The sequence below is a fragment of the Polyodon spathula genome, chromosome 6 (assembly GCF_017654505.1).
Source record: "Polyodon spathula isolate WHYD16114869_AA chromosome 6, ASM1765450v1, whole genome shotgun sequence".
Classification (NCBI taxonomy): Eukaryota; Metazoa; Chordata; class Actinopteri; order Acipenseriformes; family Polyodontidae; genus Polyodon; species Polyodon spathula.
The window spans coordinates 53,981,611-54,053,699 of record NC_054539.1 but is presented as its reverse complement, the minus strand read 5'-3'; the positions used below and the strand labels follow the sequence as shown (position 1 = coordinate 54,053,699).

The window sequence follows — 72,089 nt, the reverse complement described above, 5'->3', positions numbered from 1 at the left end:
TCAGATTCAAATAAAATCTCAATTGTGGTCATCGGTTTCAAGAAGGACATATTGCAAGGCACCAAGAAGAGAAAATCTCTGGAGAGCCAAACCCTGCAAAACAGTTAAAGCAAGCGTTGACTGATCGCCATTAGGAACGAAGACAGAGAAATGTTTTTATGACCTATACGTTTGGAGAAAGGGCATGGGAAAAGGTCCCAAGTAACACTAACAGCAAATGTGAGGTATACTTCCAATAAGACATGGATCTAGGAGACACTTCTTTACACAGAGAGCGGTTAGGCTGTGGAATACGTTACCTAACCATGTTGTTGATTATGAATCATTGGAATCCTTTAAGACCAGACTTGAGATCCACCATCTGTGCAAGCGTCACAAATTAAAATAAATCTCAACAACTGCAGTCCCCAAAAACAAGAAGACTGCAAAAAAAGAAAGCAGATCCTGTATCTACAGTACCTGGCAAAATAAAGGAACTCTCCTGCAGGGTTGGATGCATTGCTCATTATTCTAGATCCATTTCAATAATTCAAGACCGCTGCCAGGCTACGTGTCACACCTTTCCATTATTCATATGTATTTTACAGGTGAGCTTATGCTTGTCTCTGTGTGTATATTTAATAGAATCTCTCTGAAAAGACTCGCTGATAACATGCAAAAGTTACGAACAGAAACAAGAAAACTCTTGCCTCATCATAATTCAATTCACAATAAAAAAGCAACACATTTCAGACAGAAGTAAGAAAAATGTGTGGACTTAAAATTCAACTGAAAACATGCATGTGCATAGTACTAGGCACAGTAATGTCATAATACAGTAATACCATTATACACAGGAATATTATTACACAGTAATATCATTATACATACTAATATATGCATTACTTTGTGTGTTTGTTTTTTACATTGTTTAAAACAGTTTCAATAATATCCAGTCTCTTCATGAATTAACATAAAAAATAACTTCTGGAAATGTATCCACATGAGTAATATAAGCTCTTATGGATATTATCTGCACTACCTGCATTGCCAAAAAGGACACTGATTTGTTTTACTGTTTTGCCTAACTAACAGAACTAACAGCTCAAAACCAACTAATGGCATGCATTTCTGATGAAACAATATTCAATTCAGAGGTCTTTACTGTGGAAGAAACTATCAGACTGGGGAATTATAACTTGGTGTAAAATTGAATATGATCGGATCACTGCAGGAAGACAAAACAGGCTCATATGGTAAAAACTCTTATTCCATAGCACCACCTGGAGGGCAAATCAGCACACTGCAAATGTACTATTGTAAATGATTGTACAGTTGGTTCATCAATAATGTAGTGTTCACCTCATAATGTATACTGTACATTTCACACTCATAGTAAATGAGGCTGAGCTTTATATTACCTCTGAATAAACACAAGCCTTTTCACCCTAAGTATTCTAGAATGCTGTTTAAGAGTACTGAAGGAAAGCAGAGCAAGCGAGACAAATTCATTTGTTTGTTTATTAAACACTGTTATCTCCCCATTGCAGTGGACTTCAAATGATTGCTCATACCGTCAGAGCTATCTGAAAGATTGCAAACTGTATCCCTATAAAAATTGCACATCCTTTAAACATCTTTATTTAGGAGAATACAGCTTCAGATGTCATTTTAAATGGGCTTTTAACATCTTACAATTTTGTAATATTTGCTGTCAGTGCTGAGTGTTTTTTTTTTTCTAACAGTTTATATTTTCCTTATAGATGTTTATAACGCTAAACTCACACCTGCTATTATTGTCCAGTCATGGTCTTTGATTCAATCCAGAGAGTCTTTCTATATCCAATGATCAACTCCACTGCTCTGTTGTATGAGCGGCCCATCTACTACAGTACATTTACACTGCAATTTTGCAGTTTTCCCTGCATTCTTTTCCCATGGTTATATTATGCATTTATCTTAGTTTACATTGGTTTGCCATGTTTTTTTTTTTTTTTTAACATGCTTTACCTCTCTGTGCTACCTTGCAATACTTATCAATACTTCACCATGCTTTTTACTATGATTTTATGCTTTATTACACTTTGCTATGCTTTTATTACAGTACATTTTTATAAGGGTTGACTCATCGATCATCATACAGTACCCAGTGTGAAAGTTAACCCAATCGACAAAAATATGGAAGCCAAGTGCAGAAGGTCTATCAATTCTGTTATACATCGACTAGATGTAGCTAAATGGAGCCCTGCACATGAAAAGTGGGCTTTGTGTATAATGTAAATATTATTGCGTAAATGTGTGTAATTTTTATAAATGATCAATGAAGTACCTGACGCTCCTGGGAGAGCCTGCCTGCTGTGTGTGATTTGCCAGGTGTGGATAATCAGCAGGTAGGTGTGTTCCAGCATGACATCAGATAAAGAGGTCCTGTTTGTTCACCTCAGGGCTGTTGCAAAGCCAGGGATATTGGGCTGAAGATCATCCATGCTACCTGAACAGAGATACCAAAATATGTTGCTGAAATCCTCTGATCTCCGTGATCGGAGCCAAACAAAGAAGCCAAAACTGCTGACAGCCGGAGTCAGGGTTTGTGTTGATACATTAAAGATTAGTTCGTGGATGGTAGATCATCATGAAGTTTAGCGAGGTGAGCAAGTGGGACCTCCATGCATTAGGGAGTAGCGTACGCCATATTCACGGCACCTTTTATTTTAGTTTTTGCATTGTGTCTATTTAGTTTTTTGTACACTGGCCGCATGTCCTCAGTGAGCTACCATTGTTGGTAGTGTCACGTGAGCTGTTCTCACTGTGTGTGTGTGTATGTGTTTGTGTAAATAAACCTGTACGCCTGTGGGGCGTGTCAACTTCAACCTTGTCTCGATCTCCTACCTGTCACTCAGCAGCGAGTGCACACACCCAAAACAAGTACCCTGTTAAAGAGGCATTTGTAACATTGTGATCAGAGAGCGAGAGATCTGCTTTCCAGAACCTTTCAATTAAAATATAATGTGGTATTTTGCTGTACTAATATAATAAACTATGGGTAACTATTACTTTATATAAGTTATCCTGTTATGCACAAATGTAAGAATTGGCTTTCTATTTTTTTTCTTTCAAATAGCATATATCTGTAATCATTTGTGTGATTGTAAGTGGCCCGCTCTGCCGGTTTAATTGCTGACCACTGCCCTAGGGCATCACTTGACGGCAGTGTTCTTTATCACACTGCAGGCTGCACTGGGTATCATCTACACCAGCAATAAAGGCTGTTATATTTACAAGACAGCAGGCTGGCACACTGACAGGTCAGTTGAGGAGAGGTTGGATGAATGGTGTGACTAGATGTAACTAATTCCAGCTCTGCTTTTCAGTCACAGCTGCAGCTGCCTAATTAATTAGGTCTGGATTTCATTGTTTTGCATTAGATTGCTTTTTTTTTTTTTTTTTTTTTTTAAGATATTAAATTTAAAAAATGCTAAAATACTAATTTTCATATTTATGAACATAGCCAGTAAGTAGAATATACTTTATAAAGCTGAGATATTTTAGTTGTTTACATTTTTTGATGGAAGTATTACATAATGGACATAATGGACAAATAAGTTTTCACAAATTAAAAATATGTTTGATTAAAATTATATTATATATATATATATATATATATATATATATATATATATATATATATATATATATATATATATATATATATATATATATATATATATATACACACATATATAATATATATATATATATATATATATATATATATATATATATATATATATATATATATATATATAATACACACACACACACTCACACAGTGGTTTGCAGAAATATTCACCCCCTGCACATTTTTCACATTTTGTTGGCACCTGAGCATACTCCACAATGCTTTGAAATTAGACTATTTGTAGAATCTACACAAACTACTCCACATTGATAAAGTTAAAAAATGCATATAGTATATAAATAAGTAGGATTTACAGAGAAAAACAGATTAATCTCAGTTACATAAGCATTCACCCCCTTTGCTACTGCAACCCTAAATTATCTCAGGTGGAAGTGATTTGTTTGAAAGGTCACAATTTAGTGAAATGGTCTCAGCCTGGGTGTACTCACAGTGGTTTAACTTGTAGATAATTTCCCTCAAGTATATAAAGATTCTGAAGCTGCAACTCACATAGTGATCCCATAAAGAAGCCATGAAGACCAAGGCGCTTTTGAAACAAGTCAGGGATAAAGTGGTAGAGAGGCACAGAGCAGGAGAAGGTTACAAGAACATTTCAAAGGCGCTGATTATCCCTCTCAGCACAGTGAAGTCCATCATTAAGAAGTGGAAGATGCATCATATCACCCAGACACTCCCCAGATCAGGTCACCCTCCCAAACTGAGCAGCCAGACAAGCAGGAAACTGGTTCAGGATGTCACTCTGAAGCCAACAAGGACCTTAAGACCATTGCTCAAAAAGTCTCATCTTAAAGCATGTATGGAGTTTGTGAAAAAGCATGTAGATGATATTGCAGACATGTGGAAAAAAGTTTTGTGATAAGATGAGACAGAAATTGAACTTTTCTATCTAAATTCCAAGTGTTACAGGGACTGGGAAGCTTGTCAGGATAGAGGGGGGAATGGACAGTGCAAACTACAGGCGAATCCTTGAGGAATACTTGTTGAGGGTATTCTGGTAAACTGTAAACTGGGGAGGAAATTTACATTTCAGCAGGACAATGACGCAAAGCACAAAGCCAAAGCCACACTGCAGTGGTTGAACAAGAAGAGAATTAATGTTCTTGAGTCGCCCAGTCAAAGTCCTGACTTGAATCCAATCGAAAATTCATGGCAAGATTTGAAGATTGCAGTCCATCGATGATCCCCAACAAACTTATCAAACTGGAGCAATTTTCCCGTGAAGAATTGGCAAATTGTCACCATTCTACTGTGCAAAGCTAGTAGAGACCTATCCAAAAAGACTCATAGTAATAATTGCTGCAAAAGGTGTTTCTACTAAGTACTGACTTAAGGGGCTGAATACTTACTATATGCAACCAATACATTTCATTTTGTACATTTTATTTGCAAGTTTTGTTGACATTTAACCTCATTCTCATATAACAGTGTTCATTTTTACCACTACAGCATAAAAAAGTTTGTTTGAAAAACTGTGCATAGATTATTTGTAATTCAACAAAATGTAACATTATTGGTAGGGGGTGAATACTTCTGCAAACCACTGTATATATATATATATATATATATATATATATATATATATATATATATATATATATATATATATATGTATTTGTAAATATTGCCTTAAAATGTAACCTATGTTTCCTTGGTTAAAATGAAAATTATTTTTCTGTTTTGAGGAATGGAAGGCAATACTCAGGCTAGACCATATACAACCAAGACCATACACAAGGAGATTATTATAAAATAACAGCAACAGCAAAATCTCTATTTCTTCTTCTTTAAAATACATTTAGATTGCCCAAGGTATTTATCCCTGTTTTGTTTCCAATTTGAAATCACCAGTTTTTGAGTGTTACCTCCCTGATTTAACCCACATACTGTCCTGTGAGAAAGTAAGATTGAACCTTGAAGAACAGAGTTCAGCCTGACCAGTCTAGTGCCTGACCACAAAGGATCACAATGAATCAACTCCAGAAGATTGTCCTTTCCTAATCCAATGCAGCTCTATCTGTGGACCTCCAGCCAAGATCACAACAAGGAATCCTTATCACCCTTCATTCAACAAAGCAGTACTATTACTAAGTTCCCTGTGTTATTGGGACACTGGGCTGGTCTTGGTAGAACCAGCGCATTCCAAATGTATTCAGCAAACAACTGTTATGGATATATTTGTTAAACTTGTGTAAATGCGATGAGGGAACGTAATTTGATATTCTAATATGCAGAGAAAATCTGGGGGAAAAATAATTGGGCACTGAAACTTTATTTATTTTTTTTTTTTTTAAACAGGTTTCAGGAAACACAGTGCAAGATTATTGTAATATTGCACTTTAACACCCCCAAGGACAGCAGATGCCTTGTAATCAGGGTTTTATTAGAATTAAAAAAAAAAAAAGAAACAGAAGAAAAGTAATTAAACATTGACAAGGCAATTTAAATTAAATGGTGAAAATAATTCAAGAGCTTTATTTAAACCATCATCTTTAATCTTTCAAATTGCCTTGTCAATGTTTAATTACTTACCTTCTGTTTCTTTCTTTCTTTCTTTTTTTAAAGCTAGATGTTCCGCTGTCATCTACCATGTGCTAATTCCATCGTATACAGTTTTCTTGTTGATGGATGACAGTCTGAGGCTTGTAATGTTTAGTAAAGCCCTTTATCATCTATGTGATAGTTTCAAGACAGATGGGTATGTAGGGGTTTCAGTATTCAATAGTGATTTGGACAGTTTAAGGATGTCCATTGACGACCCCCATTTAAAAACTGTTGTGGTGTTTAAAATACATTGATGTTTATTCTTTGTTTTAGAAATGTACACATACAGTACCTTTAATAAGAAGTTATTCCAATATTGATCTAGAATGGTATACTTTATTTCTTCACAGATATGTGTAGACAGTTCAGAAAAATAAAAAAAGCTCAAGGGATACCCAAGACCATTTTTATTGGAGCAGGTAGCTTGTTCCCCCTATTCAAACTTTAAATAGTGATAGTTGGATATGCCTAAACCAACAGCATTAATGTACTCTGGGCTCCTGGAATCCTCCAAATTTGGTTATATAATTGATCTAACATGACTTGAACCTTTGTAAATCTATACCAATAATTCAACTGCACTCTCTGTCTCAAAGACTCTGTTCTTAAATGTAATTTCGTATCTCTCTCAATATATCTTTGTTGTTGCATAATCCCTGGCTTTAACTGTATCTCCATAGAACAGCAAGGTCAGACTGCCTGTCAAATTCAATCTTAATCAAAAAACCTGGCACTGACCCCAGACGCCTACAACTTCCATTACTGGTTAAAGGGTCGTGCCGTCACATTAAGTGTATTCATTTTTATAATTGCACCTTGTTTATTTAGTGAATATGCTATCAGTACCACTTGGCCATGTACTCATTCTTAATGTTTCTAACAGCTTTAAAAAAGGAAGCCGAGGAAGCATTAGTAAATAGTACAGTACAATTTATAACACGCAGAAAAAAAAAAAAAATGTTTTTCATAAATCTAGCCCAGTGTCTCTCACTTTCTTATAATTTTGATATATTTTTAAATGTTTCTTTTATTATTTATTGTTTGCTTTTACTTTTGCCATATTTTACCTGCCATTGGGGATCCCATTCATGTCCATTGGCAAAACAACATTATTAATGCAATTTGAACTGCGATTCTGGCAGTACAGGTATGGAATATAGACTGAAAGAATTCAATTGCTGACCCGGCCACTCTGACAGAGGAAGTGAATAACATATGCAAATGATGCACAGTGACATAGGGTGACACTCGGAGAGATCCAAAACCAATGAAAAAATATAAAAATGTATTTTAATAATATTTTTCAGCAGATTCTGTGATCTAGGTCAATGTAAGCTCATGTCAAGGACACGCTAGGAGCACTCTGCTGATGGAAACAGAGTCAATCCGACTCAGACCACAGGCTGAGATGAGATTATCGCTTTATACACTACGGTAAAATACATTTTCAATTAAATACCAAGCAATGATGTCACTGCAGTGTAATTTCATTTAATTTCACTCATAGCAACATGGTTCTGTGGCATTATTTTTTGCTATAACTGTATCCACGATCATACTGTGCATCACAGGTGCACAACAATTCTTCACCACAACAGTTCATCCCCACGACATAATATAAGAATAATTTACAGGGCCGTAGCCAGCCATGTCCTCCATGGGTCCTCGTAATTGCATAATAAATCACACAGCATCTGAATATTTGTCTAATAGTAAAATCAATTTTATTATAGCCAAATACAACGAAAAACATATATGAGGCTCGGAGTTTATGATAAACGTTTGATGAGGATTAGTGCAAAATCCAGCATTTGAAAGGTTAACATCAGTCAAAGGGCATACTCCACATCCGAAGTGTTGCTTTACACTGTAGTACATGAGCACCAAGCCTATGCGCAGTACTTGCTGAATCACTAGTCAGAAGAGGCTCTGCAAATGCCAGGGGAGCACTTCTGCTGGTGTCCTTTCTCCGCACCGCACCTGGCCATGGCTATGAGGTAAGACAGGAGGGACATTCTGGTGCTCATCCTGCAGGTGTCTTACCTGAACCGCAAGGGCTGCTTCTTCCTGGAGGATGGCAAGACCCCACTTCACCTTGCCTGCTAGTTGTTGCCCTCCAAATAGAGGCTGAGTGGTCCAGTGGTTAAAGAAAAAGGTTTGTAAGCAGAAGGTCCCTGAGTTCAAATCCCAGGAAGAAACTGTCCATGTGTCAATAGCTCAGCACAAATCTGGCCTGTATGGAAGAGTGGCAAGGAGGAAGCCATTTCCTAAAAAAGCCCATGCAAATCCTTCTTGGAATTTGCAAAAAGACATGTGGGAGACTCTGAAAAGATGTAGCAAAAGATTCTGTGGTCCGATGAAACAAAAATTTAACTATTTGGCTTAAATGCAAAGCGTTATGTCTGGTGCAAACCCAACGCAGCACATCACCCAGGTAACACCATCCCTACTGTGAAGCATGGTGGTGGCAGCATCATGCTATGGGGATGCTTTTCATCGGCAGAGACTGGGAAGCTTGTCAGGCTAGAGGGCAAAATGGATGGAACTAAATACAGGCAAATCCTTGAGGAAAACCTGCTTCAATCTGCAAAAGACCTATGACTGGGATGGAGATTCACCTTTCAGCAGGACAACGACCTGAAGCACACAGCCAAAGCGACACTGGAGTGGCTTAAAAACAAGAAAGTGAATGTTCTAGATTGGCCCAGTCAAAGGCCGGACTTGAATCCGATTGAGAATCTGTGGCAAGACTTGAAGATTGCTGTCCACCAACGATTCCCATCCAACTTGACAGAGCTTGAACAATTTTGCCAGGAAGGATGGATGAATATTGCTCGATCCAGATGTGCAAACCTGGTAGAGACTTACCCCAAAAGACTTACAGCTGTAATTGCTGCCAAATGTGATTCTACCAAGTATTGACTCAGGGGGGTGAATACTTATCTAACGAAGACATTTCAGTTTTTTTTGTTTTTCGTTAACTGTTGTTTACAATAAAATGATCTTGCCTCTTCAAAGTATTAAGTAGGTTCTGTAAAACGGAAAAAAAATCCCATTTAAATGCAAAAAGATTTCAGGTTGTAACACAACAAACTGTGAAAACGTCCAAGGGGCCTAATACTTACTATAGGCACTGTATGTATACTGTAACATAGCCTTACAGCTCAGGTTCATTTTCACCCTTAAAACCACAGACCCAGACACCAGATTTATTATTTTAGCACATCTGTGCAGTTTTTTTTTTTATTATTTACAATAACAAAATTAAACAAAACAAACAAAAAGTCTAACTCCACACAAAACACACAGTAAATTTAAGCACAAACAAAACACAAAAAGGTTCACACAATACCCTTTATATAACCCACACAGGTTTCGTCAGTGACAGCCTCGCTTCACGGAAACCCTAGACCCGAGACCCGAGACCGGTGACTGGAGACCGGCCTGCACAAACATTTTGGCTCCTTAATAAACCTGCCTGCTGATCACAGCTTTTCTTCTTTCTAAACCTGCCTGCTATTTATATATTATATATATATATATATATATATATATATATATATATATATATATATATATATATATATATATATATATATATGCAAATTATCATTTGTAGTTTTGTTTCTCTGAGGGTTGATAAGTGACAGACAATGGGCATTAATGTCTGAAGCTGCAGGCTGACTACATTGTTTACTGGGGGGTGCTTTTTTATCCAAGGGGAAACATCTTCTACTTTTCTAAGTTTATTAAACTTTTATTTAAGACTTATTGATTAAACTTTTATTTAAAACACTCATCCAGAGAAATCTGTGATGCTGTGGTTGGTCTACCGTTCATTTTGTTATTTTTTTTTTTAAAATTTTTTTAATTTTTTTATTGCAGGTGTAATTGACTTATATCAGCAGAATTATAATTGTTAATGGGGCTCACAAATTGGTCCCCATGATCAGTTCGAATGAGAATAATGTTACTTAAAAGTAATTACAGTATTTTTTTGCAGACAATGGCAGTGAACTGAACTGGTTGTGAAAATAATAACTGTTCCAAAAACAAATGTTCCACTGGAGGGCAGTATTTCCCTTATAAACGTTTTCCATAGTAAAAGCATAGCAAAGGGTCATAAAGAATAGTGTAACCATGTTAAAGCATAGATAAGTCTTGTAAAGCATAAGAACACTTTGCAAGTCCATTGTAACACATATACATATTAAAATAATATCAAAAACCATGGTAAACTATGGTAAATGCATTGTACAACATTGGGAAATGCAAAGGACAACTGCAACATTACAGAACCAAAATGAATACAGACTTCAGAACCACATCCAGCCACCCTATATGCACAGTAGCCCTTGTAAGTAGTGCACTGTTGCTGATGGGTATGCTCTAATTCCAAAGAGATAAGTAAGTTAGCTCAATGGATAAGTAAGTTAGCTCAATGGATAGGTAAGTTAGCTCAATTGATAGGTAAGTTAGCTCAATGGATAGGTAAGTTGACTATCCATTTGGCTACTACTCATACAATATAGTGGTAGTTACAGTCTTTGTTTGCAAATTTCATTGGTATGGAGTATAGTCAATCTTGTAATGACTCATTATGTTCCAAGATGTCGATATTATGTAGATTACACACCAGAAACCCCACACACTGGTGGATATCTTACCAAAATACATTCCCACAAAATCATCCTTGTCCATGTACAGTGCATACCAAGGATCTGTTCCATGCCAAGGATCTGCTCCATGCCAAGGATCTGCTCCATGCCAAGGATCTATTCCATGCCAAGGATTTGTTCCTTGCCAAGGATCTATTCCATGCCAAGGATCTGTTCCTGTTTACACATGTTTGCCGATTAATTTGATGAAATTAAATTTCGTCTTGAAGCCTTTTCATGCTTGACCAGGTAGCATGTGACTGTTCTGCATTAAGGTTTGTGTTACAGAATGCCTCAATTCAAGGTCCTCTGATTCTTTGGAATGCACACTATATATTATAATAACAGCTATTTAGGCCTAAATTGGGTCACACTTATCCGCACCAGGCTTGCTTCGATTTGATCAGTGGTGTTTTACAGAATCCAGTTGTAAACAGCATTGAATATATACTCTTATAAAAACCCATGCTTTTCCCATGATGATAGTGCATGTGTTAAGTAATCAGTAGCTCAGTGAATTAAGCCACTTAATGGCATGCTCAAATGAGCAGCTCACAGAGCTACCGACACAAATTTCATCGGTGACCTGAGTGAGACAAAAATTCTCGCTCTGAGCCACTCAGTTACTTGAATTTACCATAGTTTACCATGATTTTTTTTTTTTTTTTTTTTTTTAAATATGCTTTAGTATGCCTCTCAGGGCTTTACAATGCTAACCTATGCTTATCATGCATTCATTGTGCTTTATTAAACTTGGTTAGGCTTTTTTTGATAAACCTGTATAAGGCTATGCAGCTGTCACTAGTTTATGTAAATACACCAGCACCAAATTGTATTCTTGCAGGCTTGTATGCAAGCAAGCCCTGTTGCATCACTTGAGATCCTAGCTGTTTTTCCTCAGAGCCCCATACTAATGTCATATTCTGATTAAGTATTCAATCACAGCTTTCTAACACAAGAGGGTGCTCTCTTCTACAAAATGAAGACTGTTCCAAAAAAAAGGAGCTGCTGTACATAAATATAATTGGATTGTGGCTTCAGTTATTTCTTTGTTTATTTACCATGTAGGGGTATGTATGTAAGGCTATACGCAAAGTGATTTGCGGGTGCAGAACCCCTATAAATTGTGTTTAGCAGCCGCAAAGTCTGATTTTGCACTTTTGTGATGGTGGTCTATGAAAAGACGCTATACAAAATAAAGATTGATTGATTGATTTTAGTGGACACTAAAAATGCAGCGTATGTAAAGAATAGTGTTCATCTGGCGTTCTACGCTATCAAATTTGCATTTTGCCATCATTAATCCATTAAAATGATATTGAAATGCATTCAAGTGAAGAAAAGTGCATGGAATTTGGATGGATCTGGATACTAAGTGGGTGCAAACATTATAATGTGATGTAAGGATTTTGCCTTGCACTTAGGCAATTGCTGACCATCCAGAAACTTTACACCTCTTCTTACAAGATGCAAACCATTGTAGAAGCAAGTATTTAAGAGCTCTATAAAAGCATACACCTGCAGAGACCTCACTGACCTCAGGTGGCTGCTGTGGTACACTTCCTGATGCGGCGACACTTGGCTTTTGTTGAGGAGAGGCAGGAACACTTTCGGAGGAGAAGGGCAAAACGAAGAGAACCCTGAATATTCTCTCCCAGGGTCATTTTGTTTGGAATGCCAGAGGATGTGGTGCTAAAGCATCATCGTCTCACTCCGCAGGTCATCCTAGACCTAATAGCTGAAATGAGGGATGAGCCAGACCACAGCGATAATCTAGAGACCGCTATCCTTGCACATTTGAAAGTGCTGCATTCTCTGCAATATTTAACCTCTGGATCCTTTCAGATGACAGTTAGAATGTCTGGAGGGATAGCCCAATCCACTTTTTACAGAGAGCTAGGCAAATTTTGGATGTCAGGCTGAAAAGGACAGGCCAATACTTATCATTTCCTAAGGATACTAGCAAAACTGATGTCGGCTAAGGCTTTTCCAAAACAACTCAGTTTCCTGCTGAGTGAGCTCAGCTGTAAGGACTCTCACCGCCTTCCTCAGAAAACGTTTATTTGCCCTTCGTCTGACATATTTTTTTTTTGGTTTGTATTTTCGTGCTCCACAAATGTCGTACAGTGCCTGCTGTTCTCTACTCCTAACTCCGCCACCTCTGGGCTGCAAGTGCAGATGCTAAATAAACAATGTGCTCACTGAGACCCTCATTATAATTGACCATCATTATTTGTGCTTGTTGAGTAATTTGCATTAGTCTTGAGCTTACATTAGGCACAGTGTAAAAAAAGTGCAGTGCGCCTATACTTACATCTACCCCATTGTGTCACTGTAAATAATTGCAGATGCAAAATTCAGATTGCATTGCAGCCATTGTAGGGGGTTTTGCACCCTCATCCTTACATCTACCCAGTATCTGAATGCCACAGCAGCAACACAATAGGGATGAAACCAGGCTGGTGAGCTGAAAATAAACAGCAATTAATCGATTGTCCATTTTGTTTCTGAGCTGTCCGGTACCCGGTTAATGACACCATGAACAGCAGGACAGGGTCATTAATCACTAGATGATTTTAACAGCACTGTAGACTTGCATTCCCTCATCTTCCATTAGGCAGAGTGGAATTCCTTTTAAATATCCTTGATCCTCAAAGTCCTGGCAGAATCAAGTAAAGGATCTTTATCAATTTATTTACAGGGATTACTGTAGGCTTCAGGGGCTTGGATATTACCACTTAAAGAGTAAGCAGTGGGGTTCCAAAAAATATAGAGTTACACATCCCCATTTGTTACTGCAACTTTTTAAATAATGGTCCTGTAATTTTTCTTTCCATTGTTAGCATCCTGACAACTTTTTACAATCTATTTCAAAGCTTTTTTTGGGGGGGAGGCAGACTCCAACACATTCAGCTTGTTCGATGTGAAACAGAAACATGTGTTAGCCTTTTCACAAAGTCATTTAGTTCCATTTTTGTTCAAGCATCATCAGTTGTAATTTATCTATTAGAATACAGTGAATTAGCAGTACAGCTATGGCCAAAAGTTTTGCATCTCCCTGCATAAGTAAATGATGAAGTCTGTGGAATAATGCTATATTAACATATTGATTTACATTCTGCTTTGTAGTTTTCCACACTTAACGAAAAACTAACAACAATTTAAAAATGTGTCATTTCACTATCCAACATGTAATACTACTGTACATTATGGCTTCGGATTGACTTTTGCAATATCATTCTGTAGTTTCTTTGATTACACGGTGTTAAATAAAACATCTAAATTATTTTAATCTAGGTTTATTTTTTTAATATTTTTTAATTATGTCTCAAGCCAAAAAAAAAAAATGTTGGTGATGCAAAAATGTGTATTCAATGTGTAAACTGAATGATTTAATTTGGTGACGTGAAGATTTGTGTCTGACCCTCCTCCCGAACTTTATTAGTTGCTTAAAGGATTTCCACAATTTTATTAGAATGTACTATTTAGATCTGTACATTCTACTTTGTCGCCAGCTTATGAATAATGCTGGGGAGGGGACAACAAATATATCGACGTGATGTAAACAATCCAATAAAGTACTAAGCTGATGTGTGATTCAGGACTTTAGGTCTGAGGATCCTTCACCCTGAACTTGAAAATCCAAGTCAATATGACATCCACCACTCAAGTAACATGACAATTCATTTTTGTGATTAAACAGAGTAAAAACAAAAACACATTGTTTGCATTTTTTATTGGTATTTAATCTTAATATTTATACTTATTTCAAACAGACAAGACAAATTATGTTAATTGACCATCGTTGATCCTAATTGCATTTCATTGTTGCAGTCACCTAGTTTAATGTTGTGCTTTTGTTATTTTCTCTCATTAAAAACTTGTTGTGACAGATTTTCTTTTCAGCAGAAAATATCCAGAGTGGAGTGTACACGGATAGCAAGTCCATCATTTAAAATCTGCTTGATTTGTAGCAAAGAAAAGAAAACCATAAACCCAGTCTTTAATTAGTAGTTTTCGCTTTATTATGATGCAGATACAGCTTTATAACTACTAATTAATATTTAAAGTGAGGAAGAGATTTGGAAAATAAAAACCGAAAAGTTCAAGTCCTAATTAAATGAACTAGTCAATTTCACAGGCATGTTTTACTTTACTGTGTCCACTATGGCTTGCAATTCTGAAACATCAACAGCACAATTGTTTTTTTACAAAGGAGGCTACAGACAACATGCCCCGCATGTGGACCTGTTCTTATGCAGTTTTAATAGCTTTAGCATCACAGGGGCAGAACTGTTAAAGGGACTAGGAGCTCTTAAAATAAACAAATCCCATGGCCCAGATGAGATATAATAGTACTCAAAGAAATGAAAGAAGTTATTTACAAAACACTAAGATAATGCAACAGTCTCGAGACAAGAGTTGTACCGACAGACTGGAGAATTGCAAACGTTATACCAATCCACAAAAAGTGAGACAAAACCGAACATGACCAATAAGCCTGACTTCTATTATATGTAAACTTATGGAAACTATAATAAAATCCAAAATGGAAAATTACCTGTATGGTAACAGTATCCTGGGAGACAGTCAGCATGGTTTTAGAAAAGGGAGATCATGTCTAACTAACCTGCTTGATTTTTTTGAGGAGGCAAAATTGATAACTGCAAAGTATATGACATGGTTTATTTAGAGTTCCAGAAAGCCTTTGATAAAGTCTCGCATAAAAGATGAATTCTCAAACTGAACGCAGTAAGGATTCAAGGAAATGCATGCACATGGATTAGGGAGTGGTTAACATGTAGAAAACAGAAAGTATTGATTAGTGGAGAAACTTCAAAATGGATCGAGGTAACCAGTGGAGTACCACAGGGATCAATATTAGGTCCTATCTCTTCCTAATCTACATTAATGACTTAGATTCTGGTATAGTAAGCAAACTTGTTAAATTTGCAGATGACACAGAAATAGGAGGATTGGCAAACATAGTTGCAGCAGAAAAGGTCATTCAAAATAATTTAGACAGCATTCAGAACTGGGCAGACACATGGCAAATGACATTTAATATAGAAAAGTGTAAGGTACTGCATGCAGGCAATACAAATGTGCATTATAAATACTATATGGGAGATTGTCACAGAGAAAGAAGGAATCTTGGTAATAAATCTCCCTCCCAACCTGTGAGGGCGCTGTGTAAAGGAAAAGAGTGCCCCTGACTAGATGGCCTGACAATTCATTCCCAGGGTTATGTGGAGGTCGGCCATCTAGAAAAGGGGTGGAGCTACGATACACCAAGTCAAGGGAAGCTATGTGGCAACCTCGGATTGAAGGAGAAACGGTTGCACTCGCTAAGCAAGGGGGCGTGACTGACAATTACATAAGGGGACTGTCACAGGGACGGCCGAAGTGGGCGGCGTCAGAACCAGGAAAGGTAATGAAATATACAAAACACAGGACGGATGAAATGAAATGATGAAGACGCCTGTTGGCGCCGGTTTATTACAAAATAAAAGGTTTACACAAACACGAAAAACACAGGACACGGCACTCTACGCCAAAATAAATAGACAAACGAAAACAGACTACTACTACTAATTTCCTCCGTCTCCAATCCCGTTCTCCGCTCACCGAACACCCAACCACCAGTATGTGCCAACGTGCATCTATATATACTATTGTGCTGGGATTCAATTACCAATTAATTATTCACTTGAATCCCAGCACGTGAATTAATAAAGTGCAATTCCCCGTGCTCACATATTACTACATTTTACTTGCACGTGAAGTGCTGTGCAATCCTCGTGCCTAAATACACATATACATTTTTAAACACTCGTGTTACACAGACCCGTTTATATCCCGTGTACCAATGTCTATACACCAACATTAAACACACCACACGCAACACATAACAGATAATATACACAGGGGCGGGCACTTTGTTACATATACCCCCTCCTGTGCAAAGCACACATGGCCTCAATGGCCACCTCCCCCCTTAAAAGCCCAAAAGTCCCGCCCAAAGTCCTTGGCCAGGACCAGAGGCTTCCAGGGGCCCACAGGTCGTAATGCTGTCAGCAGGGTAGCATTCTCCTGCCAGGGTAGTCCTAGCAGCGGAAAGGCTGCTTGGGGTGTGGTCTCCTGACCTTCCCCCTCCTTCGGCGCCGGCAGCTCCCCTTGGTGGGGCTTCAACCACCGTTCTTCCTGCAGGGAAGAAACTGCAGAGGGAGCAGGTCTCCGGACCTCCCCCACGATCTCCGGCGGAGAAACTGCTGCTGGGGTTGGCGGTCTCCAGACCTCCTCCCCCTCCTCCGGCAGCGAAACTGCTGCTGGGGTTGGCGGTCTCCAGACCTCCTCCCCCTCCTCCGGCAGCGAAACTGCTGCTGGGGTTGGCGGTCTCCAGACCTCCTCCCCCTCCTCCGGCAGCGAAACTGCTGCTGGGGTTGGCGGTCTCCAGACCTCCTCCCCCTTCTTCGTGGCCGGCAGCTCCCCTTTGTGGGGTTCCGGCCACAGTACTTCCGGCTGTGATGCGGAGCGGCGGGCAACCCCATGCGATGCAGAGCGGCGGGCAACCCCAGGCGATGCAGAGCGGCGGGCAACCCCAGGCGATGCAGAGCGGCGGGCAACCCCAGGCGATGCAGAGCGGCGGGCAACCCCAGGCGATGCAGAGGCATCCTTGGGCGAAGCGAGGCTGGCATCCTTGGGCGAAGCGAGGCTGGCATCCTTGGGCGAAGCGAGGCTGGCATCCTTGGGCGAAGCGAGGCTGGCATCCTTGGGCGAAGCGAGGCTGGCAGTCAGGACAAGCTGGGGTGCGGGTGTTGGCCCTCTTTTCGGCCACTGCAGCCGGGAGGTTCTTCCCCGTGCTTCCCTCAGCAGCCTATGCAAGGGCTGCTGAGGACCGCCAGCATCTAGTCCTGGCCCTTGTGGTGCAGGGAGAGGCAGCTCCTGCTCCTCTCCCCCTGATGGAGGTGGAGGCAGAGGAAGCTCCAGCTCCTCTCCTCGTGATGGTGGGGGAAGTGCAATCCTCGTGCCTAAATACACATATACATTTTTAAACACTCGTGTTACACAGACCCGTTTATATCCCGTGTACCAATGTCTATACACCAACATTTAAACACACCACACGCAACACATAACAGATAATATACACAGGGGCGGGCACTTTGTTACAGGGACGTAGTGAGGTGATCTGTTCCTTTGTTATGGTTAAGCTAAAACTGGAAAGGAGTACTTTGAGATTACCATGAGTGTTTTATTTGTTTTGCTGTGTCTAAAAATCTACTTGTTTGTTAGTATTAGATGGCTAACACAATCCGGAGCTGTCGCACTGTACCATTGTACACAAATAAATTGCATTTCACCACGAGTACTATAACACTTACTCTTAACTTGTGAACGTTTGTGTCTTTGTGTGAGTTCTACTGTGTGTGTTCTACTTCATTTCGAACTGTGTCTTATTATTTCGGGACTGCAACCCGCTGTTTTGGAGCAGTGTAATAAACATTGCTGTGTATTGCCTGGGATTATTCTTTGTGGTCACCAGACCAGGATTTACAAAATAAAACCTGTTTGGATCATGAACTTTGTTGTCTGTCTTCTGTTTCCTAATCACATCACCATTACATCTGCACACTGCAAACCACTTTGCCACAGAGATTCTGAAATTGAAGAAGTAATCTATGAAAAAGTTATAGGAGTTTATGTTACTCAGAAATGTCTTCATCTAGACAATGTGGGGAAGCTATAAAAAAGGCCAACAAAATGCTCAGATATATAGTGAAAGTGTTGACTTTAAATCAAGGGAAGTAATGTTAAAACTTTACAATGCAATAGTATAACCCCATCTAGAATATTGTGTTCCATTATGGTTACGTCACTACAAAAAGGATATTACTGCTCTAGAAAGAGTGCAAAGAAGAGCGACCAGAATTATTCCGTGTTTAAAAGGCATGTCATATGCAGACAGGCTAAAAGAATTGAATCTATTCAGTTTTGAACAAAGAAGACTGCAAAGCGATCCGATTCAAGCATTCAAAATTCAAAACGCTATTGACAATATCGACCCAAGGGACTTTTTCAATCTGAAAAAAGAAACAAGGACCAGGGGTCACAAATGGAGATTAGATAAAGGGGCATTCAGAACAGAAAATAGAGAATTGTGGGAGTCTGGGAGTCTGGAACCAGCTCCCCAGTAATATTGTTGAAGCTGACACCCTGGGATCCTCCAAGAAGCTGCTTGATAAGATTCTGCAATCAATAAGCTACTAACAACCAGTTAGGCAAGATGGGCCCAATGGCCTCCTCTTGTTTGTAAACTTTTTTATGTTCTTTATGCTGTATATACTGCATAATTATTGATTTGTACCATGATCTAGTGATATTGTGTGAAACTGTATTACATTATCCTGTAGTTTTGCTAGACCTAGGCTGACTGAGAAATATGTCCGTGTTTGGCCTGTGGAAAAGGTGGCAACCCTAGGTATGGAACAGAAAAGCCAGAGCACTTTTTTAAATTAAACCCTTAATTGAACTAACAGTGTGCTTAATTAGACCTTTTTAATTGTTCTCAGCTCCTAAAAAGTTTCCAATTTCAAGTTACTTATAAAATTGTATAGTTAACTTGAAATCTCAAACTGTTTAAAACTGAAAACAATAAAAAAGGCATAATTAAGCTAATGAATAGTTCAATTTAGGGTTCAATTAATAAACTGAGAACTCAGTTGGAATGAAAACCAGCAGACACAGGTGTCCCCCAGGATCAGGATTGGAAAGCCCTGATTTAGAGGACAGATCTCAAATCCCAGTGCACTAGCGTGGCCATTTTGAAAACAGCTTTGAAACAGACTTTAAAGTTATAAGTGTAAAATAGTTGTTAGGATATTAACAATGGAAAGGAAAATTAGTGGTATGTTATTTGAAGAGATGTAGCAACACCTGGGGACATGTAGTGCTATATTTGTTCGGAACCCCCTACTTACTCGTTAATGACACTTGGGAAAATATTTTAGATACTACTGCAGTTCTAGACATTTGATTGTTTTCTTTTTTCTTTAAGACTGGACATAGAAATGCCGCTCATGACAATGCTGGCAGTGGAAATGCTGCTTGTGGCAATGCTGGCAGTGGAAATGCTGCTTGTGGCAATGCTGGCAGTGGAAATGCTGCTAGTGGCAATGCTGGTAGTAGAAATGCTGCTAGTGGCAATGCTGGCAGTGGAAATGCTGCTAGTGGCAATGCTGGTAATAGAAATCCTGCTAGTGGCAATGCTGGCAGTGGAAATGCTGCTCGTGGCAATGCTGGCAGTGGAAATGCTGCTCGTGGCAATGCTGGCAGTGGAAATGCTGCTAGTGGCAATGCTGGCAGTGGAAATGCTGCTAGTGGCAATGCTGGCAGTGGAAATGCTGCTAGTGGCAATGCTGGCAGTGGAAATGCTGCTAGTGGCAATGCTGGCAGTGGAAATGCTGCTAGTGGCAATGCTGGCAGTGGAAATGCTGCTAGTGGCAATGCTGGCAGTGGAAATGCTGCTAGTGGCAATGCTGGTAGTGGAAATGCTGCTCGTGGCAATGCTGGCAGTGGAAATGCTGCTAGTGGCAATGTGGCAATGCTGGCAGTGGAAATGCTGCTAGTGGCAATGCTGGCAGTGGAAATGCTGCTTGTGGCAATGCTGGCAGTGGAAATGCTGCTAGTGGCAATGCTAGCAGTGGAAATGTTGCTAGTTGCAATGCTGGTAGTGGAAATGCTGCTAGTTGCAATGCTGGTAATAGAAATGCTGCTCGTGGCAATGCTGGCAGTGGAAATGCTGCTCGTGGCAATGCTGGCAGTGGAAATGCTGCTCGTGGCAATGCTGGTAATAGAAATGCTGCTCGTGGCAATGCTGGCAGTGGAAATGCTGCTTGTGGCAATGCTGGCAGTGGAAATGCTGCTCGTGGCAATGCTGGCAGTGGAAATGCTGCTCGTGGCAATGCTGGTAATAGAAATGCTGCTGCTAATGGCAATGATGGTAATAGAAATGCTGCTAGTGGCAATGCTGCTAGTAGAAATGCTGCTAGTGGCAATGCTGGCAGTGGAAATGCTGCTAGTGGCAATGCTGGCAGTGGAAATGCTGCTAGTGGCAATGCTGGTAATAGAAATGCTGCTCATGGCAATGCTGGTAATAGAAATGCTGCTTGTGGCAATGCTGGCAGTGGAAATGCTGCTCGTGGCAATGCTGGCAGTGGAAATGCTGCTCGTGGCAATGCTGGTAATAGAAATGCTGCTAATGGCAATGATGGTAATAGAAATGCTGCTAGTGGCAATGCTGCTAGTAGAAATGCTGCTAGTGACAATGCTGGCAGTGGAAATGCTGCTAGTGGCAATGCTGGCAGTGGAAATGCTGATAGTGGCAATGCTGGTAATAGAAATGCTGCTCATGGCAATGCTGGTAATAGAAATGCTGCTTGTGGCAATGCTGGCAGTGGAAATGCTGCTAGTGGCAATGCTGGCAGTGGAAATGCTGCTAGTGGCAATGCTGGCAGTGGAAATGCTGCTAGTGGCAATGCTGGCAGTGGAAATGCTGATAGTGGCAATGCTGGCAGTGGAAATGCTGATAGTGGCAATGCTGGTAATAGAAATGCTGCTCATGGCAATACTGGCAGTGGAAATGCTGCTTGTGGCAATGCTGGCAGTGGAAATGCTGCTAGTGGCAATGCTGGCAGTGGAAATGCTGCTCGTGGCAATACTGGCAGTGGAAATGCTGCTCGTGGCAATGCTGGCAGTGGAAATGCTGCTAGTGGCAATGCTGGCAGTGGAAATGCTGCTCGTGGCAATACTGGCAGTGGAAATGTTGCTCGTGGTAATGCTGGTAATCGAAATGCTGCTAGTGGCAATGCTGTCAGTGGAAATGTTGCTAGTGGCAATGCTGGCAGTGGAAATGCTGCTAGTGACAATGCTGGCGGTGGAAATGCTGCTCGTGGCAATGCTGGCAGTGGAAATGCTGCTAGTGGCAATGCTGGCAGTGGCAATGCTGCTCGTGACAATGCTGGTAGTGGAAATGCTGCTCGTGGCAATGCTGGCAATGGAAATGCTGCTCGTGACAATGCTGGCAGTGGAAATGCTGCTTGTGACAATGCTGGCAGTGGAAATGCTGCTAGTGGCAATGCTGGAGGTGGAAATGCTGCTCGTGGCAAAGCTGGCAGTGGAAATGCTGCTAGTGGCAATGCTGGCAGTGGAAATGCTGCTCTTGGCAATGCTGGTAATAGAAATGCTGCTTGTGGCAATGCTGGCAGTGGAAATGCTGCTAGTGGCAATGCTAGCAGTGGACATGCTGCTCATGGCAATGCTGACTGTAGAAATGCTGCTCGTGGCAATGCTGGAGGTGGAAATGCTGCTAGTGGCGATGCTGGTAATAGAAATGCTGCTCTTGGCAATGCTGGCTGTGGAAATGCTGCTCTTGGCAATGCTGGCTGTGGAAATGCTGCTCGTGGCAATGCTGGCAGTGGAAATGCTGGCTGTGGAAATGCTACTCTTGGCAATGCTGGCTGTGGAAATGCTGCTCGTGGCAATGCTGGCATTGGAAATGCTTCTAGTGGCAATGCTGGCAGTGGAAATGCTGACAGCGGTGCAGAGCACTCCAGCAGTGGCACTGCTGGTGTAGTGAAAAAATTAATCTGACAAATGTCTTTTGATTCTAAAGCATTTTATATACAAGAAAGGTATACCTCCAATACAATCATATAGGCACAAGTTCCAAACTGACTTTGGACAAGGCCTCAGTACAGCTCAGTGCATATGTTTGTATCAGAAAGCATGGATATCCATGGAGTCAATTTGAAAGAGATGAAAAGACAAAACTTTACAATATTTGATATTTATACCTTTGTAAACAATTATTGACTCCCCTTCAACCCAACTGGTTTTTGTCCAATAATTGAGGTAGTCGTTTTCTCATCACACACAACGAGCCTACCACATACCTCCTCTGTAGGAAAGGGGACGGTGCTCTCTGACCTTATTGTCCGCCATGTACTACATTGAGCAGGACGCATCCATTTAGTCTTTTAATGCAACTTCCCCACATCTCAGCGTCAGCCACGTGTAATGTGACATGGTGCGTCCATTTTGTCTTTTAGTTCCCATCTTGCCCATCTCACATTATCTCAACTAGTCTCCTGCCTTTTGACTTTTAGCTCAGACACCCATATTTGACTTTGAATCATGTTAGGCTATGCAGAACAGCACATGCAACTGAATTAGTAAGCACATTAAAATGACTATAAACCAACACATTCACACACAATTCAAACATAAGGATTAAAAACAACTTAGCTATAAAATACACACATACACATAATGCAAAACTTATAATTAATAACATAATTAATACCTCATGCAGAAAGCCATTACTACACTGGCAGCGGCAATGCTGGCAGCGGCAATGCTGGCAGTGGCGTGGGACACTCTGGCAATGGCAGCGGCGCTGGGCACCCCCGCAGTGGTTGTGCTGGCAGGGGGGCATGGCAGGAATTCTGACAGCCTTGTTAAAGTGGTGCTTGTAAGTGTAAGCAAAGATCTGTATGGCGGCTCTACCATTGCCTGGCTCTTACCTTCAATTAACATCTGACACTTGTCAACATATAGTTTTTACATGAGCATCAGCATTGATGATGCAAAAAACAACTGAGGACACGACCTCAGTGTCCTTATAGCTTGTTAAGGCCATGTGTATCACCAATATGTCAAAATCAACCATTAGGATTCTAGTAATTAAGATTAATTATAGAAATGTCTCTTGGGTTCATGTGAATTTGAATGCATTGCCAAATAGCATGTTCCTGTAGTTGGGACCGTTAAGTACAAAATAACTTACAGGCACAACAATGCATTGATTAGCCTTCATTTTTGTTTACTTTTGCAATACTTTAGAGTTGCCTCCAACCATTTTAAAGCTATCTGGAACCACAATGTGTCACCTAGCATCCCTAGAAATTATATCAAACATGTAATGCCTAATAGCATCAAAATCTCAACACAATCCACAATAATTTATTTATGTGTTTATTGATTCATTTATAAATACAACCAATGTATTGATCTTCCATTCTGTTTTGGGAGTAAAAACAAATAGTTAAACACCACAATTAAGAAACATCAACTCAGCTAAACTTTAAAAACATATCATGTTTTCTTAGAAACCAGTATATTTTCAATCCATATGTGACTCATTCCTATGAAAAGTCACTGTAGGTCCCATCGAAGCACATGAACTGTATTCAGTGTTGGCTGTAGTGTGTGCTGATAAGTGCTTTGAATGTCACAGTACTCCTGAGATGCTCTCTGTTCAGATCTAATAAAAGAGAGACCATTGTCTCCACATACATTCTTCATTTGCTTAACAGATATTGGCCTGTAGCAGTGATGCCTTTACTTTTTAATTTCCTCCTAACATTGCAGCACTGAGTGATTAATGAATGTTGCTTTAATGTTGTAATATTTGATCAAGTCTGTTTTGCTTCCTTTTCCATTCAAATTGAATGTCTGCATTCCAACTCCCTAATTTTACTGCACTAAGATCCTAATATGCACTCATAGCCATACCACTTAACACACCCATTGTATTCTTTGTGCAAAATGCAATTACTGCTTGTCCTCTGTAGACTTGGATAGTGTAATCAAGTTTCTAAAAGGAGTTTATTTAGTGATTCTTCAAAATGAAAGAGTAATTACATTATATAATCTCAGGGGTAGGTGTACTAAGATGGGCCAGTTGCGGCGCAAACATACTGCAATTTGCATTTTCGTTGCGCCAATTTGCAAAATATTAATTTTGTTGTATGTACTAAGAAATAATATGTTAATGAAGAGAGCCGCAATATACTAGTTTGAATATTTTTTGTGTCCTCTGAAATCTCCAGCATTGAAAGAGTAGTGGAACATTTTTTTTGGAATAAATAATGAAAGGCAGTTTAACCTCATCGGGCCCTATTTAGCAACGTTCGCAAACCCAATTGCAAAACAGTTAGCTCACCAGAATCAGGCGCATGTGTGGGCAAACAAACTTTGCCCACAAATGTGATTTAACAACTATGTTTTAGTGCCCACTTGGCAAGTTGGCGTTAGTTATAATTTCTACGTGGCCAGACAAAGAGAGTAGGAGGAGACGTCACCAAATAAGTCATTTATCTTTTCTGAGCCTGTCTGACACAATGTATGCAACAATTTCGCCTCAACAGACAAATTGACCCACGGAAGCTACAGCTTGCACAATGTGCTCCATATTTTAAGGGTTTTGGTTTTTTTTTTTTTTTTTCCTAGATCACATTTAACAGCCCTGGCTCCAGAGTAATTGGTGACAGATTGCACCTGCACATCAATCTCAATAGAGCAATTGGGCTTCCTTTTTTCCTGCTCCAGCTGTATGTGGGGGTTTCATACAGCCAAATGTCATTTACAGAATGAATGTGGGGTGATCCAATTGTTATATAGGCTTAAGATGTTATACAGAGAGTATATCGCTATTGGGATTTACATTTGATAGCTCTACTTATGTTTGAAGTGATAAAAGTCCTTGAAAGAAACTGCTCGGTTTCAATATTAACACAAGGCCATTCACAATGAAACGAGCCAAAGCTGAAAAGTGTGTGGTGATCCTCTATTCTTTTAACATGCGCTAATCAGCCTGCGTATCTGTGAAGGATATTACTGTTTTGTTTGTTTGAGGGTTGCTTTTATCTTGAACATAGAGCAATGGATCTAAATAATGCTACAAACTTCTTTAAAGGTTCGTGTTGTTTCATGGCAAATGTGGCCACTATCAGAACTACAAGGAAGTAAACATTTAAAAGCAGTAGAAACACATTACTATGGCAAATAAAATATGCCAAATAAAAGTTAAGTAATGCCAATTAGAAATGAGTTTATGTTACTTATATTAACAGTATTACTTGTATAATATAGAAACATGCTTGTCACAGTTATTTTGTGTCCTTGACCTACTTTCAAATATGTGTTATAAATTGGTCTTTAATTATTCAGTATTATTATTTTGATCAACTAATATGTTTATTATTGAAAATAAATATTAACTTGATCCTAACAATAGTGTAAGATTACAAGTAGCATTATGCTCAATCTTTTAAATATGTTTAATTATGTGAGTAATGCTGGTCAAACACAAACTCCAAGCATCTGTACTTGGCCATACAGAGGCATGACCATAAACTTGCTATATTTAAAATAATGAGTGTCTGGAACCACAGACCACACCCTCAGAGAGATAGGTGCCGCAGATTTTTGTGTGAGAATACGTGTAAGATAAGTGCATAGCCAGTGCAAAAGTAAATTAAGTTAAGGGCTGAGATAAGTGCTTGAGTCAGAATAGGCCCCTAAGACTGGACCCAATAAGGCATATCAAGGGGATCAAGTGAAGTAGCTACTAGAAAGTGACACAAATCAATTACAAGGTGCTAGACAACCAAATACAAAACATGCACTAATCAAATCACTGTGTAAAATTATAAAAGTAAAACTTACACATGACAAATAAATATATGAAAAATGACGGGTCATTAATGACCCTGTTACAAGAAAAAAAAAAATCTAAATGGATTTTATTAATCAGTTTTAACCTAACAAAGATATCTAAAATTAAACACTCATTATTAAACCAGCAGTTCATCTTGCACTTACTGTGAATGCTGAACTAACTTTGAGTTTGAATTATTAAAACAAAAAAAAAAAAAAAAAAAAAAGATTATATTAAAATAACAGGACTATTTATTACCCAAACAGTCCATAATACCTGGTAATGCCCTCTGTTCAGGTCTTACTGTTTACCTAATGAAGTGGTAGTCACTTTCCCCCTGTTCCAAGTAGTACTTTTTAAGAAGGAAGGGTAGAGGTTAATTACAAAGGCACAGTTCAGATCTTTAGTAATATGTCCCTTCCTTGGGATAGTCTAAAGAACATGCAGTTACTAATTCAATTTGACATAAAGAACAGTGAGGGGTGATTAAAATATGACAGCAAGGCTGTGAGTGCAAATTTTAATCTTCATAATTAGATTTTCAGGGGAGTGAAGCGGGCAGGGTGATATTCATCTAAAATGAAACAGCTCTCCAAGAATCCAGAACATGTTTTATAAAATAGTACTACATTTATTAAAAAGTAACTGGCATCGATCACTTACAGTAGTACTGCAATGTCAGGAGGAAATTAAAAATCAAGACAGCAAACTGCTGCAAAGTCAGAGAGGACTGGGTACAAGTGAAAAAACTAAGAGGGTGTTGACCAATGTGTGCAGTGGACAGCATGGTATCAAAAGTCCATTAAAATAAAGAGAATAGTTGTTTTAAAAAATAATCCATTTCATTCCAGACATTGGTTCAAGCTTAGGACTTAAAAAAATATTTAAAAATATTTAAAATATTGGTCAGAATTGACTGTGTAATTTCAGCACTGGACAGCTCCCCGTACAAACTGGGGGGGGGGGGGGGGTTGGGATATTTTAGAGTTTATCAATTTATAGAAACAAGCTCTCAATTTATAGTAAGAGCTATTCAAAATCATCACAGCCAGCGGCCAAATCAGGCAGGCTGCATTTGAAATTCTTCAACACAACCTTACAACTTCTTGTAAACCCAGTTTGTTAAAGCTGCATGATATCAATAGTCGCGCAGGACGAAATTGGAATGCTGACAAACTCATTTAAATATACCCTCCCATACTTTTATATTAATTAGCTCATTTACATGTTGTATTATTCATGCTATTACTCCTAACCATAGTCAAATCAATACAATACCATACCATACTCATATCAATACAATAATAATTCAAACAAATGTATTAATTCGTCTGTAATTCATGTTAATTGATAAAAAAAAAGTCTAATTGTGTTTTTTATGCAACTGCTTCTGACATTACAATAGAACTCACCATTTTATTAACCCTAGACCTTGAACATACAGTGCACCCTTACTTTTAGGCTGTAGAAGCAAACTTTGAAGCTGGCCATCCACGATTTGGACTTGGATTTAAACCTTGTACTCTGAAATCTAAGGTCACAGTTTGGCTGTCTGAATGTCTTTTGTGAATTGTGGTGTGTGAAACAGCAGGCCAGAAATGGACACAGCTATGGAAATACTAAATCTTTTTTTAAAGAGAAGTAATTTAGTGCTGGAAAGGGAGATGTGGTGTTTTTTTTTTTTAAATTAAACCTAACTCTGCCCAGCATAACATATTGAGATTCTTCATTTGTTTGACATTGACAAATATTATTAGAATTATTAGAGCTTATTAGAAATAAATATTTAAGGATCAGACACAGCTAGTAATTGGAATTTGGACTTCTCACACATCAAGATGTGGAATATGTGAGAATCTTGATTGATCAGTTTCTTAAAAACTGCAGTGTATGTATGGGGGTTGTAAAATGCTATATAGTGAGTGTTTTATTTAAAGCAACAGATATTGCTAGATTTTTTGGTACTGTTATCATGTGTCTGCTTTATTACGTAATGCACAATTTATTTATTTTTTTTAACTAATCTTTACATCGACTGTGAGACTTCAGTTGGTTTTCAAACAAACCATTAATGAAGGCCTATGAACAAAGTAACATCAGACAAGTTTGGGAATGAGAAGAGGCCTTTCAGTCCATTAAGACTTATCACTTCTTAGCTTATCATATCGCATCTAATTTAATAATACAGGATCTAGTCGTTCCCGGTATTGTAGATCATACTACATCACGGTGTAGGCTATTCCATGCATTTATAACTATCTGTAAAAAAAGTGTTTCTGTTCTAAACGTTCTTGTACTGTACATACTTCTACTTTGTGCTAAATTTGAAGTAGTGTCTTTGGTTAACTTTATCTATACCATTTATGATTACATAGACTTCAATCCAGTCTCTTCTTTCCCTTCTTTTTTCTAGGTTCAAGGGATTTCATTATTATTATATTTTCTAATAGCTCATGCCATAGTCTAATAGCTCATGCCATAGTCTAATAGCTCATGTCATAGATCAGCTTAGTTGCCAGTCTCTTTACCTTCTTGAGAGCAATAATGTATTTTTGTAGCGAGGTGACCCAAATGGGACACATTATTCTAGACAAGGTCTCACTAGATAATTGTATACAGTAATCTTAGCATAACCTCTCTAGAATTGTATTCTACACCTTTTTGCAATCGAACATTATATTTGCCTTTTTATTTGCCTCATCCTGGAAAATGCTTGTCATCATGAGCCCACCATAATCCCCTGATCCTTTTCAAAGTTTTTGTTCCCTATTTCTATCTCATTCATTGTATAGTCAATCCTAGAGTTTAAGTTCAATAAGCAATACTTTCCTAACATCAAAATGAATTTGACTGACTGACAGATTGCATATAGCTATATGTGACACCTGAGAACTGACTGCTAATATATGTGATGTACTGAGCTCCCTAATCATGAGACGCAGGTGGATTAAAGTATATGCCAAAAACAATATTATCTGGATCATTGCATTCACTTTGTTTCACCAGATTACTGATTATTTTTTTAAAGTATGGTGTAACTATAAGGCAAATTATTGTAAATGATTAGCACTTATATTTTTAAGTGCTACAGTAATAGAGTTATTTTTAGAAGATTGCATTGAAGAAAATGCCAAAATATTTTAGAAACTGGAATGAACTCTATCCAGTACCAGATGAAGGTGAGCATTATAAATCTATAACTATGCATTTGTCCAATGAAGATCTCTTGTTTTTGCACAGCAGACAGACAATGTCGTGGGTGACTGGGCAACCTGGGTTCAGTACTCATCACTGCTACGGTTAAGGATGCTGATGGACCTTCACTGCAGTTCTTTACAAATACAATCCAGTATCAGGAGCGGCAAACAGTGCAGATAAACCAAAAGCTATATAGTCACCCAACCAAATATGTTTATTTGTTGATACTGGAAGATGACATACTAAAGCATGTTCGCAGGAAAATCTATTGGAAATGAATTAAACTGAACAGAAGAAAAGCAGTGACTGGTACTCAAAGACAAGTCAATGTGTAAAGCTTGTTGGAGTTATGAGTTATTTTTTAAAAATGGCATTAAAAATAAAATACATGTTTTAATCCTCCTTTTATATTCAGAATTTAGGTATGTCTGTTATGTTTCATATAGACCCGGTGATACCTAATTGCTTTCAATTTAAAACTAATTGATTAAGTTACATTTAAGCTTTGCATAAACATTGATAAATTAACTAGAAATTAGATTAACTCATGCATTTACATGAAGACATTTAAGTGATCTTGCTATTTTATAGACAAGTATATTTACTGTGATGTTTAAGGTTGATAATCAATAGATCTATAATTCATATTTAAGATTTGTTTCTGATTTTGGATGAGCTCTATCTTTTAATGTGTCTATATTCAATAAACTATTGCTATTAATTAAACCCTCTTGTTGTTTGATTGTTTTGTTCATTATAATTCCTCGATCTTATTGAATTTCTTCAATTGGAACTAATCAAATGCAACTTTGCATAGAATTATAGTTAACGTAATGTGCCTACAATTTCACATACAATCTACATAGCAATTACAATAGAGCAGCCTGCATTCCTTAAATATTCAACAGCAAAGAGAGAACATCAGTTTTCACAGCTATTTCTCAAAACAATATATATCCAATAAACAATCCAATGTAAAATATCACTGCAGTACATTTTGTGTTTGTGTCTACATTTATATATCTAGAACATGCTATGTAACTATTATTATTATTTAAGGTGGATTGTACCGTGAATCACATTGAAAATAAAATGACTCAGTCTTGATTGCGTTTCTGACCTCTATATAGGTGCAACTGACTGTCTAGGTTTCCATAATGAGACTCCAATGAATGAGTCTACAGGGCATCATACAACGCTGGTGTCATCATTCTCAACGCAACACAAATGCCAAGTACAAAATTGCTTTGTTTTCTATTGATTCTTCAATTGATTTTATTCAATTTTTGAGCACAGGCACAAAAGAAACAATCAATCAGGTTTGAATAAAGGAAGTCTGAATAAAAAAGATTTGTCAAAGCATGTAGCAGAAAAGGATCACTCACTGCTCAAAGAATAGTGAGAGACAAAACTGCAGCTACTGCTTTTAGCAGTGCTCCTCAAAGCGTTTTGGACATAAGGTCAAAGACATGGTAATTTTTCTTTCTTGACATTTAACTGCAGTACTTATTCCAAAATGTAAACCAATATGACCTTGCTCAAAAGCGGATATTAAGAGCACCATGTAATAGATTGTAATGACTTTAGTTTCCCTACTGATTATGTAAACTGCTGTCGCAAACATGGCACTCTGTCTCACGGGCACAGTTTCAGGATGGCTAGGACGTATGGTTTAATCCTTTTACGTTTCTATTGGCCCCTGTAAAGATGGTGGTATTCACATTGTTGCAAAAGAATACAGCATGTTTTGTGGACCATTGAGATGTCCATATTATTCTAGCTTTTACAATAGGCTACACTGTGTTGTAAAATGTGCTTTGCAGATGCTATTAAACTAATTCAGTTTTCTTGCCCTTTAAGGGCACGTTTTTTAAAGAAGACTAGGATACGATCGCTCCCCCTATGCTATTTAAACCTCAGGTGAACTCATCTGGCTTTTGCCTACGAAATCCCAGTTGCAACCCTACCCTCCACCTCCCGAACCTCTACTTTATTAAAGGCAGCTCATGGCTTTGTCAGTCCACTCTGTTCTTTCAGAGGGCAATGGATTCCTTCTCCAGTTGAGAGGTAGGACCAGCAGCCAGGTATTCAGCAAACGCTAACATCACAGACACCCAAAGAAAGTAGTCATGATACAGACATTGAATTGTTTAAGTAAGTATAGCTATTAATTGTTTAGGATATGTAAATAATTAATTTCATAGTGAGGCCTGTTGGCGTGACTAAAATAAATCTTAGCATTTAAAGGTCATGTGTGGAAGGATGTGGGAATTCACTGACACGGGAGATAGAAGGTTGGATTTGAAAAACTAGTGGTTATGCGTCACATTATTATAAACGCTTGAGACACAAAAGATTTCGGTTCATTGGGTTTCAGTTGTCTTTGACATTTTGGGAAACCATGGTACTTCAAGAAAGAGTAAATTACAGTTTTACAATTCTGTATAACAAACTGTTGATTTTGACTTTCAGCAAAATTAGATTGGTACCTTTATTCAAAATTAATTTGGCTTCCTCCTGATACTAGTAAATTATATCAATAGGGCGTCTTTATCTAAAATATTTTAATATGTGGCTCTCCATTGTCTAGTGACAAGTTTAAATCACTTTGCTCTTTTGTGCATTCTACCACAGTGGATTCTCTTCAAAAAGTTTTTATTCAGACAAAAGCTTTGCTTTTTAGACTTACCTCATGACTATTATGACAAAGTGCTGTAATCAGGACAGATGCATTCTGTATATAGTACAGTTCTTAAAGTATTAGAGGATACAGCCCTTATAAAAATGTTTATCACAGTATTTTTGCACTTTTCCCATGCTTTTCCCATTGTTATACTATGCCTTTAGCACATTTACCATAGTTTACTCTGATTTGTCAGGTTTATTAATACACTTCACGATACCTTGTTGGATCTTACCATGCTTAACCATACTTTACCATTCTTTCACTATGCTTTATTACACTTTGCTATGTTTTTACTATGGAAAACTTTTATAAGGGAGATGCAGACACCTGACGAGTGTAGTTGCTTCCAGAATGCATTGCTATACCACAGCAATACATATATTGGGAGCTTCTGAAGAAATGTCTCCCAATCACTATGGGAAGAAGTCACCAACACTTTATATTTAAAAAACTGGTCCCCGCCTTCTCTATCAAATGTACAGCACAATGGATTTTAAGAAATCTGACGTCATTTTAGTAAAACAACGATCTGCTCAGTAAGGATGGACCAGTCAGCACTTTACTTTTTCTGCAGATCACTTTCAAAGGTGAGGTCCAGTAAATCAAATATAAGTCTGGATCCCAGTTTGATGTCACACCCTTAGTAAATTAACTTGTATTTCAATAGGAAACACAGCTCTAATATTCTGGCATTTACACAACTTAATGAAAGGAATTTGCTAAATTATTTACTGTAAGTGTAACAAGGTAGAGTCTGGGTGAGAACCAATAACTTTGCACACCACTATCCAAAAGAATCAGACTTGCTGGACAGGGGTATGACAATGCAACAGCAGTGCATCTCACAACACTGCCCATGAGTTGAGCTTCATAACAACCTGTGAAGGTCGCCTAAAAGTTATTCAGATCTGCTGCTTCACACACTGCCATCCTGTACAACACACACCAAAATCCCAGGACTCCAGCTATCATACTGAGATCCTTAAGCTCTCGTCATAAAATTGTAACTTAATGCAATAAATCAAGAAGCTGGTTGTTATCAATAAATATCAATAAATAACTCTGGATGAACATATTCCATTCTCCCTCTCCACAGCACAAACCAAATGAATCAGACACTTCTAATGTGCTTATAAGATCTTGTGGGATGAAGTGCAATCATTATTAGAGCTTTAATGTGAAATAATGACTGCTTTTATGAATACAGTGTTCCAGCCATCTGGGTGAGACAGCTCAAAATTAGCATGTTCATTTTGTAAAAGGCATATCAAACTGGTAAAGATTGTCTGTCTCTTTGTTGGTTGTTGGTTTTTGATATTTGTTTGCTTTGCAGTAATGTGTTTTCCTCTGCTCACAGGGATGTCACTGTGTATGAAGATTGTGCATCTCAGCAGACCAACCTGCAAAGACATCTTTCTTTTAATAAGCAATACACAGTTGGCAACCCAAAGAAAATGCTTATGGTGCTGTCATCTAAATGTTACACTAGATTTTGCTCCTTCAGCTTGAATATATGAGAAAACAATCTTGTGTAGGAAAAAAAAATGCTGTTAATCTAAACGGTGAAATAAATTAATGAAATATGAGGAAACAACATCAAGGTGAATCTTTCACTGGTGAAGGCACTAGTTGAAATGTTTACTTGGCTTGGGTTCTTATTTTTTAAGTTTTCTCAAAATCCAATAAATAAATACAGAAAACTCTTTGAAACCAGTTGGTAAGGGACCCTATTCAGATACTGCAAGTGTACAGAATACTGATCTGAACTACACTAATCTGGCCGCTATGAGCAGTAATATTTCAATTCTGTGTGAAAACCCTTTATTTATCATCATGCCTGATGTTTTTACTGCTTGGTTTAACGTGTATGCAATGGCAGTTGCCGGTTTACTCTCTCAATTGAAATCATACCTCTGGTCTTGACAATGCACCTGCCTTATGGCTGGTTGTACAGTTTTAGAAATATTTAAAATCTGTTTTACTGGAAAATGCAGAGGACTAACAGAGTTGTTTATTGGTAAAATAAATAAGAATACAATGTAAGAAAACTGTGCTAAAATCATGTAGTACTAACAGGTTATGGTGTAGGATTTCGTGCTCTGTCAGTCTTATGCCACTCTGAGGAATGATTAAATAACTTCCTGTAGCATGCAGCTATGTGCTTGATTAGTTACAACCACCCTTCATTTTTACTGTATTTACTGTAACTAAATTTTTTTAAATATAAATATTGAACATAATGGAACACCCAGGAAGCTGCTTTTAGCCTACATTATTTGAAAGACAATATTTGGAGGGCAGGTAAGAGAATGGTTATTTCCTTTCATCAATCAGAAAATAAGTCAGTTTTGTCAGGAGTGATTTGGAACACGCCACAGAAATGCCCTTATTATTATTATTATTATTATTATTATTATTATTATTATTATTATTATTATTATTTGGCAGACGCCTTTATCCAAGGCAATAGGTGTCACAGGGCAGCGCAGGGTTACAATGCAAAACGAATATATTTAAATACAAGATAAGATTAAAACAATTTATATCTACAATAACATATCAGTATTGCCATAGTGCAAGGATAGTGCATCAGCTGAGGATCCAGTAACATAGTGCGTAGATAAGTTGAATACAGTGCTTAGTATGAGGGGGTAGATCAAGAGATCTAGAAATGTAGTCTAAACACGTGGGTTTGAAGATGCGCTGGATGGATGGTTCCACCAAAGAGGGATTAGGAAAGAGAAGGAGTGGGCACAGGAGGGTGGAGAGTGAAGGAAGGCATGACCAGACAGCCCATAGAGGAGTGAAGAGGGCTTGAGGGGGTGTAGGGAGACATGAGGGATTGGAGGTAGGAGGGGGCAGTGTGGTGAACTCATTAAGTTGCAAAGATGACAGCATATGTACAGAGTGACAGGAAATTGTGATCCATTTTAGCCCCAGCAGAATGGCAAGAGAGTGATTGGGCTCTATCAAACTGGTTGTAGCTAACAAAATAATTTAATAGATCTTATTTGTCATGCAAGCCATACTTCAAGGTAGTCTTGCACTTCCATTTCACTAGTCATTTCACCTTCAACGCCTCCTATCCTATCATAACTAACTAGCTGCTTTTCCTACTTTTCCTGCTTTTTTTATCAGCAGAATAAACGTGCATAACCTAAGCAGTATAGACTTGCATCACCTCAGATGTAACCTTACAAGCTTCTAAAAATATTTGTACATTCACTCAACTGTCAACTTAATGTAAAAAAAAAAAAAAATGTTTTTCTATTATCAGCAGTTAACTATATTGACCTTGGAAGTAGCTTAACACTGTCAGGTGCAAACATACAAATCAATCAGAATGTGTCAACATATGTTTTCATTTTTATTTCCATTAGTTTTTTTATTTCCATTAGTTCTGAATAGACTGGCTGCTGTCTTTAAATACCCTGCACCTGGCTCTAATTTACAATGATCACCAGGTGCAGGGGGTAATCAATAATAAAACAATTAACACAAATATCATAAAATAATCAAATACAAATGTGCACCCACACATTTTTTTTTCTAGCAGGGAGGAAATTAACCCTCTCCCTGCTCATACATCCTCCCCCATATCTTTACAAGACACCGGCCATCTCCCTCCACCCTTAAAAGACCACCCACCCTCAAGTCCACAAATGTTAATTTTCGCCCTCTTCCAAGGGCGGGCTTGAGGGTGGGTTGGTCCTTCTGGCGCTTCCAGAGATGGACCAAGAACAGGTGACACAGGACCCCACCGGGATGACTGGGGCGACTGCAGGGGAACAGGAGGCTGCAGCAGCGGGCATAGGTCTTCACCTGGGGACCAGTAAACGATATCCGATCACCTAGGGGGAGCAAAGCAGCTTACAGGGGGAGCACAAGCGACATCTGGCAGCAGTGAAGCGATGTCAGGGTGCACTGGAAGAGCAGAGTAGGGAACCAGGGGCCGAGCTGTGGCTGATGGTGCAGAGTCCTGGTGCTCCAGGTCTAGAGCAGGGGTGCAAGGGAACACCCGCAGTAGCACCGGAATGTATCGCAGGGGTGGATGTCTGGGCTGTGGTGGAAGTGTGCTCTTCACCTCCTCCCCCTTCACTGTAGCCACCAGTGATACCTCTCGCTTTGTCGGCTGTACTGATCGCTCCATCAGCTGTACCCCTTGTTCAGGTACAGGTTACAGCGGGGCTTCTCCCAGCAGTGCTTCTCCCTCTAGAGCCAGAGACAGTGGGGCTTCTCCCTCTGGGGCTGCAGACATCGGTTCCTCTCTTGCCTGCTCCCACTTTTGGAGCAGCAGTTCCAACTCAGTTGGCTCCGGATCTGGTAGCACCCTCCCCTGTCTCCATCGCTTGTTCTGCTCCTTCTGAGCAGCCGTGTTTCTATTGATCTGCTCGATCAATGCTTGAGGAAGTGCCGGAAGGTGGTAAGGGACTGAGCAGTCCTGATATCCGTGGGTAGGTTGTTCCACCACCGAGGTGTGCCCCCCTCCAGGAGTTGGCTCTGGAGGGGGGCACAGCTAGTCTGCCAGAGGTGAAGAGTACAGTAATGTAAAATACTGTAAGGAAAATAAAATGCATATTTTTCATGGTAGGCAAGTCAAATACACAATTTCCGTGAAATTCGTGATAGCGTGAATGTTCAGGGACATTTCTTATCACAGAGAGTGCAAACTTCTAACCTTCCTGAACAACCCAGGAACAGGGGGAAAGTACTGAGAAGGGAGAGTATTTAGGGCCTGCATTACCCTTTCTGATCGCTGAGGATGAAATTATAGCTTGATACCGGCTATTTCAGTATGTACAATTGATTGTATTTGTTGTATAATAAACATGGTTCACTATATCCTTTTCATGATGTATATTCTGCCTGTCTCAGCAGAAAATTGGACAGCTTGACATTGGGATATCAGTGAACTGATATCTTAGACTATCAAAAAGTGCTTTTTAAAAGGTGATCATCATATGTGCAGGATAAAAAAATTTATAAAAATCTGTGAAACAATGTCACCTCAGCATTTATGATGCTCACAAAGAAGTTGGTGGCAATGGCAAAATTTAGGATCCTACATTGCAGATCCCTGTACCTCTGTTAGAGATCACACACACTCTATAGAGCTGCTACACCAACCACTGTGGACAGAGAGAGCTCATGCTAACCCGTCACAGACAACAGGCTCCCAGACACTTCAGAAACTTGACTAACTGCAGGTGGAACAACAGGGTTGGGAACGGGAGCTCTATAAGAGTGAACACACTGTCCTATAAACAGCTTTTCTAAAATCTCCTCACCCTCTCTGGGCACAGCTGCTCGGAACTGATTTTGAAATTGCTCAGAAACACAAAAATAGATCTCAAACCTAACTGTGAAGCTAGGGATTCTGGACTCTTCCAATAGGTAAAATGTAATTGATATTTCAATTTCATTACACCTGCTAGGACAAAAATATTACTAAAATGAAAATAATCTTCTAAAAACCAATTCAAAGTTTGGTTCACCTTGTCTCTTTTTATTTGTATGCACTTGAAAGCTTTCAGCACACTCTTTTAATATTGTGGCAGTCTTGTCAAATCTACTGTGCGAAGGTCTGATAAAAAAAGACTTATCCAGCCTGGCAAAGAAAGTAAAGGCTTCAGTGTCTCTTCAGAGACCTCTCTTGTTTTGTTTTTTATTTATTTATTGTTTATTTTATTTTTTTTTTAATTTAGTCGTCGCCAATGGTTTTTACCCTGGATTTCTCCTCAGTTTGTAATGCCCAATTATTATTTTTATCCCGGTTCACCACTGCAACCCCCAGCAAACTCGGGAAACGGAAGCTGAAACACGCGTCCTCCGAAACATGCTCCTGCCAACCAGCCTGTAACCAGAAAGCCCCTGCTCCCTCATCCAAAGGCAGGTAAAAACACAATGGGAAGATTCTCAAAGCTATTTACTCCAATCCCCATTAACATTACTTTTATCTGAAAGGAAAAAATATTTATACAAGTCTAAAACAAATAAGAAACAATTTTGGACTACTCACTAGCCTCTAAATTAAATGTCTGAGTTGGTAACTTTATTGAGTGTTTTTACTATCTGAAAATGTCATGCTAATGACATTTTGGTGTAATCTGTCTCAGCCCATGGACAGTGCAGCATGTATCTGTTTTATTAGAGACTGTGGAGGCTACACACAAATAATACAAGTCCACAGAACTGAGGCCATTAGATTATTAATTACAATCATCCTGCCTCTTGGAAGCAGCCAACACCACCTATGTAATTGAGCTTTAATTTTCTCCAGCTCTCCCTCTCAATTTGTCTTTGGCTAGATAAGTAGGCAGACAAATAGATGGATAGTGCAGAAGTAGATTGGCCATACAAGAGATTTATCTTAATAACTTCTAACAAAACAGATGGAACCCTGGGCTGAATAAACCGTGCAGACTCACAGTGTTCCCCAGCAGTCTCATTAGTTAATATGTAGGTTGCCATATAATAAACATTAACAAAAGAAAGAACAGCATTGTTAATGTATTAGTAAGCTGGTTGTTAACATTTTATAACCAGTAAAGTGCCATATAAATAAAGCATGGCCAAATTGTTGTTTATTCCTGTATTTCACAATACTTTAGATTGCATTATAATGTCACCTATAATAGAAACATACCCACCAAACAGCTATTAAGTTTAATATAAATTCACACAAAGGCATTGTATATGATTTTTGTTTTTTAGTTATTTTATTTATATTTCATATTAATATGAAATTGTGTTCTTGCCAGTTACCTTGTCAGTTTGTATAAATACACAATCTACAGGCAAAGACAAACGTCACTTGTGTGGTTTAACACTAACAGTGCACATGCCCACATCAACAAAACAAAATAAAAAATAAAAATACTGTGGGAGAAAAGTAGCATAAACAGCTATCTAAGATATGTGAATTTGCATTTATTTAATATTAATATATTGTGTATATAGTATCATGGCATTCAGCACGCCGATAGCAAACAAAAAACACAGATGTCATTTCATGTCGCTCATGAAAACAATAGCAATCCTAATACAAACATTTAAAATATATAAAGTTATTGCATTTCCTTATCGTCCCCACGCTGGCAGGCAGGCAGGCAGGCAGGTCGGCTGTCAGTGTTATAGAAGAGCGTGTCGACTTTTCGTGAGAGACCTTAAGGCAGTTTTTTTTTTTTTTTCGCAGTTACAGCAGCGCAATCGTCAGAAGCGAAGACGGGGGAGTGTGGTGGTGATGATTCACCCCAATTGCCCATGCATCTAATGGTTTATTGCAAATTATTAGTAGAAAAAAAAAAACCCCTGCTCCACTTGTGTCACTGAAATGTCTAATTTAATGTGGTGCAATAAAATGATCAAGCCTGCCTTCACACCCACGTCACGCTTCCTTGAAATATTAACACTGTGAAGATTCTGTCGGTAGTAAAATGGCATTGTTATTATTTTAATTATTATTTATTTACCAAATTATGTATTTTCTAGTTCTTCGGCTGCTGGCGAGTGAGTTGGCAGTGACGTTGTAGTGAGTTTACTCGCTTGCATGAGAGGATCACGAGACTGTTTAAAAGCGCACGGACACACACACACACAAGCGCTTGTAAGAACTGTACATACATACATGCAAACATACACAAAAACGCACTATAACACTGCTAAGAAAAATCCTGGACACGAGATGGGCTTCCTATTCGTGGTACAACTTATCAGGAGGTAGTAATTGTTTGGAAAGCACGCTGCAGTAGTAACTTTAGATGAGCACTATTGCGTCAAACCGAATTAAAGATAATTTATTTTATAACTTGCGCACGACAACCACAAACAGATGCACACCTTTCAGAAACCAGGGGAGCAAAACTGGCTTTTCTTCGTTTTCTTTTTTAACGCGCAGTTTTGTTTTTTTTTTAAATGTAAATTTGTGCAAAATAACATGCTTTAAATATCTGGACCTTGTAAGATGATTTATTTTAAGAGAACAAATTTAGGATTTGATTATGTTGCTGTAAAGTATGTTTTTAATTCCAAACGAGTATGCAGCTAGGCTGACTGAAGAAGCACCTGACAGGAGGTGAGCGCACCAAGAAGTCTGTTTCAACAAGCTTCATTAGAACACACCACAAAACTTCACGTAACGGAATTCAACTTGTCAAATGTACAAATGGGGGAATGGCATCGGCAAGCTCTTTTGCAAACCCAACATAAAAGTAAACATTAAGTTCGAAGTAAAATAATCTAGTTATATTTTTTTATTTATTTTCTTCGAATTGTTGCTTTCTCTTTCGACAAGAGAAACTTCACTTTGTATCATGCGAAGTAGTCGATTATTTTTCATGATTTTAACAGCTGTGTTTTTAGCTGAGCTGGAGCTTACCTTCGAAAAATCACCCCCGGGTATTATTCTTAATAACAGAAATACACCTAATCCTGCTAATGGCAACACTAAAAAAGACGACAATCAGACTTACATGTCTCGACTTAAGAGGAAAAATCTGGCTGTGGATTTTGCCATCCCAGCTCTCTTCCGAACCTACTTGTCAGAGCTGATGAAGCGCCCATTGAACAGCGATTGTCAGACTTACAATTCGTGCTATACGGTGCGATCCAGCTTGAGAATGCGGTGCCAGCCTCTACAAAGGACTGTCTGTACTTTACTGGAGACCAAATCCAATGAGCCAAAAAGTCTCGAGACAGACAACTCCACCGGCGCTGGACAGCTCCCCTATAAACGCAAGCGGCCGCCGTCCAAGGTTCTGAATTTAGGTTTGAGCAAACCCAGCAGGAAATCTAACCAGATTGTGGTTGAGATAGGGGACACAGACGTCCGTGCCGGTTGTGGTAGCTTAGCATCTGAAGAGGATGCCTCCGTAGTTTTCCTGAAGATGGACCTTTCTCGGGTGGTGGACAGGTGGTTGGGTGCCGAGGGGGGTCGGCTGAGAGTCCGGCTTATGCCCGAGAGAAGAGCACAAGTCCCGGAGAGGGGGGATAACTTTTCTGCAGCAATCAGGGCAGCAGATCCCCGTCTCTTTCTTCAAATCACTTCTCATGGTAGGTAACAAGTCCTTGTTATTTTAGATTTTTTTTTTTTTTTTAATGTTGCGACTATAGAACTATAAATAATATTTTCCTTTGATTTATAATTTGCTTATCTTGGGAACCACACGAAAGTTGTATGTTAAGTTAGTTTTGGAAAGCTTTTATTTTTGTTTGTTTTCTTCACAGTTTAAAGGGATATAATATGAATCCCATTTTGTTATTTAATCAATCTATTATTCAATGTCTGTTACAGAGATCTCTCTGGGGGGGTATGGGGGTGGGGGAGGGGAGGGGGCCCGGACGCGCCTGCTCTCTATTTAACAAGGCCCACCATTCACAAAAATGTGTCCTATGGAAATGTATTTTACCCACACCTCACAGCAAACGAGCACTGCATGCACCTCTAAAAAAATGCGTTTGGAAAACCCTCACAAGACATCCCTTCACTGTGCCTTGAATGAAAATGCTCAGGTGTTTTGCTTCAACAGCAATAACAAGTCATATGGTAACACTGTGATTATATGTCAATACTACAATATAAACTAGTGTATGTAAATATGTAGATAATTTATTGTGGAGAGAAAATCACTGTGCCTCTATCTATAATTAACCACGACTATTTTTACATTCATGATTGCATTCATTGATTTATGCTTCTTCAAATGGCAGGGTATTTACTTCAAGTCAATACTAGTGTAGTCAAATCCAATGAATAGAACATTACCAATAGATACTGTATTATCCCAACTTTTACTAACAGAAAAAGTCTTAAAATCCCAATACAACCCCCTCCTCTCATACCTCCACATATGTTCAACTTTGTAATATACTATCCTGAGTGGAACAGTTTCCCAGGGAAAAAAAAAACGATTTCAGGAACAATACACTGTAGGACTAAACTCACACAAAACTTGTTGAGACAAAGGGCTAGCACATTTTTGCCTGAAAGACTTTATTGGGTACGTTTCTGCCATCTGGGGGGGGGGGAAACAAGGCAATTTGGAGTAAATGGCTTTGAGAATGTAACCAAAATGATTATGATAAGCAAGACCTGACATTCAACAGATCTGTTATTAATGTAATTATTAGGGTTGCTTTTTAATAGCATGTTAGTGCAAGTCATTTCTTTAAAGCCTATAATAGGAAAAGGTAGAGAGATAATGTCTAATATATTAGGAGAGTGTGGTGCATTATGGACAAATTGCTGTGCCTTATATTCTCAAATGACAATTGTATGACCAGAATACTTGAAAAAAATTAATTGCATTTGGTTTTAATTCTATATCTTTAACAGAAGCCCTTTATTACTAAAAACATTTCTCTGATGCCTTTTTAGAGACATTATCCCAACTGTGGAATGAAGTCTTTGTGGGGAAGATATATATATAATTATTCACATTAAATAAAGATGAGACAATAACATAACTTGGTGATAGGTGATGAACAGTCCAGCTGTTATCCTTAATCTTTTTTTTATTTGTTTCTTAGGTAATTTTACAAAGCAATCTAAAATTGAAACCAATGATGGCTGCTTTCTTATTCAAATGGTTGCATGTTGTATGGTGTATTATAGTCATTTTAGCATCCAAATATCATATACATTTTAACATAGAAAAAAGGCAAATCCTACCATTGTAGAAAAAATAGAAACAATGCATATTTGAATACACTTTTCTTGAGCTGTGTTAACACAAAATTAGAATACGGAATCAAAAGACATAGCAAATTTAGTTTGCAAGTCCTGATGAATAAAAATCTGCCATCATATTGAGAAGATGGAGACTTTGTGGCCCATGTTTTTGCTGTATTGCAGGTTATCTTGGATACCAGAGATAAACAAGTATTCAGTGAACACTTTATTGCACCTGCTGACCCATATATAGAAAGACATGCACATGCTTCTCACCTCACTCTCCTAGAGCAGGAGGTGTCACAGTTTGGCAGTGTCTTGCAAAAACTCTCAAGCTGGTGTGAATATTCACAACATTTAGAGTGTTTATTATATTGTATGATCTCATGCAATAAATATACATTTTTGAAAGGGAGTGTAGACTTTCTATAGGCACTGTATATCTCTCTCTCTATATATATATATACAGTGCCTATAGAAAGTCTACACTCCCTTTCAAAAATGTGTCACCTTTTGTTGCCTTATAGCCTGGAATTAAAATGCATTAAAAATATATTTTTTTCATTTATCTATGCATCCTAACCCACAACTTCCAAGTGAAAAACAAATCTAGAATTTTGTAGAAAATTAATTAAAAATAAAAACTGAAATAGCTTGGTTGGATAATTCACATGATTTCAGGATAAATTCAGCAGTTCCTTTGTGTTTCTTTGGCTGGGTAGTGCATTTCAAACAAAGTCTCAACCATGAGGCACAGATCAGGGGATGGGTATAAAAAAATATCAAAGACATTGAATATCCCTTGGAGCACAGTCAAGACGATTATTAAGAAGTGGAAGGTGTATGGCACCACCAAGACCCTGCCTAGATTAGGCCTCCAAACAGGATGACCAAGAAAGAAAGAGACTGATCAAAGAGGCTACCAAGAGGCCAATGGCAACTTTGCAAGAGCTACAGGGTTTTATGGCCAAAACTGGTCAAAGTGTGCACGTGACAACAATATCTCAAGCACTCCACAAGTATGACAAGAAGGAAGCCATTACTCAAGAAATCCCACCTTGAATCCCATTTGAAGTATGCAAAAAAACACACTGGCCTAAATGCAAAGCGTTATGTTTGGCGCAAACTCAACACAGCGCATCACCCAAAGGACACCATCCCTACTGTGAAGCATGGTGGTGGCAGCATTATGTTATGGGGATGTTTCTCATCGGCAGGGACTGGGGCACTTGTCAAGATAGAAGGGAAAATTAATGGACCAAATTACAGAGAAGTCCTTGAGGAAAACCTACTGCCCTCTGCAAGAAAGCTGAAACTGGGACGGAAGTTCACCTTTCAGCATGACAATGACCCAAAGCACACAGCCAAAGCTACACTGGAGTGGCTATGGAACAAAAAGGTAAATGTCCTTGAGTTCCCCAGTCAGAGCCCCGACCTAAATCAAATTGAAAATTTGTGGCATGACTTGAAGATTGCTGTCCATCAGTGCTCCCCTAGGAACTTGACAGAGCTTGAACAGTTTTGTAAAGAGGAATGGTCAAATATTGCCAAGTCTAGGTGTGCAAAGTTGGTAGAGACCTATCCCAACAGACTCACAGCTGTAATTGCTGCCAAAGGTGCTTCCACCAAGTATTAACTCAGGGGGGTGGAGACTTATCCAATTATGATCTTTCCGTTTTGTATTTTTAATATGTAATGTTTTTTTTCTCAATAAAACCTTTTTTCCCTTAACAGTGTGGAGTATGGTGTGTAGATAAATGGAAAAAAATCCTCATTTAAATGCATGAAACTCTGAGGCAAAGTTCAAGGGGGTGTAGACTTTCTATAGGCACTGTAAATATATATTATAGCAATCTCAGTTAACACAGGCAAGTGCATCACACAGGGCGAGGCAATCCACACACAGGCAGAGGGTGGGCACAAACCCGGGACCTCTCACACTAAAGCATAGCACCGATACTACTGTACAAAAGAGCCGGCTATATCGGGAGCATATATCGGGCTTATGTCTTCATGTGTAATTACATCACCTACCAGCCCTGCTGCTGCCTTCCCTCATGTGTGCTACACTTTCTCCTGCCAGTCTCAATCCGTCCCAGACTTGCTCACCAGGCTACAGTCCAAAGAGTGTGTGCCGTGGCACCTGCATCCCACTCTGACACCAATTTAACGATCTTGGATAACGCAGGCAGGTGCATCACACAAGGCAAAGCAGTCCACACACAGACGGAGGATGGGTGTAAACCCAGGCGCTCTCGCACTAAAGCATAGAGCCAATACCACTGTACAAAAAAGCCTTCTCCTTTGCAAGGAGCTTATATTGGGCTTATGTCTTCATGTATGATTACGTCACCTATCTTTTTGTAAGAAGTGGCTTACCTTCAGTCAGAATTAGTGTATTACAGAGATTGTTCATCTGTGCATGGGAGATCACATTATAGATATTTACGATGACTCCCTCATGTTAAAAGCAGTTCAGCCTGAAGATTGAATGCAGAAAACCTGTTGCTGAGGTAGTTTGGAACATGTTTTTCTCTTGGATTTACCTGATTTTCACTGGTGGGTTTTCTTTACGAAGTACAGACTAGAGAAGTGTGGAGATGTGTTACTGTTTACAGTTTGACAGCTCACGTTGGGGTGGTGCTTTGTTGTTGGTATTATTGAGCATGTGTTTCCCATACGGCTGGATGAGCCCACTGAAAAACATTGCTTACCAGTAAATATAATACAATATGTAGAGGTCACCATCTGGCAGTGATGTAGTCAAGCTGGAACATGCAGAAACTTAGTTTCGGTACTTTTTGCTATAGGCAGAACCTTGACTAAGAATTAACTTAAGAATCTTTGCCACTCTATTTTCAGTGCTTAGGCACCAATGAAGCAATCTCTTTTCCTTGGGGGAGTCAAATTAGTCTTTCTGTGCCTTGCCTCTTGAAAAAATAAGTATACGGTTCCCTACATGTCAGTCTTGATGGTACACTCCAAATCAGAGTCTCTGATAACCAGCACACTTTTTAAATGTTGCAGTCAGGAGTCCACGCATCTCCAGCACAATTGTCTGATTCAATGAAGAAAATAATAGGAACATCTATTACAAGTTAGTACTGTACTACTTTAAGAAGGCTAACAATTTTTTTTGTAAAAATGTTGATGAAGAAGACAACACACGTGCATACTAGTGGACATAAACCCAGGTTTAAAGTTGCTTTGTATATTGGTCAGTGCAGAGATCCAGAGATTGGAATGAACAACTGCCCTTGCAACTGGTTTAGTATGGCACTTTGTGCTCTGGAGGTAACATTGTAAATGTGCAGGGAGAAAAGGTGTGTAATATAAGCTTTGATTTGGTAGGGTAGGAATAAGATGTGAGTGGGCTGTAATGTGTGTCTTTGACTTAGCTGGGGGAGGGTAATCAAGCGCAGTCCTAAGATTATTTATTTATTTATTTATTTATTTTTTTCAACATCCCACCAAATTTTGGGTGGTTAAAGCCATTAGTCGGTTTTTGGCATATATATATATATATATATATATATATATATATATATATATATATATATATATATAAAAGCATAAATAAGTGCTTCCCATGTATTTAAAATAAAAAAAGGATGTGATATACTATACAGGGCATCATGATGATTTAAGTTCTGCCCAGGTGATGACCTCGTAATTGAACGGAACAGAAAAAAAAAAAAAAACAGTCATGATAAAAACAGTCAAATAACCAAACCCCCAAAGACAACATTTACCAGCTCTAGATTCTTTCAATACAAGCCAAATTTGGCTGGGAAAAACGCCAATCTGGCAGCACTGATCAAGCGGGAATAGTCTAAAAGTCGCATGTGAGATGCATGCATTACCTATTAAATGTTACCTCAAGCTCAGTGTACAAATAAAACGTGAATTTGTAGAATTTGTTCAAGAAAAATCTATATTTTAATTGGCATTCAAATTTAGGACTAACCACTGCCATCTGGAATCTTGTGTTCCATTGGTGTTATGCCACAAATAATAAGGACTGACCAAATCATTTCCAAAGGGTTGAGTGGAGTAAAAGTTCATTCCGCATGAGTGGTTTTAGTGAATTGTATTCTTGTTTTATTTATAAAGGACCCTGCAGAATTCCTCTGTGTGTTCCACAATAACAGATGTAGAATATCTTTCAAACCACATAGCAGACACCAGGAGGCACAGTATCACAGTACAATGTTGACAGAAATATGATTAATTTTTAAACAGTAAACTGGGACTGTACATACAGCTACTTAGTTTGATTGTGACAAAAAATAACGCTATGAAATATTTTTGCAATTGATTATATGTCCTGTGGTGCAGTAGAAATAAAAATGTATGCTCCTACTGTGCTGACATAACAGTCCTCTGAGTTCTGCTATTGTATTCTCAAATAGCCAAGCAACATCTGTTATGATACATTGTGACCTTAAACTTTGTTAACAGTGGAAACCAGAAGCCTAAGGTTCTGGTACCTAAAGAATTAGTAACAGTTGTGTATTTGTATTTCATACTTTACCTTATCCTAATTTGCATTGGACTCTCCAGCTTTATCATTTCAGATTGAGATTTCAAGTAGATTTCAAGTTTTTTTATTATTATTTTGGTGGTTGGCCTCATTATTGTAAATTGAGGTCAACTGACAAGTATAAAAGGACAGCAGTCAGTCGGCTCTAGGCTGTTGTGTGAAGAGCCTATAAAGAAACTTAACAAAATATACTGTGTGTTCCTTTTGTTTCTATAGTACTGTGTGTGCAATTATATTTGTTGTGGCTGGTAAATGGTTTAGACATCCAGCAATGGTTTAGGTTCATGACGTGTGTAGTCAGCACTCCAAAACGGAGTTAGGTTTTGCTTTACTGTTTTGTTTTGTTTGTGTAAATTAAAACTGTAATTATATATATATATATATATATATATATATATATATATATATATATATATATATATATATATATTTTCCACCTCTGTCTCGTGGAGACAGAGAACGGTCCTGCTTAATAAACTGCACATTATTTACTGTTAGCTTTCTCAAGTTCAGCAGCAATATTTTGTTTATATGATACAAGATTATATCTTTATTGATACTGACTTTGACTAACATGAACATTTTCTGTTTATTGTAGTAGGGTTTCATAACAAAGTACATGCTTAGTCTTTTTAAAACTATATTATTGCAATATGTGTCTGGCAAGTTATTGTAACAAAGTGATTCTCCATGCTGCATTAAGCTGATGGGAAATATTTTAACTCCTGTAGAGCTAAAATAGCAATCTTTCTGGAATGCATACTGTTGGGGACTTTAATGTACCTGTTGTGCAGGTGTTTAGATTTTGTATGTATAGACATGTGATATCATTCTGGGTAATGGGTATATATATAAAAATCCAACTGAGGTTATGGAACCTGAAACAAGTAATGTGATAGGTTGCGCAAGGTTCCGGCTGTGGGGGTATAATATTATATATATTATATTATATATATATATAAATACAGACAGCTGGGACCTTATCACATATTAGAAATCACTGCACTGCCTCACATTCCTTCATGGTATGTTCAGTAGCCATCTTGTTTACCATTACAGTTACAGTAACTATAAAACCAAGTGACTAACTACAGTACCTGCAAATATGTAAAATGCATTGTTTGACCTGGACTATAAATGCAATAAGGCCCTTCAGGGTGTCCTTATACGTCCAATATATGGACTTCTCGGGGGTATACTGTCAATATTTCGAAATATCACTATTTCCAATGGGAACACGGGCAAATGTGTGTCTTTTCGTTCACATAAACAGTATAATCGTAAATCTCAAAAAACTACTCACTTCTAAATCTTTTGTAGTCATTTTTGTATTACTTTAGTATAAATACATATTAATTTGGATTCATATGTTGTTTTTTCTGACTTTATGTGAACGAAAAGACACACATTTGCCCGTTTTCCCACGGAAATAGTGATATTTTGAAATATCACTATCCTGGTCACAAAAGCAAAGTTTGTGGGGAATAATAGCCATTTTCTATACTTTTGAGGCATAAGCAATTAGGAAATAACACTTACTACCCAGGAACAAAAAAAAAAAAAAATGTGTTACACGGTGTAATCAATCGTTCAATTGGAGTCTCGGTACAACTGCACATGAATTAATCAAGTGCAGTTCCCCATGCTCATATATTACTACATTTTACTTGCACGTGAAGTGCTGTGCAATCTGTGTAAATATACATATACATTTTAAACACTTGTGTTACACAGACACGTTTATATCCTGTGTACCAATGTCTATATACCAACATTTAAAAACACCACACGCAACACATAACAGATAATATACACAGGGGCGGGAACTTTGTCACATATACCCCCCCCCCCCCCCCCCCCCGTGCAAAGCACACATGGCCTCAATGGCCACCTCCCCCCTTAAAAGCCCAAAAGTCTAGCACAAAGTCCTGGGCCAGGACCGGAGGCTTCAAGGGGCTCACAGGTCGTAAGGCTGTCAGCAGCAATGTTAACAGCGGGTGCCATTCTCCTGCCAGGGTAGTCCTGGCAGCGGAAAGGCTGCTTGGTGGGTGGTCTCCTTCCACAGGGAAGAAACTGCAATGGGAGCAGGTCTACACACCTCCCCCACGATCTCCGGCAGCGAAACTGCTGCTGGGGGAGTGGTCTCCAGACCTCCTCCCCCTTCTTGTGGGTTCCGGCCACAGTACTTCCGGCTGTGATGCGGAGCAACAGGCAGCCCCAGGCGATGCGAGGTGGCGGGCAACCCCAGGCGATGCTGATCGGCGGGCAACCCCAGGCGATGCGGAGCGGAGGGCAACCCCAGGCGATGCAGAGCGGCGGGCAACCCCAGGCGATGCGCTCCGGAAAGCAACGTACTTCAACGGGCAGCCCAAAAGGTGATGCGGAGTGGTGTGGTAACTCAGCGATTACTGTTGTGTTTTATTACTGATGCAGCGCTGCGGGTTGTTTCTTCGTTATTGTACCCCGCCTACGATGTGATCGCTGGGGACCACTAGTTGCATTGTGTCTCGGAAGGCGTATGCGGAGCGGCCGGGGCACCCAGGCGAGATGCGGAGGTGAGAGCGACGTGTAGTCTACCCTGGGAACCCTGACAACGGAGTCACTTGAGAGGGGGACTGAGCGGTGGGACCTAGAGGAGAAGGCGCTGGAGAGGAAAAGGGGCACCTATCACCTCTGGCAGGGGAGAGGGAGCCTCCCTCTGGAGCTGACACCAGCAGGCATTCTTCCTCTGCTGGTTGTGTTGGTGGAGGCTCTGCCTTCCTCTTCCCCTTTCCTCTTTTCTGCCTTCTCCTCACCTTCCTCTCCTGGGCCAGTTCCTCCTCTCCATACTGCGTAGGGCATATGGCTAAAGTGTGCCCATATGCCCCACAGCTCTCCAACTGGTCATATCCATTGGGACAGTTCATTAATGGCTAACTCTGCTGCGAGGTTCTTTAAAAAAACCTCCCAGCTGATGGTGGGGGAAGACTGAGGTGACCCCTGCTCCTCCCTCTCCTGATGGACAGGGCAGCGGGCCACATAGTGCTCACCTCCACAGTTGGGGCATAGTTGGGGTAGCTGTCCGAGGGGGTACCAGGGGCAGTTGGTCCTGGAATGCCCAGGCTCAGCGCAGCAGTAACACCCAGGCTGCTGTTCCTCCAGCTGGTATTGTGGCTGCTGCCTTCTGCCATTCTTTCCCATCTTTATTACAAAATTCCTGTTGTTGGTTGTTGTGGTGGTTTTTTTTTTGTGTGTTTGAAAGCAACAAAACCAACTAACAACTTTGCAAAAACACCTCTCCTGGTCTGACGCTTGGAGGCGCTGTTAATCCCACGCAGGACACCATGTGTCACAGAGACGGCCGAAGTGGGCGGTGGCTCAGAACCAGGAAAAGGAATGAATGACAGAGAGGTGTGGTTTGGTGGAGCTGAGCGAATGTTTCCGCTCAGCATTTAATAAACAGAACAGAAAATAAACGGTTGTAACAATACAAAAACAGGACACGGCACATTCGCCAAAATAAATAGACAAACAAAACGGACTAAAACAAAACAAACAATGGACTAACAAACAAAACACGGTGAGCAGATATTTTAAATATTATTCACACAATTATTCACTTATTACCTCCGTCTCCAATCCCGTTCTCCACTCACCGAACACCCAACCCCGAGTATGTGAAAACATGCTGCTTTTATGCAGCTGTACCGAGACTCGACTGCTAATCAATCATTCAATTGGAGTCTCGGTACAACTGCACGTGAATTAATAAAAGTGCAATTCCCCGTGCTCACATATTATTACATTTTACTTGCACGTGAAGTGCTGTGCAATCCTCGTGCCTAAATACACATATACATTTTAAACACTCGTGTTACACAGACCCGTTTATATCCCGTGTACCAATGACTATACACCAACATTTAAACACACCACACGCAACACATAACAGATAATATACACAGGGGCGGGCACTTTGTCACAGGGCCCAAATATTTTTTAAACCAAAGTTTTCAGGCAGTCTTCTGTCCGTTTGTTACAGTTTGCAAAGAATAAATGAAAAAACACAAGATATTACTTCATTTTCTAAACTTAAATAAAAATATTCCAACAAATAATGATATAAGACTAGTGTGTCAATGGCTGATGTGTTGGAAGCAGTCACGTTTTTTAATTAATATAGAAACTGCAAATGTCTGTAATTATATTTTTTTTTTGAAAAAGATGTCAAAAAAAACTACGTTAGGTCAGTTCAAACGCAATCCAGACTAGAGTTTAAAGTAATCAAAAAAAATGGAGCCTTCAGAGTACGCAACTAGCTCAGCAAGACTGTTGGACAAAGCCTACAAACCTGGATAACCCAAAACTCGATAATATATATTCCTGCCAGTCTCCCCCCCCCTCCCCCCATTATATTAATATAAATAGCACTGTACCAGCTATAGTAGAGCCTTACGGTGCACTGACGCATACTTTCTAAGATGGCAGGGTCCCAGATGGCTGACATACGGATAGCCTATCGTACGGTGGCATTTTTGATCTCCCAAAAAACTAGAGGGGTATAACAAATTATTACCAGGCATTCTTAACCCTTTTCCTTAGAGAAAAGTAAGCCTTAAATGTATTACTACCCCAGCAACCCATTCGGCAGTTTCAGAGAATATGTGCACCTATTCTTTGCAATATACACAAACAATCATAGCGTAACCCCAGTACTCACACATAAATTTCTCTTTTATAGGATACAAGCAAACCGAACCCGGCACCAAGAACAACTCCCTCTCAGGTAAGTCTTTTCTGTTTTCCTTTACCAATCCCTCGTTCGTATTTATAACGTATACAGTGTAACAAATACAGAAAAACAGTCATAAGCACCAGAGTCACCGAAAATAAGTCGCCCCTTGCCTTTTTGCGCATGCGGGAATTTCTAAATTTAAGGGGGAGGTTCATTGCCATCTCCATGAAGCTTGCAGGAAACCATAGTTTTTTTAAGAAGTAAGAGGTACTGCAAACAGTGTTTTTTTTTTTTTTTTTTTTTTTTAAACTGTAACATTTGTCATTTTAAATATCAATGTTTTATATATAAAAATATAACGTTTGTCAAAGTCGTTTTGAATATAAAAGTGTTACGTTTAATGTATATTTATTTTATGTAATGTAATCATCAGGAGATTGATTGCTGTATTTGAATAAGCAATGTGTTTTTAACAAAAATAAATGTTTTAAAAACTTATTTTTGATAATATAATTCAATGTAGTTTATATTTGTGGGTACTTAAAATCACCCCTTGACAAACATTTACTTCCTGTCATACGTAAACAAGTATTTTTTTTATTACTGCATTATTTATTTGGTTAGTGTTTGCCCTGATCCAGGGCGACTTCAGAGTTTGATTAAGTGTTATTTAACTTATTTAGAGGTTTATGTAGGCTCACTTGAACTAAGTTATAATACCACTGTGCATTTGCTCGCGATTTTGAACTCCAGAGTTGACTTAGCCATATGCTTTTGGTAATTGTCATGTTGTAAGATAAGGTTTCTGCCAATCAGCCTACAAACACATGGTACAGTATAATTTTGCTTTGTAGAATGTTTTGAAACATGGCTGCATTCATTCACTTTTCAATCAAATCTCTAGTCTGCACTGTTAAAACACCCCCATATTATGATCAGACCATCCTGTTTTACTGTTACATAGGACACATACTCGCTGACACAAAAATACATGTTTTAAAAATGTCCTTTTGTTAGTATCATTTATATTTGTGTGTAGTTAAAATCATTTCTTGTCAAACGTTTAATTCTTTCAAAAATGTTATTGTCATAACCAAAGGAAGTATTTAAGCTTTTGTAAGTTCCTTTAAAGTTTTTTAAGTTATATTAATATCACTGTAAATTGCACTGATCCTCACTTCTACACTAAAAGTCTCTATTAGTGGTATTACAGGAACAATGTGATAATTACTGTGTAAAGCTATGTGAGAATTCAGTCTTCACCTAAAGTTATTAGACTTGTTTTATTACTATGTTTATGTTGTACACCAGCTGTAGCTCCGTATAAGAATACTTATTGTACCATAAGTTAAGAAACGGGAGAATTGAAAATTAAATCATAAACAAAATTTAAAAAAGGTTTAATCTCAGTCCCCTCCATCTGAACCAGCAGACAGAGGTGCTTGGCAGCTGCAGGTCTAGCCCAAGTGTTCTCCTGGCATGTTGCTCCCCCCAGTGCACAAAACCATGCCCAACAATCCAGACAGAGGTGTCTCTGAAGAATCAACTTTGATGTTATTTGATGTTATTTACAGTAGGTTGATTGCAACAATTACAGACTAAAACAACTTTTTTTAGGAAAACCTCTTTATAGGAAAAGTGTACCTGCATGAAACCAACAGACTGTACGTTTATTATATCAGACGTGTAACATATGTGTGTTAGTGTGTGTGTGTGTGTGTGTGTGTGTGTGTGTGTATTCTATCCAGACAATCAGTAATAGCAAAATTATGACCATGCTTGTTACAAATACTCGTTTGTACTCAGATTCAGGCACATCCCCAATTAACTAAAATGTTATTTGCAGTAATTTCCTCATAGTAATGCAGTGTATTTATCATGGGGATTTACAGTACCTATCAGTACTTTCTCATTATGCTTCAGTAGACTTTAGTGTGTAACCTGTAGCTGGAGAAGTCAAGATATTGAGAGAGGGTGGGGGGAGTGAGTGATTGTTAAATTGGATTACCTCAGGCAGTTTTATTTATTTAACATAAAAGCACCATTGAAGAGTTTTTACATTCAAAAAGCTTCTACAGAGACATCACCATAAGTTGCATTCCTTAAAATTTAATATAGCATGAAACTACTGACATTAAAGATAAAAACCAGAAGCTAAAAATATCTGACAAGTGCCTCAGTTCTTGAAACTGTATGGTTGAATTAAAAAAAAAACTCTTGTATTGCATAACACAAGTATGATTTACTTACATAAAAAAAAAAGTTTGATGTCAAAATTGACTTCTAGTTGATGAATGTGGAAACACATTTGGATAGGTGTTTTTATATTGTCAGAATTCCCACCAATTAACAGGTATGCATTTTTGGCAACATAAATATTCAGTGTATTTTCTTTATTTCCATGGCATGTGCTCTGTTCAATTTAGTTGAAAATTAATTAACTACAATTAGCACGCAAAGTAGATAACTAAATGAGACTGAGAGTCAGGAGTTTCTCAGCTCTGATTTTAGAATCACAGCGCGATTTACATCATTCAGCTAAAACTGAGTACTCAAAAACGTCCACTCTAGAAATGTAATCAGTCTAATTAAACAGCGGTGGAGCTGATGAGATACAACCATTACCCCCTGATGCTCTGTAAATAGACCTGATAAACTCAAAAGCAGTAGTTCAGGTCTAAACCCTCATGTTCCAGGTGAAGTGATGAATTCAAGGAGATAAGGCTCTGCTGTGATGAATAGCTGATGTGTTTAATGATGTGCCAGGAGTGGGGAAAGATACTTGGATTTATAATAAGACAGGTGTCTTTGGATTAATGCCAAAGATGTAATGAATGTGCATGAGTCACAGATTGCTTTTAGCTGTTTTATTTATTCAACAATTTCCTGAATACCTGACAGTCCCAGTTATGATTGTGACCATGAAGAGGTGCTTCAGCTCATGTTAAGGCAGCTGTTATGGGATAGGGCTGATATTCCAGTTTCTACCACAAGTGTGAGCTTTATTCTGTTTTAAAATGAATTCATTTAACTTTTCTATGGATTCAATTGATAGGGGTCCTGAGTCAGGATGCCTCATATCATGGGGTGTCACATATGGAATGGGAACCCCTGTATGACAAGTTGAATATGTTTAAGCTTTGGGTACTCAAATTGAGTTATGTCTGTTCGGCCTCATTAAAATGCAGAACACTGACCAGTGAATCTTTTTTTAAAGACTGATTTTTCAAGATAGTTTCCAGATATTCTCTTACAGTAAACAGTGCTTTGAAAAAACATAATCAGCTTGTAACCCTCTTTAATAAGCTGAAAAAGATTTCATGGCTGCTGTGTTTTCATTTTTCAAAATGATCAGATCAGCCAGCAATGCTAATGTTTTGAGATGAGTTAGGAGGATAGAGGCTTTAAGATTGGGATTCCAGACTATTGATTAAATCGTTCTGATGTGAGAAAAAGCTGGGCAGCCATATGAATTCAATGGACAACAAACGTGTTTGTATTGATTTATTTACATGTGTAAATAAGCATACCCCCAAATGAATAGACAGCCAAGACCTTGTTGAGGGCTTTTTATACAGGTGAGGGAGATGATTTTTCTAAGTTACACACAATCAGCCCTAAAATATAGAAATGAAGCCACAAGTGTTCACAACACGTCTTTTAAAAGTAGTAACTATTGTTGACGCAGGATGTGATTCACTCAGTGAAGGCGTTTGTAGTAGTAAAAGGCGGTGTTTTTTTTTAGTTGAAAAAAAATTGACCACAGACCTGTAAAGAAAAAAATAAAACAAAGTGTATGTATGCACTGTGAAAGGGGGTTGGAGAGAGACAAGGAACTGTCGCCACAACCGGCAAACAGGTGCTCAAAAGGTAATTACAGTTTATTTAGTTCATTTAGGCAGCCGCTGCCATGGTACCAGCAATGGTAGCTGCTAGGTAGCTGTTGCCATGGTACCAGTAATGGTAGCTGCTAGGACCGGGTTGAGCAGGAGCAACCTCATGACTGTACCAACAATGGCAGGAATATAAAACTTACTTCTAAACAAAAAAAATACTAAAAAAAAAAAAGAGGTCCCACATCAGCCGCCCCACCCGTACACCCACCTGCCGGTCAGGGACCCGCTGCCGGCTTTGTTGACCCTGTTACATTCATATATAGCCATTTTATGCAGTCTGGAATATTTTAAAAGAAGACATAGTTATTAAGCATACATAATATCAAATCACAGTACGAGTTTGTAGGACACACCAACTTGGAACCTCCATAGGAGTAAGTGAGATAGTCTGTTTCACTGTCATATAATACTGCTTAAAGGATTGTGGTAATGTGCAACGCCCCTTTGTGTATTTGTGTGTTGCATGTTTGTGTTAATGTTGGGGTATTGTAGCTGGTGCACGGGATATCTAGAGTTCCGATGTCCTTACGCATCCCCCATAGTAGTGGCCCAGAAGAAGACTGGTTCAAGGAGGATATGTGTTGACTTGCATAGCAGGTACTACCAGATTCCGATGGGGGAAGAGGACAAAGAAAGAACAACTTTCATCAACTAGTTTTCTGTGAATTTGAGTACATGCCACAAGGTAAAACTGGAGCTCCTGCCATATTCCAATGGCTTATGGAAAAAGCTGTTGGAGACATGAATCTGCTTGAGGTCTTGGTTTACATTGATGACCTAATTATATTTGGGAAGACCTTGGAAGAGCATGAAACCTGACTGGTGAAGGTGCTGGATAGACTGGAAGCCTGTGGTTTGAAGCTCTCCCTGGACAAATGCCAGTTTTGTCAGCTGTCTGTGAAGTATATAGGACATATTGTGTCAGCCCAAGGAGCAGCAACCGATCCAGACAAGGTTGAAGTCGACGCCACCTGGTAACGTCCTACTGACCTAAAGAGTTTTAGATATTGTACAAGTCAAAATGTGTGTGTGTTTATGTATTATTATTGTTTTTTTATGTGACTTTAATGCAGTTTCTGTTCGTTCATTTATTTGATTAACCAGAATCACTTTTTCTCATTAGATTTTAAAGAGTCTAGCTGTCAGCCACCTTTGACTGATAACATTTAATTTGAATGCTTTGATTATAATGTAATTCTTCGTTAATTAGCCATGTAACTACAGCAACTAGATGCTGCATTGCAACTATGTGGAAATGCCAAGGTCACCTATAGTCCTAGCCCAGATGTGTATATTATTCATAATCGCACTTTTGCTTTCATTGGGATTCAATTACAGGACACTGTCAATTAATGGAATGTTGTCCAGCTGTCATCTGTTGAATAATAACAGTGAGTTTGTCTGCTTTCTGTATTACTGTAATTATACAGTCTGTAATTCTGCTGGTGTAGTTACAGGACAGTTCCTTCCCATATACCTACTTATAGCAGCTACAAGCTGTATTATGGATCTTGGAAATTACTGTGATCACATATGAATACATGTAAAATTTAAAGAGATATGCAGGTCCTGTGTCGTTAACTATGTTGCATGGGTGCACAAATCTGCACCTCAAGGTCTAGAGTCCTCCAGGTTTTATACTTATGAATTAAGCGATAGTTTGTTGATGAAGGTTGTGTACAAGGGCGTTAACGAAGGTCAAGGTCAACTACCACATCGTAGAGCCTTCATTGAGATGGCACTACCACTATTAGAAAACAATTGTTCTTATTATTTTCTTTAAAAAAAAACCCTAAACCTATATTTACCATGAGGCAGGTGAACACTGAGTGTCCATTGATTGGAGTGTCCACAGAAACAAACAAAGAACAGATTTTCTTCAAATATTTCCCTTGGAAATTGGACCAACATCTTCAGAAAGATGAGGAAGTTTGTGTTGGAAATGTTCCAAGGAAGAGCTTTGTGTCACTGGTGAGACAGCTAAACTAAATGTGTCCTCTCTGATTATGGCTAAAAAGAATGGGGTTAAGTAATATAATTTTGTGGCATTTGTTCTTCGTTAATAAAGTTGGGGTCAAAATTGCATACATCCATACAGTGTATACAGGTTAGAGCAACCACACTGTGCCATGCTTTAGTTTTAGGGGGCACTTCTTGAGAATAGTAACTGATTCATACCAGGTGCTTTTACAGAAATGCATTCTTCTGACTTTTTTTCTATTGACTCATTGGAGTAGGATGTCATATCCAGCACTGATACCAATCAGAAAAACAACAATATCAAGCGTTTTACACAAATCTGAGATCTAAGTTTAAGTATAATTTTCTCAGGAAAGACTAAATTGAACAGACCCTGGGCTTGTGCAATACAAAGCTGAAGCAATGCCAGTGATTCTAGTTATATCTGTGCTTGCCTTGGTCCCAATTTCATGTTATTCTGTTTCATGTTATTAATATTTCAAATATTATTAATATTTTATAATATCTGCAGCTTGCCTCTGTGTTTATTCTGTCATGAATTATAAATACTGACTCTGGGTTCGAACTGAATAAATAACTTTGTTTGCAAAGATTGTTTGTCGTATTAACTGTTCTTACAGCACAAGATGTATTTGTAAAGTAGAATATATTTAGATTTGTACTGGTCCTCAATAAATGTAAGATTATATATTTTACTGGAACAATATATTTATCTGTAGGTACACAAATTTGTATCCACACACTTACAATTTTGGCAACGGCGATATAGTGGAAGCTGCACATGTACTGTATATCACACTTTAGAGTTTTACCTTTAACTAGAGACTCACCAAATCAGTTGTGATGACTCTTGGTTATTACAATCTTTAGCAATAGGTATTAAGAGTATTTGAATCAGGGCATACGATACATGGAGAAGTCTGTCTGCATTTATGTGCTCTATGAAGATGTCACAATTTCACTGTTACATATATCTAGGGAGCTGCTTATCCCGTGTTGAAAAAAGCATAGTTATTCTTTACAAAAAAGCCTCACTGACACTCTTCTTTTCTAAAGGGAGGGCACATCAGTTGCAGAGGGTCAAGAAGAGCTACTTCCTTGTAATGACCCCTGGACAACGTCTCTGATGGCAAAAAGCTCTTCAAATCGAACTTACCATGCAATGCTTAAGCAAAGCAATGTTGGGCTTGGTTAGTACTTGGATGGGAGACCATCTGGGAATACTGAGTGCTGCAGTCTGCATGTTAAGCTCATATGAATATATATACCTCAGTTGCAATGGATGTATGTGGTTTTGTTCATGTGTGATAACCAGATACATTTTTACTTCTATCTGAGCCTTTTATTCTACCTATATGAAGTTATAACACTTACTTTCAGGAATAGGCCATCCAATTCTGGCCTATCAGAGCAATATAAATAGACTGATAGCTTACTCGTCTATTACGTTTGATTCATTTTCATCTCTCCGCCTGTCCCAAATCTACTCTTGTAGCTACCAAACCAAGTGGGGTTGAGGAAATCGGCATAGAACTATACTGTATATGGGCTTGTGGCAGAGCAAAGCTCTGCCCTTTAAATTGGCAGGGATGGGGTTAACTTCCCCTGCCTGCCTGGGTTTATTATGTTCAGGTGGCTGGGGTTGATTAGTTGATTAGGTTGATTAACGATCAATCAGCGCCCAGCCACCTGATATAAAAGGAGGCCTCTGCTTCTCATTTGAGAGAGGGAGCTGAGGAAGCAGGTTGGTTTTTTTGGGGTTGTTTAGAAAGTTTGAGTCCAGTGAAGGCATCGCCCAGCCTGGAAACTGTATTTATTTTTTGTAAGTTTTGCTTTTTATCTTTTTGTGTTTAAATTGCTTTGTTTTGGCCCTTGTGCCCTTTCATTTTTGTGTTTATTTATAATAAAATAGTTATTTTTTTTGAACTGCAGTCTGTCTCTGGGCCTCTATCCACTCGCCAGCCTGCCACAGGGCTAGACAGGGCTAGCTACAGTAGCCTCCTGGTATTAACGTCTACTGGCTGTACAAAGTGCAATGGTTGGACTGGCATAGGATCGTCAAGCTTGTGAGGGATGAGAGTGGCATTCCAGTTGTCAGTTCATCCTACAGCACCTCCCCAGCCCTGTCAAACTGCATCTTAAAACAACTGGCGAGAAAACTGTGTTCAAAAGAGCAGCTTGTCAGGCTTTAAATGGGCAATTATTTTAGGACTCCGGAAGGTCATCTAATGAAACACACTGCAATTTGTCACCATATGATTTTCTGTAGCCACCGCTAATCAAGTCCAATGGATCACCGTCAGTCCTGCAGAAAACAAAAGCTGGCTGCTCAGTGTGTTTAATAAGAAGATTCTCCCTGAAAGTCCATCTTCTTTTGGAAAAAGCATAGCTTTTGGAAAGACACCCTACTGATGGAGAGCTTTAGTTGATTTATTGCTCCCATCATTAAAAAAAATATGATGGAAAAAAGTATGCGGTATATTAGGCCATACAATTAGTTTCACAGAACCTCACCAATACTGAACTTAAAGGCCCAGACTTTAACATCCTGAATGTTAACAGGATGGCTGTTTATGTATTTATATATTATGATTATTCAATTTGCTGTATAATCAAATTACTTAATGTTAGATTTGAAAATGAGCTTGGCTAAACCCAAAACATTTTGTGGCCCTTTCAATTCCTGGATCCCACACACCACTAGCTATCCATGGTAACTTCGCAGTTGTCCCATGGTTATACTATGTATTTATCAAAGTTTACCAGGAATTGGCATGCTTTGTAATATACTCCACCATGCAGTATTTGATTATTCATTCTTCACCATGCTTTTGCTGTACTTTATTACACGTTGATACTTTTATTATTGCACACGTAGAAATTCTGAATAGAATGAGATCCATTGTTTATGTTTACATTCAGTTTTCTAGGTGATCATCACCTTTAGTTTTGATTGCTGTTGCTCTTTTTGATTTGCAAATCAACTTTTATTAACCTTTGCAACATTATTACTTTTCCTCTTCTGTTGAAGATCTTTTTGTTTTTTGCTTTACATAATTTCAGAGTACAACTACAAAAACATTATAAAACAATACTTTTTCTTCCTGGTATATAATCACATGCTGTCACATGGCTTGATTGCAGCCAGGCCACTGGAGTGGAATTGAGCACACAAAGGGATTTGATACCAGAAAACTTCAGAAACATTCACTTCCATAAAATTGAGTTTAATTGAAAGTATTGTGCCAAACAACAGAGTATCTTCAACAGAAGAATAAGGGGAACCAATAATGATATTGCTAATGCTAATAAGAGGTGATAACATGAATATTAAAGCCTTGGCTGTCACGCCACATTTTTATACGCTAAGCTATTCATTCACAAAAACATTTATCTATTGCAATCTGGTTCTTTGTAGAAAATAAATCCAGCGTTTATCAAGTGAGTATCAAAGATCCAGAAGTTGAAAGATGATAATGGTGTGAAGATGGTCAAAGATAATGTGGTATGCTTTTGGGATCAGTCTGCCATGAGACCCTCCACTGAGTAACTATTGAACTTAATAAAATAAATAAATAAATAAATAAATAAATAATAAGTGATAATTTCTCAGTTGATTGGTTTGCGTGGAGACAAATAGATCCATCAATGATCCCTTTGAAATCAATTCAGGAAGATTGCTGAGTGAGTGAATACAGAATGATGATTCTTTTGATAGCTTCATTTCAAATCCTAAATATGTTCTTTAAAAAAGAGATTGTGGGGCCTTGTGGTAGTGTGCCAGGCTCTTGTGTGTATTTAATGTTTATATACTGTGTGCAGTGTATTAATGTTGGTGTATATGCACTGGTGCGCTGGTTATAAATGGGTCTGTGTAACACAGGTGATTTAAGAGAGAGAGAGAGAGCGAGAGAGAGTAATTATAACAATTATAACTGGAGGACTAGTACGTTACTTCTTTTTTTAATTTCGTCTGTTTGTCTGTCTATTTGTTTTGGCCATCGAGACGTTTTTTTATTTTTTTTTTACAAAGCGTTTTTATATTTTGTTTCAATGTTTTATTTGTATTTGTTAATACAAATCTGAGCACCGTAGAGGCTCAGTTTAAACTCCAATCTGCTTTGTTGTGCTGCAATTACATCCTGATCTGATGTCACCACACATGTCATCCTGTGACAGGCCAATTCAATCAATTTGCATATTGGTAGATCTAATTACTGCTGTGTTTTAACTCCTGAGTAGGATACCCCCCCCCCCCCTACATTTTTAGAAATGTTTTACAGACTAAATGCACCAAAAAAACTCAAATGCACTGTTTGGTGTATTTGTATATTTTGTATCTTAGTGGTTGTATGTAGATGTTCTGCAGCTGTGATCAGTTGAAAAGACGGTATATGTTATACTAGTGAGCTGGTTGGGTTGACTTAATTCAAGGGTTTTTTAGAAAATGCTTTCAATGGCTATATTTACAACCAAAATAAACCTAGCTTATAAAAATTCAGTGTACCCTGCTTTTTAGTACCATAGTACGGGTTAGCAATGAAATTTGAAAGAGACGTTCTACTAGGCATCAGTTTATGTTATGCTAATATTTTGTATGTCTTCCATAATAACTAGAGTATGATGAACTAGTGCTGCGCTGCTTTTGAAAAGGAAATTTACAAGGTTTAAGATTTTAGAATGAAATATTCAAATATTACCTTATTATTGGTTTAATGCAGGAAAAAAATAATCTTCTTGTAATTTTTCTGATTAATATAATAATTTGGAAATGCTTCACTTAAGATGACGTATAGCATACGTTGACAGCCTTTGAACGTGCATTTCCAAAATTTAGAATAACACGGTATGATATGATCACAATTCTTGGAAAATTTGGTTGGATCACTAATCAACAAATCATATCCAAGCACCACAAAAACTCTGTGTGGCTTGTATTCATGTTGCTTCTTTTTTGTTTGGCCTCTCAGTCACATACAGCGAGGCCAAACTGGCAGATGGATGTCTTTTGAGTCCGGAGGAAGGGCTACCCTCAGCCATGGATTACCTAAGGTTTCCTCCTACCAGCGAGTAGGGGTTTTTCCTTACCTGAGAAAGAAAAAAAATCTTGTAATTCTTATTGTCGTTATTTTCATATTTGGAATCAATGCATCGACTTGCATTTTTGTATATAAACGTGTACAAAATTTTTGTGAACACTTAACGTATTCCTTATTTACACTATCTGTCTATATACACACACACACACATTTTTATCTTTTTATGGCATACAAATCAAGTTGATCATGCATGTTCCTGTTTTGCTTATATTTAAAACACATTAATAACATTTGTACATCAATATATGGATATGTGATGCATATGTGTAACATAAAACAGGATACATTACATTTATGTATAATACATTGAAAATATGTGTTCTTTCCATATGGGCTGTTCGTTTAAAATAGTAAACTTTTAAAAGGGTATGGGCAATCTTACAAAATAAATTTAGAGCAATAAAAATAAACTTTAAAAATGACTTAAAATTGTATAATTAGGGCAAAGATTAAATGTATTTCCTTGTTTCTACAGGGTCACGTTTCAGTATGCTATGTTCTGAAACCCCTCTTTCACTTATTTAAATTCCATGGCTGGCATTTCAGTAGTAACGTGTGTTTGGCAATGCATGGTTGTGGCAGGAAATGGCTGAGCGATGACGTCAGACCAGAAGAAGGAAGCACACAACAAAGATATCTGCAGTTCAAAAAGACGCGCTGTGGCGCCGTTTATTACAGAACACAAAAATAAATAAAATATTTAAACAAAAATAAATATATGTGTATGGGCAGAGCGAAATGTAAAGACGTAAACAAAATAATCACAAATACAAAACACTACAAATATGATCCAGATCAGGCTGGGCAAATTGCCTTCACTGTTCCTAGACGTTTCCTTTTTGTCTTCAAATTAATCTCTCTCGCTCGCTCTCGTTCCGCCTCTGAACACCCCACCTCGAACATGGAGAGCTGCAGGCTTTTTATACAGGTGACCATCTCCCAGTTAGCAATAAATTAATCACTTATTTCGGGAGATGGCCACTTTCTGGACGAGTTTTAATTAAACGTGAATGGGCTTCCCATCCACGCTGCAAAAACAAAACACACACACGGCGCTTCACCATCATACAATAAATAATAAATAAACAAAACACACGGCACTCAACACCATCTATATATATACACAAATAAATAAATTATAGTACAAACAAACCACAAGGCTTTTGCTGTCATGTACGTATATAAATAATAATAAAAAATAAAAACACAAAATAACACAGGGGCAGAGACGGAAACCCCATTCTAAAAATACACCGTACAGGGCTGCTTGCACTTGTGGCAGGCTGGCGAGTGGATAGAGGCCCAGAGACAGTCTGTAGTTCAAAAAAATAACTATTTTATTATAAACACAAAAATGAAAGGGCACAAGGGCCAAAATAAAGGGATTTAAACACAAATAAAGCAAGACAAAAAGCAAAAATAACAATCTCCAGGCTGGGCAATGCCTTCACTGGATTCAAACTTTCAAACATACAAACAAAACGCCAACCTGCTTCCTCAGCTCCCTCTCCCAAATGAGAAGCAGAGGCCTCCTTTTATGTCAGGTGGCTGGGCGCTGATTGATCGTTAATTAATCTAATCAACCCCAGCCACCTGAACATAATAAACCCATGCAGATAGGGGAAATTAACCCCATCCCTGCCAATTTAAAAAGGGCAGAGCTTTGCTCTGCCACACACCTCCCCCCATGTACAACGTACACCGGCCGCAATCGGCCAACTCCCCCCTTCCCCCCCACGAGTCCAATTATATCCCTTGGTTTGGCTGTTATGGTGGGCGGGGTTGATGTCGGAGCCCCCCAAGCCTTCTTTGGTTTAGGGGGCCCCGGATCTCCAAGGTAGTATGGCGACGGCGGCCCGGCTCCCTCTGGCAGCGGAGGCGGCCCGGCTCCCTCTGGCAGCGGAGGCGGCCCGGCTCCCTCTGGCAGCGGAGGCGGCGATGGCAGTGGACCCTCGGCAACCCTAGAAAACAAAAAGGAGACACCAGCAGTCCCAAGCGATGCAGAGCAGCAGGCAACCCCAGGCGATGCGAAGCAGCAGGCAACCCCAGGCGATACAAATGTGTCATCCCTGAGCGGAGCGGGCGTGGCATCCCTGGGCGGAGCTAGGAAGGAATCCTTGAGCCATAGCTCCTCCCCTCTGGGCTCTGAGAGTGGCGGCTCCTCCCCTCTGGGCTCCGAGAGCGGGCAGCTCCTCACCCCTGTCTGGTTCCGGGAGCGACAGCAGTGCCTCACCCCTCTCTGGCTCCGGGAGCGACAGCAGCTCCTCACCCCTCTCTGGCTCCGGGAGTGATGGCGGCTCCTCACCCCTCTCTGGCTCCGGGAGCGACGGTGGCTCCTCACCCCTCTCTAGCTCTCGGGGAGGCGGCTCCTCCTCCCTCTCTGGCTCTCGGGGAGGCGGCTCCTCCTCCCTCTCTGGCTCTCAGGGAGGCGGCTCACCCCTCTCTGGCTCTCGGGGAGGCAGCTCACCCCTCTTTATTGGAGTGACCGGGGCATCTCCCATGTCTACCGCCAGGTAATTAACCACCATGAGGGCAACCTCTGGGAAGGACGCTGGGTGGTGTTGTTCCTCCCACTGTTCCCACCTCTCCCCATCTCGACGCCACAGCGTGTTGATAACTATGGGGAGATCATGGACGAGGTCTGCCTCAGGGTGCATCAACCAGTCCCAGATCTCCTGGGACGGTGGTGAAGGTGGTGGTGCTGGAGGTAGTGGGGTGGCCCCTGATGCCCAGGGTGAACACTGCACCTCCTCCTGGGCCTGGTTGTAGGGGCATCCTGCCCAGTTGTGGCCGTCCTCCTCACACCGGCCACACCAGTTTGCCGGTGGCACATCTGGGCAGGACCGCCAACGATGGTTCTCCTTCCCGCACCAGGAACACCAGGGGAAGAGGCTGGCCGGGTCCTCCAGCGGTGGCTGCAGCAGCTTACATTTCTTCAGCTGCTGCTTGTCCTGCCTTTGCTGCTGTCTGCTCTTCTTTCCCATGTTAAGAAAAAAAAAAAGATCCCAAAAATTCAAAAAATAAATAAAAATACTGCTCTGAGCCTCCCACTTCTGCCACCACATGTGGCAGGCTGGCGAGTGGATAGAGGCCCAGAGACAGTCTGTAGTTCAAAAAAATAACTATTTTATTATAAACACAAAAATGAAAGGGCACAAGGGCCAAAATAAAGGGATTTAAACACAAATAAAGCAAGACAAAAAGCAAAAATAACAATTTCCAGGCTGGGCAATGCCTTCACTGGATTCAAACTTTCAAACATACAAACAAAACACCAACCTGCTTCCTCAGCTCCCTCTCCCAAATGAGAAGCAGAGGCCTCCTTTTATGTCAGGTGGCTGGGCGCTGATTGATCGTTAATTAATCTAATCAACCCCAGCCACCTGAACATAATAAACCCAGGCAGATAGGGAAAATTAACCCCATCCCTGCCAATTTAAAAAGGGCAGAGCTTTGCTCTGCCACAGCCCTGTTACAGTGGTTTATAAGGATTTAATTAATAGTATGTACACCTCTTCTGCTCGGAGCATTTTCAGTTATTTTCTGATATGTGCTTACACCAACCCTACTCTCCTAGCCCACACAAACCCCAGTGACTTGATCTGTCTGCAGAATTTAAAGCAGCTCAGAGTTTTCATCCTCAGTTATCTTCCTGCTTTTTGAGCAGCACAGCAATTTACTGGCATGACTCCCGATGAATCACTGTGGCTACACAGCTAGAGTTAGGGGCTCCAATGCATTGCCATTACCCTTTTCAGAAATTCTAGGGAAATCACTTCAGAAACAATTCTAGCTGTTTTGCTGATGACACACGTAGGTGGCAGAGCATTATATTTGCCTAATGGACAAAAACATGGGGAGGAATTAAAAAAGCTAGGAGGTCAGTTAAACAGCAGTAGAATCATATTATTGTATTCTAACTGACAACACTTCATATTTTTTACCCCAATTCGGGTGTTAAACACATTTTCTCCATTAGCCAGCAGAGAAAAGAAAACAGTAGCTCTTCATAGTTTATTGTAATACACTTAACTGTTACACACTGCCAGCATAAAAATGCACTGTATACAATAATAAAAAGCATTTAGACTTAAAGATGACGTCACTTTAACATACTGTGGCATTTCTTCAGAAATGAACTGAAGTCGAGACTGGAATTCCAAAAGCCAATTTATTTATACAGATGAACCGTTGTTCACTGTTGTGAGGTACAGCTGGAAATCCCAGTAATAAAGCAGTGGATTGTAACACCGCATTTATAATTTAGATTAATAAATTGGTCACTATGGATTGTAGCCACATCAAATCAGTAGTCAATTCTTGTTAATTGTTCGCTCCTCAATTCGTCGTCTTCTTCGCTCAACTCCTTCCAGTCAGTCCAGGGCTTCCCTTTATCATCTCCCTTAATGCCCACCTGTGGCAGGGCAGGGCCCTGTCTGTAATTAATAATAATGTTGTGTGGTGATTTGGTGGTGGTTGGCAGGGATGTGATTAATTTTCTATCCTTGCCAAAATACATGTGAGAATGTCGCTGGAGCTAATTGAATAATTGATAATTAGGCTCCAGCCACATGCTATAGAAAAGGGGAAATTCCTTTGGTTGATGGGGGTGCTTTGGGGTGAGTGAACAGTGTGTTATTACAATTGTTTGGTGTGACAAAGTTCAGTGAAGGCTCTGCCCAGCCTGAACAGTTTTGTTTAAACTTTTGTTTTGGCCCTGGTGCCATTTATTTTGTAAGTGTTTATTGTACGCGAGATTTATTTTTGTTTGACCTTATATTTTTGGCTATGTGAACAGTGTTTTGTTTGACTTTTTGATTGCCTTTTGTTTATTAAACAGCGCAGCAGCACCTTATCTGCAGTTTTACTGTCTCCAAGTTTCTGTCCACCGAGCCATCCTGTCACACCACCCCTATAATGTCATCACTCCAATCTTCTTCAGTCATGTTGTCCTGTCCCATTTCTGCAAGTCACCCTCCTCATTCATTCCTATGGCTATTCCTCCGGTGGTGTTCTCTCTGCCTATAGGCTGGTTCGGTCCTGTCGATGACGTGCACTAGCACGTTGTCAAACAAATTCACAGAAGCGGCATAGACTGTCGACATTACAATACTTTGCATAAAATATTTTCTAAACAAAGTTGTTAAAGCAGAAGGAAGGCAGACAGAAATCAAGCCCATCTGTGGAAGGAAGTGGGAAATTTATTAACACACAGGAGACAGGACTTTATTTGAAATGCCACTTGGCGCACTCATTAATTTTTGGCACAAGGTGGCACTGTGGTACTGCTGCAGAGCACAGCCTAATACCAACAAGGGTAAAAAGGTTGTCAGGTCGTTAGCGCACACGCCGGTACTCAAAAATAGTGAAAACAAAAGGCACAAAGAAAAAAGGGAAAATAAAACACAGTAATAAAACTAGAAAATAAAAGGTGCTGCTTTGTGCAGCGTCTCCCCACTGCTGCTAAGTCGGTCAGCTCCAACTACACGGAGGTATTCCCTCACCATACTCTGTGGGGTGGCCCAGGTTTTCTCCGCTAACTATGCACTTCCCCCTTGGGTATGTAATATAAATTATATTATCAGTTATAGCTGTTTGTCAGCTGTCTTCTTTAGCCATGCTTGCCTGTCTTTCACTTCAGACTGCCGTTCTGTAAGGGATTTTTTTTTCTTTTTTTTTTAACAATTCAAGTTCATGAATCGAACTCCCACTGTCATTCTTCCTAAATGGGCCAGGCCACTAACAACAAAACATTATTTATTTTTGTAGGCCAAGCAACCCCCCAAGGCCCACCTTCCAACCACTCAGATAGAGGGAGAGACCACATCCCACACCCACACCTCCGTGTCACTGCCATGATTGACAGGCGGATCTTATGAGTCTACTGTCCTCTTCCTGCAGAACCACGCATGTGCCAGACAGTCAGCACAGATCTCCCCTGTTACACCGTCTTCTCAACTTAATTTAATAAACTTAAATAAATGACAAACACAACAATTATGTACCATTCTGTACAGTACTTAATTTGTAAATAAAGAGGTGCCGGTTGCAAGCAATGACAATAGTACCATTCTTAAGAACCACACATTCAAAATCATGCACGAATAAATAAATGTATCATAAAATAAAATAAAATCATAAAGTATAAAAGTACGAACTTGGCAGCAGACTGTCTCTCTTTAGTGCGGACGCAAGAAATGTGTTGAAAAAACACATTTGAATGTATGTGCTGACACTTACTTTGGTTTTAGTCTACATATTCAGCACTGAATCCAGATTCTAGTCACTTATGTGTCCTACATCTTAATAAGACTGACCTCAGCATAGGACTCACGTTGTACTTACCTCTCGACTACAGAGCTTGCTCTTTATTATCGACTTATAACTATCTTTTAGCCAATCAGTTTTGCTTTTTTGTATACCAGGATACACATACAGTTTAAATACTGATAGGTGCCTCGAGTATGACTTAGGAATTAGGACATCAGACGTACCATATGGAAGTTTCTATCGTGCTTTATTTTAGATATCAGTATAGATGATGCCACTTGCTTTAAAAAACCATACCTGTGGCACCTCTCTGCAAAGTCAGTTCCACACATCACAAGGGATCACCTAGGGTATTCTCCTCATAACCTTTTTCTGTCTGTTAAATAAAAATGACAGTTGACTAAATAAAGGTTGGTAATGAATAGAAAACAAAATGTTAGCTTTCATTTTTGTATATTAATAATTAAGCCGTATATATTAGTTATAGGACTGCTGCAGTCTGTTCAGGGTGCAGATATTCTCTTATACAAAAACGTTCACCATCCAATAACCCTATATAGTTATAGGTACCTAAATACATCAATAAAGAGTTTGCTCATTAAGGAGAAGAAAAAGATAACATCAGTAGTCTTCTTGCAGCTCTATGCAATCCCTAGTTGCCCAGTGTTGGCTGCAGCATATACTGGAGGGAGTTGTCTAATCTTCAGTGTGGAACATCTAGCAGTTCACAGCATCCCCAAAGGCAACTGTGCTAATTACCAAGGGAGAGTGGCTTCAAACACCCTCTCAAGGATCATGATTAATTGAAACAAGAAGCCGGGGAGATGGAAGACCTTAATGTAGGGTAAAATGAGAGAGAATAACAGAGAAACATCTTGAGATGAAGGCAGCTAGCTTCAGAATAGAGAATAAGTATGTGCAGTACAGGTATTTGAGGTTTCTTTGCATATAGTTGTGAGGCGAGAGTGTATTAAATGGAATGTCCAGACAGTAAGTTATGTGTACAGAAATAAAATAATTTATTTTTATTATCTATACACAACAAAATAATTAAATAACAAAAGAAAACAAAATGATGTGAGGGAAGGAGTGCAGGGGTGAAATCCAAAACAGATCATGAGAACTCGTCTTTAATCGTCTTCGTGGCGAACCATACATTTGACTCATCACAATAGTCTAATTGGTAAAGAGAAACAAAAGTAGGATAATGATTAATCCTGATCTGGTCAACCCATAAAAAGATTTTGCTAGATCACCTTTAGATGTATAGAGTGTTTATTAAATTACAGTGTGTCACTCTTTAGGGTTGAGGTGCACCTTTTGCAACTAGAGGTATTTGTACCATTTATTTCCAAAATAATAATAAAATAAAAAAAATATTGCAAACTTTGTATACTCTTTTGCAGTAGCAACAAGTAAACTTAGCTTTTCAAGTAAATAAACAAGTCCTTATTTGATCTTTTTTTCCACGAGTTGCATTAAATATCTTAAATTATCGAATGTGACATGAACAAAAACAAGTGGGAGCTGGATTAATTACAGATTTGTTTGTTGATAACCGGAATCAGAAGTGCAAAGGGAATTAAAAATACCAGCAAATCAGCCAAAAAAGAAAAGCCAGGCAGTCTCTTGGCATCACATACGGAGGCAGTGACTAACACAGCTAATACAAGTGTCTGCTGTGACTATAATGAGTTTTCAAATGTCATTGAAGTGTGGCAGCACTAATCTGTATCAGGTCAGGGCCTACTGACAGTGCAGCGGGACGAGACAGGCTGATGGGCAGAATCACTCAGCACTCACAGCCTTGATAGACCTGACAGCCATTCATCTGTCCAGTGCTGCCCTTCAGGAAGGTTCAAGAAACTGAGGTGCAATACTGTGCATGAGGGTGACGACCTGGTTACCAGTCAGCAATATTTGTCAATCTGTCTGTGGGGAGTTATGGATATCGGAATCATCCATAACTTGTAACACTTTAAAAAGTAATAGAACCGTGAGAAGAGGCCGTTACCGTCTCACAGTTGACAGTATTGGGAAGAGTCCAAGGACAAGCAATGACTGTACAGACACCAACTAGATTAGAATCCAGTGAACGGTGCCTCTCGTGCTATTTTATTATTTTTGCAATTTAAATCTTTCAATAACAGATTAGTTTAACTTTTTTAATACTGTTTATATATTTTTTCCATTAATATTATTAAAGCTTGACATCTCATCTAGCTCCAATATCATTCCAGGAACTAGGCTAAGTGTGTATTACTCAAATCTCCATCTGAATGCCAGATGAACTGATTTAAAACACCCCTTATTCATGTACTCCCTCTAGATTCTTTCTTTCACAATGCGGTTTATTGCTGGATTAGCTGCAGTGAAGTGAAAAGTACGAGTCAAGCAGGGATTGTGCTAACCATGGCAATGCAAGCTGGCTAAAGCCTGCTGAAGGGGGACACATGCATTTATATAACTGAATCAATGTACAATATTTTTGTTTTAATTTTTGATGAAAGGTCCACACATGTTCTACGTGAATATTGAATGCATTGTTGTGTTTTTGAATACCTGCAACATTTATTTAGATAGCTGCCAGCTCGACGAATAAAAAAAATAGCAAAAGGAGCTCAATATGTGTTTAAATCACAAATACCATATAC

General features: G+C 39.0%; 1 protein-coding gene across 1 annotated transcript; it reads left to right on the top strand.

Annotated features, from left to right (window-relative positions):
- The first annotated feature begins 39,779 nt into the window (after positions 1-39,779).
- On the top strand, positions 39,780-69,044 carry LOC121317338 (ALK tyrosine kinase receptor-like). The gene is made up of 3 exons (XM_041253170.1): positions 39,780-41,315; positions 52,197-52,241; positions 68,935-69,044. The coding sequence occupies exons 1-3, from the start codon at positions 40,577-40,579 to the stop codon at positions 69,042-69,044; spliced, it is 894 nt and encodes a 297-aa protein (XP_041109104.1). The 5' UTR covers positions 39,780-40,576.
- The last annotated feature ends 3,045 nt before the right edge of the window (positions 69,045-72,089 follow it).

Bases quoted from the DNA above. Each gene is read 5' to 3' on its own strand.
- LOC121317338 (XM_041253170.1), top strand. From the start codon at position 40,577: ATGCGAAGTAGTCGATTATTTTTCATGATTTTAACAGCTGTGTTTTTA. The intron at 41,316-52,196 runs GTAGGTAACAAG...TCTCTTTTATAG, and splicing joins TCTTCAAATCACTTCTCATG to GATACAAGCAAACCGAACCC. The intron at 52,242-68,934 runs GTAAGTCTTTTC...TTATTTTTGTAG, and splicing joins CAAGAACAACTCCCTCTCAG to GCCAAGCAACCCCCCAAGGC.